Source organism: Lygodium microphyllum, chromosome 15 (genome assembly GCF_053477565.2).
Source record: "Lygodium microphyllum isolate KBCC chromosome 15, Lygodium_microphyllum_v1.1.10, whole genome shotgun sequence".
In the NCBI taxonomy this organism is placed as follows: domain Eukaryota; kingdom Viridiplantae; phylum Streptophyta; class Polypodiopsida; order Schizaeales; family Lygodiaceae; genus Lygodium; species Lygodium microphyllum.
Genome location: NC_141149.1, coordinates 2,013,604 through 2,085,692, shown reverse-complemented (window position 1 = coordinate 2,085,692; position 72,089 = coordinate 2,013,604). Strand labels below are relative to the sequence as shown.

Below are 72,089 nucleotides of genomic sequence, written 5' to 3'. Positions count from 1 at the left end.
AAAGGCAATATGGCTTGGATATGTTGTCCGAATATGGTATGACAGCATGCAAACCACTTTCAGTCCCGTTGGAGCAGAATGTAAAGTTGAGTGCTGATGTTGGGGATGAGATAGAAGACCCTACTATGTTCAGGAGGATAGTGGGGAGTTTGATCTACATGACCATTACAAGGCCAGACTTGAGCTACGTTGTTGGTCTTGTGAGTCAGTTTATGCAAGTACCTAGAAAGCCACATTTGGATGCAGTCAGATGCATATTGAGATATGTGAAGTCCACATTACATTATGGACTTTTCTATGAGGCAAGTACAGATGTACAAGTGTTTGGATACACAGATGCAGATTGGGCTGGTAGTATGTCTGATAGAAGATCTACCAATGGATACATGTTCTCTCTTGGTAGTGCAACAGTTGTTTGGAGCAGCAAAAAGCAATCTACAATTGCTTTGTCGAGTACAGAGGCTGAGTATAGAGGTGCTGCTATTGCAGCATGTGAGGTAGTATGGCTACAAAAGTTAATGGCTGATTTGGATGTGCTAATGGAAGGTCCAGTTGTCATTTATTGTGACAACATGAGCAGTATACAGTTGGCTAGGAACCCTGTGTTCCATGCCAGGACAAAACATATTGAGGTGCATTACCACTTTGTGAGAGAGAAGGTACTAGCAGGTGAGATTGACTTGGTGTATGTCAGCACACAGGATCAGATAGCTGACATCTTCACGAAGGCATTGGGTACAGAGAAGCTTCAAAAGTTTCGAAGCTTACTTGGAGTTGCAGAGATGCAGTTGAGCTTGAGGGGGAGTGTTGAGATGACAAGCTCAACACATGCGGACATTGATGATGGACCGCCTGGTTAGATGGGTCCACACGTCTACACTTAGCACGTCAGAGATCATTATCAGTCTCACATGGCCATTGACTCATTACTTATTATATTCAGGTTGTTACACCTATTTACAACGGCATAGTTATAGCTCCAGTCGACTAGTATAGTCGGTTATGCATTGTTTGACTTAGTAGGCCACTTTCTTTTATGTTGTATCTTATCTATACTTTGTGTACATTGTAAAGTGTGTGGAAGAATAAGAAGAAACCACCAAGAAAGCATTTTGGCCTCCATCTCTCTTCGTGTCTCTTGAGTGAGCTTCTCCTTATGCATTCTGTGTGTGTTCGGCGTAGCATCTTGAGCAAGTCCCTCCACCACATGATTCTTGACACATCATGCATGGGAGTTTTGTGGGTAGCCATGAAAGCTTCATTTGAAGCTTTCCTTTCTTGAAATTCAAGCTCGGGAACAAGTACTAGAGGCCTCATCATCATTGGAAGCCTTCTAATGTTGAAGCCGTCATCCATGGAGTGCTCCAACCAACCGGGCTTGCTTGATGGAGAAAATGGGCCTTTGTTGGAGAGGTTAAATATTGCATGGGCTTCATTAGTTCAATCCCTCTTGAATGCATGCATCTACTGAAAGTCAAAATTCCCCTTTGCTTGCTAATGCATCATAACTAATATTGAATCAATTGTATTGGCTGACATTAATCCCCAACTTTGTCTTGTGTGCCTTGGATAAGCCTCAAAGTGAGTAATAGCCTTCGTAATTGGGTAAGTAGTGTTAGAAGAGAGAGAGAGAGAGATAGAGATAGAAGGATTGGAGCCATCGAAAGGAGCCGTATACTCTCCACTCATTTTCTTCATATTCAATTACCCATATAACTAAAGTGATTACAATACTCTAAGGTGTGTAAGGCCATTCACACATAGCCTTAATCCACCAACTTATTTAATGTCCCACACTTGCTCATACAGCTGGACACAGCTAAGACTCTGTCGGTCTACACACACGAGCTTGAAGTCTCAACACTCCCCCTCAAGCTCAAGATAGCCTCTACACACCAAGTAGCTGTAAAAAAACACTGAACTTATATTTACCCAAAGACTTGGTAAAGATATCTGCAACCTGCTCATCTATCTTTACATGCATAAGGTCTACTTTCCCTGCAAGAACCATCTCTCTGATAAAATGGTAGTGTACCTCAATGTGTTTAGTCCTGGCATGATACACTGGATTTGTTGCCATTGATCCGGGTTTTTTACAACCCGGATTATTACCACAAAATTTGGCCAAAGCCCCTATCAAGAGCTTACCATATCACTTTGGGTTTACTCTTCAAGCACTAGGTATGCTACATTGCTTCTCAATTATGATAACTCTAGCAAATGGGGGGAACAATTTCTTAGGAGGCATGTCAATGTAAAGGGTAAAAGGGATGGTTATCTTAGTGAAGATGGAAATGGATTACATCTAGGAGTTGAGTGAGTGCATAGATTTTTCAAAGGACTAGCCTCCAACTACACATGGGCCCCGTCTGCATCACTAAGATTTGGAATCTATCACCATCATTAGAGGACACCTCACCCTAGCACACAAGTCAATATCCACATCATGGTGTCATTTGGATCTTACACAAAAGCTTACAAGCATGGACCCCTTTTGTCACATGCTTATATGTATTTATATACATATGGGGGACTAAAGTCAAAGCAACTTTTAGAAGCCGTTTTTTATAATCTCAATAACTCCCAAGATAAAGCAAATTTCAAGAAAATTCCCACGATACCCGATTGGTTTCGACCTGGTCTACAAAGTTGCAGAAGAAACTTTTTTCAAATTCCTCATGGATTTGAAGTTACGAAGGCGCAGACTGCTAGCTACATGCAATTTTCTTCTCTCTATCACCACACCAACTTTCCACTCTATCCTTCTTGTAAATATATTATAATAATGTGCTTTGGGCACCCATCTCTTGTAATCTAGCTCCATTTCTCTATTTTGTCTACCACCACCCTTGGCTTCTTGCATGATGACCAAGGTGGGGACTTGTCCCATCCACTATTCTCCATATTTTCAAAGATGCCATACATCATCTAGGATTATGTTAATCAAGAAGATTAGCTTAATCTAATCCCTTATGGAGGCTATATAAAGAGCCCATGGAGAATGAAGAGGGGGGAAGGACAATGACAAGTCCATGAGAGCATTCTAGAATATCCTCATCTCTTTGAGGTAAGCTATGAGTAAGTTCTTTTATTATGTAGTATAATGGCAAGCTTCCTCTACCTCTTCTCCTATTATCTCCTTCTCTTCTCATCTTCTCATTCCATGTAGCATAATGGAAAGCTTCTTCTACCTCTTCTCCTCTTGTCTCCCTCTCCTCTCATTTCTCTCTCTTATATTCCAATATGGTGTCTAGTACATATATTCCCTCTTGTAAATTTGTGTCTTGGTTCTCTTGATTCTCTTTGAGAAAAGGGATGTCCTAGCCCATCCTCCCTTTGGCTAGGTGGTGCCCCTCTTTAGTTCTCTTAGTGAGGATTGGAGGTTGGATGGGTAAGAGGCAACCCGTTCATCATTTCAGCCCTCATTTTTGGTGCCCCCGCTGAGGACATTCTCAAGCACAATTCTCTACCTCCTTATGTGGAATGATACAACACATGGTGGTGCATCCTCTACAATAAGTTCCCCAAGTGGCTCTTCGTCAATGCCTTCACCAACTATTTTTGAAGCTGGTCGAAGTCCACGACTCCCAGAATTGTCTCCTAAAGAAGCTCAAGAAAGAAAGTATGCCTATCGGATGACGGCACGCATGCGGGTAAAAGGTGTTCACTTTAGAAATTCCATTATCTCACAACGGAAAAAATTATCTTGCCATCAATTGCTAGGTTCTCATAATTGTGGTGAGTGTTTTGCAAACAATGTGAAGGCCCTTCTGAGAGGTCCTCATCTCCAAATCATCAAATCCCTCTCTCTCTCTGGTCTAATCCACATCAAAGAAGGACAACTATGCATGAACGGTGTGGAGTTTTGTAGAAGTGCAAAGTATGGAGACTACCTTCAACTGTTATTAGCTCGAAGGTTGGGTGTGGTTGAAAAGGTGGCCATCACACCTTATGAAATATATGTCACCGAGGATGGACACACCAAGGCAAGAACAATCACTGGTGAGAAAATTCTCCGTATAGCAAAGTTGGTGGGTTCCAAAAAGAAACACTCTGGGAAAAATCCTTCATAATTCAAGAAAGTGCATTCCCTCTACTCCCTTAAGTAGTCTCCACTCATGAATAATAATAATGACCCAAATTTCTACACCTTCCACTCTGTACAAAACATCCGAGTTAATGTATGCATCAGCAGGAAGATTTTCTTCCAGCAGCGTCTTGTCATGTACTTTGGGGCTGAAAGATTAAGGGAGATTCTTGTATCACAAGAACCTATAATATTCCCAATGCTAGACTACAATGCATCCTTCAATGTACATGTATTTATCCTATTATAATAGTTTCTCATGAATCAGAACGAGTTGTATGGACCTATCTGTCCACTTGCTATGCAATCTGTGCATATTGTAGCTAGCACAAAACTTAGATTCCAAGGCATTATTAGAAGCATACTAGGGCCTAGACGTCTTGCTGAAATCAATGCATCTGTGAACCCATTCATCATTCCCCTTATAAAATACAACTTAAGTCTAGATGTTTTCATCTTCGTACTCTACTAAGGCAACATGGCATTTCCAAGTTTTTTTGGGCACAAAGGGGAGAAAGCTCTAGACTTTTTGGATGACTTAGAAATGGCCTTCCTAGTCACAGGCCGGGATGATGAAGCAACCAAAGTACGGGCCTTCTCTTTAGTTCTAAAAGGTGATGCTCGAGTGTGGTATCAAGCTCTCCTGGAGGCTACAAGGGGTAATTGGGAGGATCTCAAGACCGCATTCATGCACAAGCACCAAGATACAGAGCCACCTGAAGATATTTGGAGACAACTCATAAATCTTCGCCAAACCTTACCAGGGGAGTACCAAGCATATGAAGGCATGTTTATAAAATTGTGAGATAAATGGACAGCCTCTTTAGCCGATGGAGAAAGAGTATATGATTGCCTTAAGAAAGATTGTTTTCTAGCCGGACTCCATCCTCTACTAAGGGAGAAGGTCAAAGGAAAGTTTTCCATATCCTATGAAGAATCAGTCACTTATGCGAGGGAGAAAGATAGAAAATTGAAGTATCAAGCCCAGTTGAAGGGGGGAGTTGAGCCCATGCAGGTTTTACCAACCATGCCAAGGCCTAGAGAAATAGCAGAGGCCCCACCTGAACCGGAGATACCACAGCAAGAGCTCCTACAACGCATTACTAATCAACTTGAAAGCCTTTCATTAAATTTAGTGCAAGGAGTACGACTCCCTCTCCTCATAAATGAAGGCAATCGAGGTCCAAGGAGACAAGAAAGAGAGTATGTTTGCTATAATTGTGGGGAGATTGGCCATGGTATGTACTTTTGCCCTCATCCTAGGTATTTTCCAGGAAATGGGTTCCAACCAAGAAGGAGGGGGCAACAAGTGACACCACCTAGGGAAAGGTTTGTTCCACCAAATCCAAGGCCTCCACCACCGGTTCAAGTTCTCGAGCATCCTCGACCACTTGCAGAGGTGCCGCCCTTGCCTGTCCAACTGCCAGAGAATCATGATGTTAGGATAATTAGTTTAGATGAGAGTGATGTCAAAGGGAAGGCCAAAGTAGTAGAGGTTGAAGCAATGCCGGTGAAGAAAGCCCGGAGAATTGAGAGAATGGAGCCTACACCACCAAAGGAGGTTGAAAATATGGAAGAGGAGGCAGAGTCATCAATGGCTGCAAAGACACGCAACAGTAAAAAGAGGAGGGCTCGCTCACGCCGACACATTGAGCCAGATGATTTTTCCCTGGGTAAAGGTACTAGAGCTTATGATTTGCTTGCTGATGTGAGGAATCAAGGGCCAAAAATTTCATGGCCCCAATTACTACATCTATCTCCAACCGTGCGGCGACAATGGTCAAAGATGGTAAGCATTAGACCCATGAAGAATAGACATGTGAATGCAATCCAAGCTAGAAAGATGAAAGATATTGTGCCTCTAGTGGAAGCCGAAATCAATGGGCAGAGAGTGTCAAAGACATATGTGGATGGAGGTGCAGAGATTTGTGTCATGACGGAAAAGTTGATGCATCGTTTGGGATTAAAGATAAATGAAACTACTAAATTTGGGGCCAAAATGGCTAACAATGTAGTATTAAATTGTTTGGGAATTATAAAGAAAGTCAAGGTAAAGGTGTATGGAGTGCAATTGGAGCTTGACATGTATGTGATGCCAGTGAAGGGGGATGGCTATCCGCTCATTCTTGGGCGACTATGGCTAATGGGAATGAAAACCAGACAAGATTGGGAGACAGGGGCTTTAGAGCTAAGGCCACAAAAGGGGCTGCATAAAAAATGGAAGAGCACTATCTACAACATGAAGGAGGGCCGACAGGAGGATCTTGTGTTAGAGACCACCACTGATGAATGGAGTTCCAGCGAGGGTTGGTCATCTATGACAGAGGGAGAGTCTTCTAATGAGGAGGAAGAAAGCTCTCTAGAAGTGATGGGGATTACATTAAAAGGGCCTTCTAGTAGTGAAATTTCGCAGCAGCTTCCAAAGGTCGAGAAGGAGGGGTTAGAAAAAATGTTGGCTAAGGATCTATCAGTTGAGGAGAAGGCAGCCTACATGGAAGTGGTGATAAAACACTCTGCACTTTCTATTTCTGATTATGAACACATCACAGGTGTGATAGGAGTACAACATCACATTAATCTAAAAGAGGGAGCACGACCAGTGGTGCAGCGACTACGACGATTGGGAGTAGTTCAACAAAACGCTCTACTCACTGAGGTGCAACGACTTTTGAAGGCAGGCTTCATCTATCCAATAGGGGACTCAGAGTGGGTTTCACCTATGGTGGTGATACCCAAGAAGAACGGAAAATGGAGGATTTGTGTGGATTACAAGCCACTAAATGCTGCAACAAAGAGAGATCACTTTCCTCTTCCCTTTTAGGATGAAATACTCAACGAGGTGGCCGGGCATGAGAGATACACTATTTGTGATGGGTATTCAGGTTATTTCCAGATCCGAATAGCTGAGGAGGATCAACAGAAGACCACCTTCATTACGCCTTGGGGGTGTTTTGCTTACAAAGTAATGCCATTCGGATTAACAAATGCCCCAGCTACCTTCCAACGATTCATGAATTATGTCTTCCAACCATATTTTGGGAAATCCATCAGGGTCTTTATTGATGATTTTTGTATTTATAGTTCTAAGGCTCTACATCTAGCAAAGGTGGATGAAGCTTTCAACCGCCTCGCACAAATGGGGGGGCAGTTAAACCGTGAGAAGTGTCGCATTGGCAAAAGCAGTGTAACTTTGTTAGGGCATGTCGTAAGTGAGAAGGGCATTGAAGCAGATCCAAACAAAGTTAAGGTCCTATTGGCGGTGCCATCACCATCTTCTGTGAAGCAACTAACCTCTTTCATTCAGAAGGTGCGATATATGGGGCGGTTCATTCATCTCCTCTCCCAATTAATATTTCCACTGCAACAGTTAACCCACTCTGAGGAGCTCCTGTGGAGTGACGAAAGCGAAAGGTGCTTTCACGAGGTGAAGAAGGCTCTTAGCACCCTTCCTATAATTTTACAGCCTTGCTGGGATCAGGAGTTTTTTGTCAATCCGAGTTTTGGGGAAGATGCTCTAGGGGCAGCACTAATACAAAAGGATGCTAAAACTGGACTAATGAGACCGGTTTACTTTTCTAGTAGAGTAATGACAGCATCAAAACGAGGGTACAAGATGGTCGAGGTGATGGTTTTGTCTCTAATGCTTGCTATAAGAAAGTTTCGTCCGATGCAGTGCTTAGAAGGGTGCCAACAGCAAAGGAGATTATAGATGTGATTAAGAGCTTCCATGAAGGGGTTTGTGGCAGACATTTTGCTTAAGAAATAACCAGTAGGAAGATTCTCCAAGCCGGTTTTGTGTGTCCTAGTCTACATCGAGATGTGCAACATTGGTGCCGCACTTGTGACAATTGCCAAAAGGCCGGACCAAGGAAGCTAGTGCATGAGGAACAAAATCCCATAACTACATATGGCCCATTTGAGAAATGGGGGATTGATGCAATAGGGCCACTCCCACGAACTCAATCTGGCAAGGAATACATCATAATGGGAGTGGACTACATGACGAGGTGGGCAAAGGCTTCAGTAACTAGTAGGATCACAGCCCAAGAAGTGGGAAAATTTGTGTTTGAAAATATTTGTTCTAGGTTTGGCACACCTTTGGAAATTATCTATGATCGGGGTCCTGGTTTTAGGGAAAACCTAGTAGGGGAGCTAATGGAAAGGCTAAAAATCAAGCACATGCATTCTACTCCCTACTATCCACAGTGTAATGTTTTGGTCGAAAAAGTGAATGGGCTGATTTGTAAGATAATTACCAAGCAGGTACACATGCACCCCAAGCATTGGGATAAAAAATTGAATGCAGCTCTTTGGGCCTACATGACTTCATTCAGAACCTCACTTGGCTATACTCCATTTCACCTCGTCTATTGCCAAGAAGCTTTGCTTCCTATAGAGGTGGAACTAGCCAGTTTGCGTGTTTTAATAGCCAGTCAAGAGAAGAATCAAGATAAGAAGTTAGAGGAAAGGATCTTGGATCTAGAGAGGCTGGAGTTAGATAGAGAAGCAGCAGTCCTTCCATGCAGGCTGAAGAGAGGAGGAAGACCTTTAATAAGAAGCTGGCTAGCAAACACATAAGGGAAGGATCACTTGTGCTACACTATGATAACCGCTTTGATAACAAAAAGGATGCTAAACTTGTGTTCAAGTGGGAAGGGCCATTCATGGTCATAAGGAGATATCCAAATGGCAGTTATAAGCTAGGTGACATGGATGGGAAGGTTCACAAGACAAGGGTAAATGGATGGCGAGGATTGAAGCCTTATTTTCAAAGAAATATGAACACTTTGGAGCAGTCATTCAATGAAGAGCCACCAATGAGGGGGTGCAGTCCTCCTTGCTCTATTGGACCATCATTATCAAGCTAGAGGCATGAATACCTCTAGCCTAAGGGGAGGGCTAATGATCCGGGTTTTTTACAACCTGGATTATTACCACAAAATTTGGCCAAAGCCCCTATCAAGAGCTTACCATATCACTTTGGGTTTACTCTTCAAGCATTAGGTATGCTACATTGCTTCTCGATTATGATAACTCTAGCAAATGGGGGGAACAAGTTCTTAAGAGGCATGTCAATGTAAAGGGTAAAAGGGATGGTTATCTTAGTGAAGATGGAAATGGATTACATCTAGGAGTTGAGTGAGTGTATAGATTTTTCAAAGGACTAGCCTCCAACTACACATAGGCCCCGTCTGCATCACTAAGATTTGGAATCTATCACCATCATTAGAGGACACCTCACCCTAGCACACAAGTCAATATCCACATCATGGTGTCATTTGGATCTTGCACAAAAGCTTACAAGCATGGACCCCTTTTGTCACATGCTTATATGTATTTATATACATATGGGGGACTAAAGTCAAAGCAACTTTTAGAAGCCGTTTTTTATAATCTCAATAACTCCCAAGATAAAGCAAATTTCAAGAAAATTCCCACGACACCCGATTGGTTTCGACCTGGTCTACAAAGTTGCAGAAGAAACTTTTTTCAAATTCCTCATGGATTTGAAGTTACGAAGGCGCAGACTGCTAGCTACATGCAATTTTCTTCTCTCTATCACCACACCAACTTTCCACTCTATCCTTCTTGTAAATATATTATAATAATGTGCTTTGGGCACCCACCGCTTGTAATCTAGCTCCATTTCTCTATTTTGTCTACCACCACCCTTGGCTTCTTGCATGATGACCAAGGTGGGGACTTGTCCCATCCACTATTCTCCATATTTTCAAAGATGCCATACATCATCTAGGATTATGTTAATCAAGAAGATTAGCTTAATCTAATACCTCATGGAGGCTATATAAAGAGCCCATGGAGAATGAAGAGGGGGGAAGGACAATGACAAGTCCATGAGAGCATTCTAGAATATCCTCATCTCTTTGAGGTAAGCTATGAGTAAATTCTTTTATTATGTAGTATAATGGCAAGCTTCCTCTACCTCTTCTCCTATTATCTCCCTCTCTTCTCATCTTCTCATTCCATGTAGCATAATGGAAAGCTTCTTCTACCTCTTCTCCTCTTGTCTCCCTCTCCTCTCATCTCTCTCTCTTATATTCCAATATGGTGTCTAGTATATATATTCCCTCTTGTAAATTTGTGTCTTGGTTCTCTTGATTCTCTTTGAGAAAAGGGATGTCCTAACCCATCCTCCCTTTGGCTAGGTGGTGCCCCTCTTTAGTTCTCTTAGTGAGGATTGGAGGTTGGATGGGTAAGAGGCAACCCATTCATCATTTCAGCCCTCACCATGAGTACACTATTGAGATTTTTTGTATAACAAAGTCATTGGAGCATCCACTTGTATGTCCAAATCAGCCATAAGCTTGAGCATCCATGCAATCTCACATGCAACCAATGCAGCACCCTTATACTCTGCCTCAGTGCTAGACAATGCAACCGTTGGTTGCTTCTTGTTTCTCCAGCCAATCATTCCACTTCCAAATCCAAAGGCATAATCACTTGTAGATCTAGGATCATATGAGCATCCTACCCAATCCGCATCTGTGTAACCAATGAGTTTCATGACCTTATCCTTCTCATAGAGCAACCCATGATCTACAATGGACTTTACATACTGCATAATCCGTCTAATAGCATCCAAATGTGGATTTCTGGGCTTATGCATGAATTGACTTATGAGCCCAATTGCATAATTCAAGTCTGCCGACCTAGTGATAGTCAAGTAGATCAAACTACCAACCATCTGCCTATACATAGTCACATCATCAAATTCAGCTCCAGTGCTAATGTTCAACTTGACACCTTGATTCAGAGGTGTATCCAGTGATTTACATTTAGCCATGCCATATTTCTTCAGTATTTCCATGGCATAGTGTTTTTGCATCAGTCATACACCATTTTGAGCTTTGATCACCTCAATACCCAAGAAATACTTCAGTTCACCTAAGTATTGTTAGAAGATAGGCATAGGAACCCACTATAAGTAAGGAAGTATGAGGGCAGATGGGTGTGAATAGCCCTAGGGACAGGGAAAACCCTAACCCTATCTTGGTAGAGGCTATATAAACAGCCTATGGGTCACTATCAAGTGTGAGATAGAGTGTACCCAAGTTGTACCTTGAGCAACTTATTAAACAAGAATTTGTTCTTGTACTTTGAGTCTCTTTCTCCCTCTTGCGCACACATTCCAATGCTGCAACTCTGCTTTCAAACATGGTATCAGAGCCTCCTCTAATCCCCTCAGCTTCCTATGCCCTCAACCTCACTAAGTGCATAAGATAGTCCATCATCTTCATCTTTTACCTCTTGCCTCCATACCCAAACCAGACCCACCTCTGATGGAGGACTTGGGGAGGACAAAGGAGGCCATATCAGATCTTGCTTTCTTTTGGAGATCTCTTCCCCACATCAGGGTGCAACTTGTGGGAGCTTTCACTCAATCGCCAAGACCCATGGACTGCTTATTGTTTCAAGCGTTCCAAGCCGAGCACTAATGGCTACCTCTCACATAGCCGACACGCCATCCATATCTACAGGTGTAGTGAGCTTACCTCCATGCCGATCGAGTTACCTTCTCTCCCGCGCACTCTGGTAGCTCCATGATCCAAGTGCAAGCTTCAAGCAAGCTCCATCCTCAAGCTCCACGCTCCAAGCTCCATCGCTGCTGTGAGCAAGAGAAGAGAAGAGAAGAGAAGAGAAGAGAAGAGAAGAGAAGAGAAGAAGACAGGAGAAGATGGAGAGCTTCTCCTCCCTGGTCCATCACCCTCACACACTCACTCCCTCACACTCTCACACTCCCTCTCTCTAGCACAAGCTCAAGCAAGCAAGAACAAGAAGAAGAAGAAGAAGCGGGGAGCCACTTTTGGCCACACACAAGAATGAACTTCTCATTCACTTTTCAACCTTATTCCTTGTTCCCTTATTCCCATGGCCGGCCATGGCCTAGGCCCTTTTTTCCATTGACCTTATATCTTCCTAACTTCCTTTCCACCGCCCGTCTACATTTACAAATTGCACGGGCGAGAGCCCGACAATCCTTAAATTAAATCATGATGCGCTTGCACTCTTTTACAAAAGTATTGACTTGCGATTTTCCTTATGCGCCTTTTTTCCTTATTTAGGACTTTTCTGCGCTTCTTGTGTTTCCATATTTTTCTTGGCGCGCTGTCGAAGGGTTTTTCGAAAGCAAAGTCGCGACCATAGAGGTCCTTGAGAAATTCCAAGATAGAAGATCAATCAAGCGAATAAGCAAGATGAGAAAATGATGTCAAGTCTCTGTTTTTATTTCTACCAATAACTGAAGACGAATAGAAAGCCAAATTAGCTTCTTACAGTGGCAACCTCCACAATGTTCATGTTTACATTCCAACAACTCTTCAGAAGACTGATGAGACAAACAACTTTCTAGCTTAGCAACTCCCTCTTTCACATCAGATAAGCTGAATTCTATTGTGACAACATGATCTTAGCTTTCTAGCTTAGCAACTCCCTCTTTTACATCAGAAGAGCTGTAAGAGTCCATCTTGAATCAATACTTCTGAGTTCTCACTGTTGAAGAACCAGCAAAGCACGACACCACATCTAGATAGTAGTGACATTGAGATGCCACTTGATATCTAAACAATGCCATCCATTAACATTTTGCACTTGCTTCAAAGCTTTTTGTCTTTTCCTCACAATGTGGGAGTACAAAAGTGAAGCATTTTCCAGTGAAAAATCACCATCTGTCTCTTTCTTAGTAGAAGAGGTTTTCTTTGAAACATTTTTCCATCTCCATTCAAATTGAAAGGCCTCAGAATAAGTGATGACTGGCAAATCAGTGCAAATAAAGGCACCAAAATGTGCTAAACATGAAAACATCCTTTGCAAACTAACACTATGCTTTTGTACTCTCTTGTAAAATTTCAAATATGAAGCAATGTAAAATGTGTAGTCCAAAAGAGACACATTATAAAATATTGCTAGGGAAAGGGAATGTCAAACACCTTTTGTCTCATTCCAAAAATTGAAGGGTCTTTAGACCTTAGCCAATGTATGCAACTTGATTTTATAATATCAAGAAAGGAAAAGGAGGAGGCTTGTCGGGTGATTTGAGGAGGTGGAAGGTTGAGGTGGTTACACCCTCTCTCTTTCTTTATCTTCTCCTCTCACGCTTCATTTCTCCCTCTCCCTCATTTGGCACAACACTTGCCTTCTTGTTCTTGTCTCTTTCTCTTATGCTTCATGCTCATTTTTATGGAGAGTGAGGAAGAAGAAGAGGGTGAGGATGGTTCAGGTTTCTCAATTTCTTGTGTGCCATTTCCTCTTATGTGTTTGGAGAGCATGGTTCTTGGTGAGAAGGAGATTTTTCTTGCAAGTTTTCATGGCCATCAAATGTATTTGCAGCCTCTACCTAGCCGGTTGGTGGTTCATATTGTGCCGTGGCAGGGTGCTCTTCATTTGGTGCACTGGCCGGGAAACGAGGTGGCTATGGAGCTTGCAAGGAAGAGGGGTTTTGAAGCCATGGCCATGACAAGGTTTGAGGGTTTCAAGCTCATGTTTCATCATTTTCATGATAGAGAATCAATGACTATCTCAAGAGTACAAGGCAAAGCACTCTGATGAGAAGATGAAGAAGACAGAGTTTTAGAGATCTTGTGGTTCTTTCGAAGGAGTTCTTTGGTCAATGAAGGCCATCTGTACCTACCCTCCATGACATTCTCACCATCTCACTTTACGACATATGCAGTCAATTTTCCTCTAGTCATCTTTGCCCTCAATCAGTGGTGGGCAGACTAGCAACGTGCCTATGTATCCATTTCCACTTCCGTCTGTCTCGTCATATTCAAGCCCCCCAATCTTCACTCATCAATATCCCTGCTTAACATTCACCGCCCTCCCTTCTATCATCCCTATCTACCCAATCCTCACCAGTCACTTCTATTCCGCCTCCTCGTTTCTCCATTGCCCTGTTCCTTTCCCTCCACTGCCATTGAATTCAACTCTGGTCACGACTCTGTTCGTGAGCCTGTAGTATGCCTACCCTTCTTGCCTCCTTTCCAATTATGGCCACACCCTACTAACTTTTTATTATCCTTCCTCTGCACAAACCTCGTCCCACACAACAAATGTGCCCCTTCACCACATGGCTCTAGCTCTGCCAATCCTCCACGAGACTGCAAAATTTGCGGATGAATGTCAACGCTTTGTCACGACACACATGGCCTTCTTATCCTCAACTATAATAGAAAAATAAAAACATCATATTTCAAAAAATAATTTAATAAAATACTCCATCCTTATAAAACTTTATTCATATGCTTGACTTCAACCCTCCTTGTATGCTCTTTCCTCATTATCAAGAATTCCCATGCTTTTCAAGACACAAATTTAAGTATTTTTTGTTGTTTTTGAAATTTCCATTTAAGTTTTCTTCTTAATAAAACCTACCTTTCTTTTCCTTTCCTACATTAACTGGGTGGAGAGCTCCAATTTAATATCATTAGTGAGGGTGTGCTTCATTGTCATATCTTTTTGGGGTTTTATTATTTTTGTGCTTCTTCATAGTGCGGTTTTCTATCGGTTTTCTTTCCCCCTATATTGTGTGTGATGCTCATTCTTGTGTTCAAGTTGTTCAAAAGCCCTATCTTTTGTGTGTCATGATGTGATTTTTATTTGGTGTACTTTAGAACCTAGGCTCAGCGTCCTAGTTGTGTATTTCTATTTTTTGTGTTATTTCCCTCCTTATCCAATGACAATTCAAAGAAGATTGAAGAAAAGAAATGAATATTGAAGACTAATGATGAAGATGAAGATTTTTTCAAGTGCTAATCATGGTTCTTCTTCAAATTTGTTCACGGGGATGCTTCACACTTAAGCATGGGAGGAAATGATGACCAGCAAATCAGTGCAAATAAAGGCACCAAAATGTGCTAAACATGGAAACATCCTTTGCAAACTAACACTATGCTTTTGTACTCTCTTGTAAAATTTCAAATATGAAGCAATGTAAAATGTGTAGTCCAAAAGAGACATTATAAAATATTGCTAGGGAAAGGGAAGGTCAAACACCTTTTGTCTCATTCCAAAAATTGAAGGGTCTTTAGACCTTAGCCAATGTATGCAACTTGATTTTATAATATCAAGAAAGGAAAAGGAGGAGGCTTGTCGGGTGATTTGAGGAGGTGGGAGGTTGAGGTGGTTACACCCTCTCTCTTCCTTTATCTTCTTCTCTTACGCTTCATTTCTTCCTCTCCCTCATTTGGCACAACACTTGCCTTCTTGTTCTTGTCTCTTTCTCTTATGCTTCATGCTCATTTTTATGAAGAGTGAGGAAGAAGAAGAGGGCGAGGATGGTTCAGGTTTCTCAATTTCTTGTGTGCCATTTCCTCTTGTGTGTTTGGAGAGCATGGTTCTTGGTGAGAAGGAGAGTTTTCTTGTAGGTTTTCATGGCCAGCAAATGTATTTGCAGCCTCTACGTAGCCGGTTTGTGGTTCATATTGTGCCGTGGTAGGGTGCTCTTCAATAAGTTGTGAACCCTTGGACAGAGCATAAGATCTTCCATGTCCTTCCAGCTCTGGCTCCTTTTGCACCACCTGAGATCTCTCTATTGTGTTGTCTAAGTCTGCGTTGCAAGTTGGAAGTTACACCAAAATAAGTTTTGTTCAGTCATGCGCTGAAATAAGGCATTACACTAGCCAAGCGGTTGAGGCATTAGATGAAGAATCTACAGGATCATGGAAATCTGGTTCTGTGTCATGATCTTTAGCAAGACCCGAATCATGTGGGGTTTAGATCTTGGGATTGGGAGATGGCGCACTGTGTCTCTTCTCTGAGGAAAACAATTCACGTCTATGGGAATGAGGATCAACCCTATCTCTTCGGTTGACAGGACAGGTCGTTGGATTGGGAGATCTTGCAACAGGGGACCCTGAGCTTTCCTCTCATGAGGCGGCACATACCTACTATGCCTTGCACCAGGCGTCATAACTAAAGGTGTTCCCAACTCATTGTCCAAACTATCACTACCATGTGACTCATATCCTACTGTAAGTGGACCGATCACATCATCAAACATATTTTCCTTTCCTTTATCCAATCTCCCCCTCACTGGATAGCTCGTCAAAAACTACATCTCTACTTATCAAGGTCTCATGAGTGGAGAGTACATAACATTTGTAAGCATTCCTGTCTTGTGCCTAGCCTAGAAAAACACTCTTGACAGCTTTTGGATCCAATTTCTTTCTCTTTTCATCAAGAACATGCACATAAGAAATGCAGCCAAACACTTTAAGATGCCTAATGTTAGGCTTGTGCCCATACAACTTCTCATAGGAAGTTACATCATGAATCGCGACTGAAGGAGTTCTATTCAGTACATAAACAACAGTAACCACTGCTTCCCAATAAGCATTTGGCAAACTCTTTTCATTAAGCATTGCCTCTCTACTACACCATTCTGTTGTGGTATATAACTGCAAGTAAGCTGTCTTTTTATACCATATTTGGCAAGATATCTATCAAACTCTTTGGATACATATTCTCCGCCTCCATCTGATCTTAAACGTGAGATATAATAGCCCAGTTCATTTTCAACATGTTTTTTGAAGTCTTTAAAAGCATCAAATGCCTCATCTTTGTGTTTCATAATGTATAGCCATGTGTATCTACTGAAATCATCAATGAAAGAGACATAATATCGAGCACCATTGAAAGAAGCATTATGGCGGACCCCATACATCCAAGTGTAGTAACTTCAATGGACAACTTTTCCTGACATGTCTCATAAAAGGAAACCTTGCTTGTTTTCCAAAAACTAACAAGCAGAGCATATGTGTCCAGGATCATTGTATTTGAACTTAGGTAATCCAAGTACAACCTCTTTTTGCTGCATAGATTTCAGCTTCTAAAGATTTACATGGCCAATATGTTTATGCCAAATTTCAACATCCTGTACAACTCCATCATCATGGGCAAATATGGTTGTCTTCAATTCAGGAATAGATGCATCCAACGTAAACATTCTTCCATCCCTTTTGCCTTTAGCAATCAATTTGCATCCATTACCATATTTCTCAATAAAGCATCCATCATTATTGAATCTGACTTATAGATTCTGCTCTCTGTCCAACTAACAAAATATTTTTAGTGATCGATGGTACATGAAGCACATCATGTAGACTCTTTTTCTTGCTGTCAAGTATAAGCAATGGGACCACACATGTATGCTAAATATCATGTTGGGTATCATCCCCAGTGCATACATATCCATGAGAACCTACAACCAACTCATCAAACCATTCTCCGTGGGGTGTTATATGATTAGAGTCCCCTGAATCTATGTACCATTTCTCATCTCTACTTTGCTTAGGCACATTCTTTGATACATGTTGCATAGCAAACAACCTGTCTCCCTAATCATCCTGAGCACCACTGGAAGATGCATAATTTCCATTTTTCTATCTTTTGCTTTCATGTCTTCTTGCTTCTTATGATAATCTTTGGCAATATGCCCATATATGCCACAATAATGACAGTTTTTGTCCTTGTTAGACTACTCATTTGACTGTTAGGATCCGCCACCTCTACCTCTAGGTGATCTCCCCTTTCCTCTAAAGCTACCAAAGGCCCTACATATTCAAGATATTCCATGCATTCTGTTGCTATTGTCCATAGGTATTTTGAGTGTCTCCTCGACCTCGAAAAGAACCATGGCCTCTACCACACGGTAGCTAGAGTAGAGAATAGTGTCTCTTCCTTGAGATGAACTGAAACATGTGTTAAGACCAAGCTTTACTTCGTCATGTAGTAGTAATGCAAGCAGTTCATCCCAATTAGGGGGTTCTACTCTTACAAAAATAGAAGTATCAAATGCCTTGTACTCCTTGCCAAGCCCATTCAATGTCACTACAATCATATCATCCTTTGAAACACTAGACCCAATAGTAGCCAACTCGTCAGCTATAGTCTTTATCTACATCGTGTATGCTTGAATGCTCCTGTCATTTTTGGACATATTATTAAATTACTGCTTAAGTTGTATCTTCCTTGCATGCATGACATTACCATAATTTTTCATGAGTGTATCTCTCTTTCAAGGAACAAAAACTGGTAATCTGCATAGCCATTGAATTAGAAATGCACTTGAGAACCAATGTAGTACTTTGCTAGCTCTTTCCGACCACTGTTAGTGAGCTCTTTGTTGATCGTATGTTGGATTTCATTCAGGTAATTTGGGTTTAGCTTCAGTCCCCATGTATAAATCCTAGTATCCTTTGCCAATCAAAAAAATCTGCATCTTGAGATTCCATAGTGTGAATTTCTTGTTATCAAGCTTATCACTGACAATTTGGGCGATGTTATCGGTACCCTGAGCATTTGCCATATTGCAGCAGACAATTTGTAATCAATGCCCCTTGTTAAAATCACAGTATATCAACCCAGAAACATGTCAGATACATCCACAATCAAGTGGCACAACACGTAGGTACATCAACTAGTTCATAGAGTATGTAATTGCTACATACCCTATGTACATTCAATCTTACTGATAGTAGAGAAACATACAGTCTGCAATCAGTAGCCAATAAATGACTAGAGCCTTTTATAAGTCAAAACAAAGATATTTATGTGTCAAAACATGCCCCAAAACATCCTAGACATTTGCCACTATATGTGAGAGTCCATACATGACCTTTCGGGCACACTATAGTACATGTACATCAAGTAAAAATGCCAAATATCTTCCCGAATGATAACATTCAGCCAATACTTAGCCAAAACAAGGGCAATCCAAGCTCAAAATCTTCCCGAATCATATCATACACATGCCAACACACGTAGAGACCAAGACATGATCATATCGGCATTCATGCATGGCGTCTTCAAGAACCAATGTCATATAACTCTTGTACTACTCATGTACATCCAATAATCATGTCAATTCAATTGATTTTTAGCTCCAAAGTCAGCATTCAATGCTCGTTTTAGTTCATACAACATCCAATATACATATGCCCATAATCAAGGTCCACAAATACTATCCAATGTCATAGATTTCCTCAAGAAGTAATAGATGTTTGCTGTCCACAGTTTTGGACAGATTTCTAGCTTGTTAAAACCTTCCAAAGCTGAGCATTTGACACTCCAGAACCATGCTCAAATGCATGAGAATAAGGGCATATACATTGTTAGGATGAAAGCCACAAGTTCCCTGGAACCACCTATTGTTTACTGTAGTAAACAACTAGTCTGCACAGGTTTGTGCTAAATATCTCAAAATTTGTGAAGAATTTGAAAAATTATAGAGCACATTAAAACGATCAGGAATCGTGGGCCGTTTCTCCAAAATCCATTTATGTAGCAAGTTATGGCTTTTGTAAAAAAAGGGTTGCATGCATAGTCTCCTTTAATGACATTTTTTTAGATCTGATGTCTTTGATGTCAAATGGCCACTCAAGGTGCTCAATGAAGCCTTATGAAGCCCCCAAATAAGCCACAGCAAGCTCTTACACAAGCATAAAGCACAAACCCTGATGCATACCTTGACAGAAACAATGGCAGCCTTTCTTCTTTAGCAGAGACTCTTATCTTCAAGCTCCAGATCCAGACTCCAATGCCATGCTCTAGAGAGCCCATTCATGTTGGCTCTGATACCATGTTCAAAGATAAGAGAGACAAAGTGGAGCCAAAGAGTGAACAGTCAGCTCATCTCATTCATCTTCATTATTCAATCTCTACTAACATGAAAGAGATAGTACAACTAGGTTACCACTAACCATGACTAACTGTGTGGTTAGGTCAACATAGACTTATTTAATATCCCACACATGAGTACAACTGGACACAGCTATAGGTAATTTCAAACACACACACACATGCATATGAGTAGTTGAGCTTGAAGCTCAATATACAGAACCTGAACCTGATGTCCAATTAGGCCTCAGTCATGGCTGAGAAAGAAGAGGAGCATAGAAACCTAGGAGATGACGAGCAGTCAGATGAGGATGATTTGGATGACGAGTATAAAGACTAATGTTCCCTCAATTAAGAGAGCGAAGAAGAGATTGACACAATAGAGTATGACACTAACAAATACATGATTGATAAAATATGAGTAGATTCCAAACTACAAAAGGGAAATGCCCTTAAAATCAAGAGAGGAATCATATGAACGGAGTGTGATTGCATGTGGTTGGAACAATTAGGGGTAATTGATCACGAACAAGTAGGGATCACCCAACCAAGTGCCGCATTGCTATTTAGAACAAAATCACCTTCAAAGTTATGACCACCAAGAGAGACACCCTCTTCTAGCAAAGATGGAGAGTTCAATTTTGAGTCAAAAGTAAGCTCAGATATAGCGATCCTGAAATGCCCCAACCACCTAAGACCAAATACACCAAGGGGAACCTACTAGTTCACCTAAGGCGAAGATGGTTGAGGGAGGAGAGAAAGAGACGACCTAGGGAGTTGAAAGCTGAGGAGCAAGAAAATTGCAAGATCTACCAAAATGATTCACAAAATTCAAGAGGCAATAGAGTGGTGATCTTGCTAGATGCCAAGAGGCAAGGACAAGCAAACGAACTTATAGAAGGGCCTACCAAAGTCAAGGAGATTGACCTAGTTAGGGAGGAAGGGGAGAAGCGCTGACCTGTCTTTGTAGTCGATGCCTTGACCAAGCACGAAGAAGCAAATCTCATTGCACTCCTATGAGACTACATAGGCATATTCGCTTGGTCCCTCGACAAGCTAAAAGGAGTAGATCCGAGTGTAGTGATTCATAATATTTCCATGACACCATATGCAATGCCACTCAAGTAGGGACCATATTCCATGAATCCCAAGCATGCTCATGTAGTCAAGGAGGAAATAGACAAGCTATTAAGAGCTGGATTCATCTATGAGATTTAGCACACTAACTGGGTTTCACCCATTGTAATCGTCCTAAATGAAGATGAATGGAAAAATCAGAGTGTGCATCAATTATAAGAAAGTCAATGCTTCTACAAAGAGAGACAACTATCCACTACCCTACATTGAGCATATGCTCAAGAGAGTGGCTGGAAAAGAAGCCTACTGTTTCCTAGACATCTTCTCAAGTTACAATCAGGTGCAAGTGCATCTTGATGATAGGCATAAGACCACATTCGCTAATGTCAAGTGGGATGTCTTTGCCTACATATTCATGCCATTTCGGACTGACAAACGCACCAGCCATGTTCCAATGGCTCATGTGTGCCATCTTCAAGGACATGCTTAGGTGTGAGCTAGAGGTATTTGTTGATGATCTATGTGTTTACTCAAGTTGGAGGGAACACCTAGACAAACTCCATGCAGTCTTTGAACGATGCACATTGTATCATCTCTCATTGAACCCCCTTAAGTGCCAGTTCTGAGTGAAACATAGATGCATCCTGGGGCACGTGGTGTCCAAGAATGGAATTGCCACTACTCAAAAGTCAAGGTTATTTTGACCTTCCACCACCAACCAACTACAAGGGTGTTCAGTTCTTCCTAGGACACACAAGGTACTATCAGTGATTCATGTTGAACTATGCGCTAATCACTAAACCACTCTACAAATTGTTGATAGTATTTGAATGGATTGAGAAATGCCAACATGCATATGAAGAGTGGAAGAAGGATCTAACAATTGCGCCGATCCTAAGAGCCCCAAAGACTAGACCATAACCTTCCATGTATATATTGATGCCTCAAAGTTTTCCATGGGAGATGTTTTGTGCTAACCTGGTTAACATAACCTAGACTATCCAATGAGCTTTGCTAATAGAGATATTATGGATAGTAAGATGAACTATTCCACAACTGAGAGAGAAGGGCTGGCCATGGTGTTTGTTGTGAAGAAATTCTAGCATTATCTTTTAGCTACACCTTTGACTTTCTTCATAGACCATCAAGCTGCTCTACATTGAGATATTGGCAATCACACCTAGCTTAGCCTCTTTGTATGGAGCAGTGTTGGCTCAAGATAAAGAATCCCATATGCATAGTGGAGGAAAGTGCAGCCTAGTTTATTCCTATAAAGCATTGTACTTACTCCCATTTTGAATACAATGTCATAGTCATTTTATACTTCCAACAAAGTGTATGTGTCATTATCAACACACAAGACTTTGTTTATGAGTCCAAGATTCCATCTTGGAATCTAATTCACTTGTGTGACATTTGGTCTTGATGTTTATTACCTCATGAGCTCACTCTTCCTCTTTCCTCCTCCGTATCCATGCTCTAGATCCAACATTTTTACATGGTATCAGAGCCTAGTCAGGCATGGTTCAGCTCTACAAATCACTTCTTCACCTCCTCTCAACCTTTGGTTAGCTCAGCTTGACATAAACCCTTCATCTTCCACCTCCATATTCACTCTATCTCTCTTGGTTGCCATAGACAACACCTATCTACCTCTGTTGGAGCAGCCATATCTCTTCAACCAGGCCATATCTCTTCAATATTTTTTCTCAAGAGTTCTTCCTTAGATCAAGGCACATCTTTTCAGCTCAATATTGCCCAACATTATTGAAAAACATAGATCTGGCACAAATTTTGCTACTGTAAATTGGACCTATTCTCTCTCTATCAAGAATCGCGTGGTGGGGGGACTTGCTCAAGATGTTACGCCGAACACACACAGAATGCACAAGGAGAAGCTCACTCAAGACACAAGAAGAGAGATGGAGGCCAAAACGTTTTCTTGCTGGTTTCTTCTTCTTCTTCCACACTCTTTACAATGTACACAAAGTATAGATAAGATACAACATAAAGGAAAGTGGCCTACTAAGTCAAACAATGCATAACCGACTACACTAGTCGACTAGCGCTATAACTATGCCAGCTGTAAATAGGTGTAACAACCCGAATATAATAAGTAATGAGTCAGTGTCCATGTGAGAGTCATAATGACCATCAACGTGCTAAGTATAGACATGTGGACCCATCTAACCAGGCGGTCCATCATCAATGTCCACATGTGTTGAGTTTGTCATCTCAACACTCCCCCTCAAGCTCAACTGCATCTCTACAACTCCAAGTAAGCTTCAAAACTTTTGAAGCTTCTCTGTACCCAATACCTCCATGAAGATGTCAGCTATCTGATCCTGTGTGCTGACATACACCAAGTCAATCTCACCTATTAGTACCTTCTCTCTCACAATTTGTGGTAGTGTATCTCAATATGTTTTGTCCTGGCATGGAACACAGGGTTCCTAGCCAACTTTATACTGCTCATGTTGTCACAATAAATGACAACTAGACCTTCCACCTGCACATCTAAATTAGCGAATAACTTTTGCAGCCATACTACCTCACATGCTGCAACAGCAACACCTCTATACTCAGCCTCTGTACTTGACAAAGCAACTGTAGATTGCTTTTTGCTACTCCACGTAACTGCTGCACTACCAAGAGAAAACATGTACCCGCTGGTAGATCTTCTATCAGACACACTACCATCCCAATCTACATTTGTGTATCCAAACACCTGTACATCTGTACCTACCTCATAGAAAAGTCCATAATATAATGTGGACTTCACATATCTCAATATGCGTCTCACTTCATCCAAATGTGGCTTTCTAGGTACTTGCATAAACTGACTCACAAGACCAACAGCATACCTCAAGTCTGGCCTTGTAATGGTCATGTAGATCAAACTCCCCACTATCCTCCAGAACATAGTAGGGTCTTCTATCTCATCCCCAACATCAGCACTCAACTTTACATTCTGCTCCAACGGGACTGAAAGTGGTTTGCATGCTATCATACCATACTTGGACAACATATCCAAGCCATACTATCTTTGGGACAGCCATATACCATCATCACATCTGATCACCTCAATGCTAAGGAAGTACCTTAGCTCACCTAAATCCTTCATCTCAAACTTCTTCTTCAAAAAATCCTTGACTTCAGCAATCCCACTATCACTATCACCTGTAATAATCAAGTCATCCACATAGATGACTATGATGACCAAACCTGTATCTCCTTTTCTCACATAAAGTAAGTGATCATCATCAGAAACATAAAAGCCAATATTGACAAGATACTCTCTGATCTTGTTAGACCATGCTCTAGGTGCTTGCTTGAGCCCATAGAGTGCCTTCTTCAACCTGCACACATACGTGGGATACTCTAAATCTTCATAACCTGCTGGCTGATCCATATACATTTCTTCTTGTAAAACACCATGCAAGAAGGCATTCTTCACATCCATTTGCTACAACCTCCAACCTTTGGCTGCTGCCAAAGTAATCACACATCTAACAGTTGCCATCCTAGCAACTGGACTAAAGGTTTCATCATAATCTATGCCATATGTCTGGGCATAGCCTTTTGCAACCAGCCTAGCTTTGTACCTACTAATAGAACCATCTGCATTGTGCTTAATCTTATAAACCCACTTACATCCAATAGCTTTCTTTCCCTTCGGCAGTGATACTAGATCCCAAGTATTATTGGCCTCTAATGCAGCCATCTCCGCATCCATTACTGCATCCCAATGAGCATGACCAACAACATCCTCAAAAAAAGTGGGCTCAACATCCTCAACTACTTTCACCATGTAACCATAGTGGTGAGTTGCATAGCCTTCAAAACCAAATATTTTAACAGGGTATCTCACCCTGCTAGATCTACGTACCACCGGATCACTTAATGGAGCCTTTACATTACTATGAGCTCTCTGTACACCTGGTGTCCTGACAAAAGGAATGCCAAGCTCATCATCCAAGCTCTCTATGCCACTGGAGTCTCCATCAAGAACTGCATCAATGCCATCTGACACTTTATTCTTTCCTTTGTCTTTACCTGTAGTACTACTAGATGCACCTGAAGATGTAGAGCTACTCCTTAGTCTCCCAGACCAAGGACTACCAGATGATGTCTCTGGTCCACTAAGAGTCTGTGATTCTTACTTTTTAGCCTACACATGAGTGTCATGTTCATCATCATCATCCAATGCATCACAACTAGATGCATACCAACTACTCATTTCATCAAAGATGACATCCCTACTCACTCTGAACTTACATGTGATAGGGTTATAACATCAATACCCTTTCTGCTCTAAAGAGTATCCAATAAAGACACATTTTTCTGCCTTTGGATCAAGCTTCTTCCATAGCTCATCTGGCACATGAACATATGCAACACAGCCAAATACCTTCAAGTGCGATACATCAAGCTTCTTGCCAGTAAAGCATTCTTCAGGAGCCATCCCATGAACTGCAGCTGTGGGAGTTCTGTTCATAATATAAACAACAGTATGAACAGCCTCAGACAAAAAATGCTTAGGCATATTCTTTTCAGCCATCAAGGCAGATGCAACTTCTGCAATATGCCTGTTTTTCCTTTCTGCAACCCCATTTTGCTGTGGGGTATACCTGTATGTGAACTGTCTCTTTATCCCATGAGACCTTAGAAAATCACTAAACTCATTTGAGAGGTACTCTCCCCCTCCATCTGACCTCAAGCACTTTACTTTCAAGCCTGTTTCTCTTTCAACTGCAGCCTTGAAAGTTCTAAAGTGCTCAAACGCTTCACTCTTTTCCTTCATAAAGTATACCCACAGCTTTCTAGAACAATCATCAATGAATGTGACAAAGTATGAACTGCCTCCAAGAGATACATTTTGTGTAGGCCCCCAAATGTTTGTATACACAACATCAAGGATATTTCTACTTACATCTCTGTCATGTGAAAAGGGTTGTCTTGCATGCTTACCAAACTAACATGCTTCGCATACCTTATGAAATTTTGCAACTCTAAATGTAGGCAAACCTGTAACCAACCCTTTGGACTGCATTAATTTTAGCCTTTGTACATTTGCATGTCCAATGTGTTTGTGCCAAATTTCAATATCTGCAACAACACATTTTCCTTTAGCATACATAGCAGCATTCATAGTAGGAATTCCAGCATCCAGAGTGAACATACGTCCAACTCTACTTCCCTTTGCTACTAACCTACACTTGTCATTGAAGTCTTCTACAAAATAGCCCTTTGTATTAAATTTAACTTACATCCCTTGCTCTACCATCTCACCGACTGACACCAAATACTTTGTAATAGATGGCACATGTAATACATCTGAAAGACTCTTTGTCTTACCATCATGTAAGGACAAGGAAACTTTTCCAATGTGTGAAATTGGGTGGCATGAATCATCACCCGTCTGCACATAACCTGCATTTTGCAAATCTTGCAAGGGCTTAACTGCAGAAATACATAGTGCTCTTCGCGCACACCAAATCTCACTGCAATCTGAGATTTTTGCTCTGCCCTGCTTTCGGTGCTTCCACAGGCACTATCCAAGAGAGAGAGTGGAAGGATGGGAGAGCTTCTTACCCATGGCTTGCTTGCTCGAACCTTGCTTCTTCTCCTTCACTTCAGCCTTCGAAATCAGCCTCTCTCAGTGGCGCGGCTCTGATACCATGTCAAGAATCACGTGGTGGGGGGACTTTCTCAAGATGCTGCGCCGAACACACACAAAATGCACAAGGAGAAGCTTACTCAAGAGACAAGAAGAGAGATGGAGGCCAAAACGTCTTCTTGTTGGTTTCTTCTTCTTCTTCCACACTCTTTACAATGTACACAAAGTATAGATAAGATACAACATAAAGAAAAGTGGCCTACTAAGTCAAACAATGCATAATCGACTACACTAGTCGATTGGCGCTATAACTATGCCAGGTGTAAATAGGTGTAACAACCTGAATATAATAAGTAATGAGCCAGTGGCCATGTGAGAGTCATAATGACCACCGACGTGCTAAGTGTAGATGTGTGGACCCATCTAACCAGGCGGTCCATCATCAATGTCCGCATGTGTTGAGCTTGTCATCTCAACACTCTCCCTACTCTGAGCATTATTCCATGAGTTATCATAGGTCATTTTTTAGACATATAGGTGACTTACTTCAACTAAGAGGTCTTGAGAAAATTTCAGTCCAGCAAAGAGATATTAGAAGATTACTCAAAGGTGGTATTGTAGGAAGCCATAGACAGCCAGCCTATTGTTCAAGTGATGGCTCCATCATCACACCTCACAATGGTGGTACTGTAGGAAGTCATAGACAGCCAGCCTGTTGTTCAACTGATGGCTCCATCATCACACCTCACAATGTCAAGGGCTACCATAGGGCTTTTGAATTTTTTCATATCGGCTACCTCCTGACAAAATTTCATCTCAAATGGTCTACTAGATGAGCTGCTATAGCCAAAATATCATGTTGCTATCACGAAACTGTAACTGGGAGCCATAGCCACTTACCTTCAAGCTCATATTTTTGCTTTTTTTTCTTCACCAACTGAACTCAAGCAAGGTTCTGACCTTTAGATCCACTAAGTAAAAGTATGAAAATATTTCAATATCCAATAAGCAAACCTTGGAAAGCTTTTGAAGATTTGAAGCTTTCACTGAAGGACAAGCATCAAGTGCAGTGAAATTTTATGCTACCATTGCTTGTGTTTTTCAACACACTGCAAGTCAACTTGGTTACTGATCAACCTCAAACAAGTGAAGCCATTGGAGTTCTCTTTCATAGCATATTCCTGCTAGGGCACATTGCATAAAAAACAGGTTCATATCAGAGAATATTCATTTTGAAGACTCAAGGATCAAAGGAAAAAGGTCGTACGTTTTACATCGTCAGTGAGTATTTCTTGACGGAAAAGAGGACATGTGTGCTGAAAGTGTGTGCAATTACAAGGACAATAGTCCAAGGAAGGGAATAAGTTGTCCACAATAAAATATGAAGAAAAATAAAGCGATTTATAAAAATTAGTATTTCTATCAATTTTTTATGGATTTTTGTAATTCTGCCCACGTTGGCTTGTCGACCAGATACGTTCCAATCGTTTTGAGTACCCGAACAACTATATTCGGAGTTCAAATGACGAAGTTATGATCCAAAAAAGTTGTAAACAAGCATAAAGCAGAAAAACCAAAAATAGTGAAAAGCAGTAGAAAAGCAAAAGCCAAAAGCTGAAAGCAAAAAGCCTAATGTGTGTGAATATGGATAGAAAACTATATAAGGAGATGAGAATGGAGAGTTAAGTGCATTCCCCCTTGATTACAATTATATTATGTGAGAGAGGAGAGTGAAGGGTCGCATGGTAGAGTGAGCTCTTTTCATGCCAATTAGGAAGTCGGAGCCTTTGGATGTGAAAGCACCGAGCATCCGCTCAATGTTGTTAAGGTACCAAAATATATCTCACTTGGTTTGTTTTCGAATTATTGGTATTTTCATTGTGTTGTGGTTGTGTGATGCTCTACCCACATTCGGGTTTTTACTTGTTTTGAGCTTCAAGAGGCATTGTGTTTTGTCTTGTTTTTATATGTGGCTTGTGGTGTATTATCGAATATTTGAATTTTTCAAGTTGTGTTGTGCATCCAACAAAGTCAATCATCCCAACCGGCACTCCTTAACGTCTCGTTATTGGGTTGTGAGTGAGGCTTGCTCTCGATCACCGCTCGCGTAACAACGTGTATGACATTCAATAAGTCAGTGTAATCAGTGGCTTAAACTAAATTTAGTCTTGATTATTCATACCTATGTGCGTAAGTCTCTTTCAGTTAGTATGAGAGAAGAATAATGGAAGAAGAACAACAATGAGATGAGGCTCATCTTCTCCTCCACTCTGTCTCTCTCCCTCTCTTCCAATAGCAAAGTCAATAAAAAAGAAGAGCATGAAGAAGAGGACCAAAAGAGGAAAGCTGCAAACAAAGCAGAGAAGAAGAAGAACAATATCAACCATGAGGACCCTAAAGCTGCAAGCAAAGTGAAGGACAAGTACAAAATCGAAAAGAGCAAAGTGGACTACATGTAGAAGGAAAAACTTCATCAGTCCTTCTATTATGATGAACTCTTTTAGCCTTGTATTGCCTAGCTCTAATGCTTCTAACATAAGCTTGTAAACTCCTCATATAACCTTGGACTACATCCTTTGTACACTTTGTGAGGCCCTTGTTACAGCCTCTAGATGTCCACCACGTCTTTGGTACCCACACTTAGCCTTTTCTGTACAGCCTCTGGTGTTTACCATGTTTGTGGTGTGCCCACACTTTGTAGGTGGTTGCTCACTAAAGCCTCTATATACTTTGTACTTCTCTAGTTGTGATTGAGAAGGGGTGTTAAGATGTTGGCAATCACACCTAGCTTAGTCTCTTTGTATGGAGCAATGTGGACTCAGGATGCAAAATCCCATATGCACAGTGGAGGAAAGTGTAGCCTAGCTTATTTCTATAAAGCATCGTACTTGCTCTCATTTTGAATGCAATGTCATAGTACTTTTGTACTTCCAGCAGAGTGTCTGTGTCATTGTCAATACACAAGACTGTGATGTCTGTTACCTCATAAGCTCACTCTTTCTTTTTCAACCTCCATAGCCATGCTTTAGATCCAACATTTTTACACTCTGCTGTTGTATCTCATTGTCAATACACAAGACTGTGATGTCTGTTACCTCATAAGCTCACTCTTTCTCTTTCAACCTCCATAGCCATGCTTTAGATCCAACATTTTTGCACTCTGCTGTTGTATCTCATGAACAAACCTTGCACTACTAGACGCATAGCTAGGTGGTTGCTATTTCTGCTAGAATTTGACTTCTCCATGGTTATATGCAAAGCAAAGAAGCACTATTTGCTTTGATCACATGTTTCACATACCCATAGGAGAAGCCATTGGATAGGCTATCATAGACAACTTACCAGATATGCATCTTTTTAACCTATCTAGCAAGAAGGATTTATTTAGAGTGGACTTGACACCACACTAGGTAGATGATACAGTCCAAGTGCTAAAGCACATAGACTACTCGAAAGACCTATCGAGAAGGCCTAGCTTAGGTGACTTATCCTCAAGATACAACCCTATCAATTGATAGTCGATTAGCTCTTTAGATTAGGGAAAGATGGCTTACTACGATGATGTGTGCACGAACATGAGATGCATGACGTACTTGTGGAGACACACGATAGAATCGTTGGAGGACATTTCAAAGGAGACATCATAATGTGCAAAGTATTGCAATCTCAACTATGGTGGCCCACACTTTTCTGTGATGTAACACAATTTATGAAGCATTGTGATGAGTGCCAACAATGGACCAAGGTCCCTGACCATTCGAAAGGACAAGATGGAGCTAACCTCAATCATCAAGGAGAGTCTGCCCCATAGGTCTAGAACTATGCAAGAGAGATGGGATGGAAAGGAGGCATGGATAGAATGCCTAGAGCTAGAACACCCATCGGAGACTCGACTTCTAACTACCCATGCACTAATTTGTGAAAAGTCACGACATAAGAAATGGTTTGATAAGCATGTCAAGTAGTGAGACTTCGACCAGGGTGACCTAGTATTGAAGGGAGTCGCCGCCAGTCTAACGAGAGGGTGAGGAGGGCTCTCTGCGCTGCCGCCCGAAGCCATACGCCACCTCCCGAACATTGCCCACGTGGCCTTGTAAGGCCTTCTGGAAGCCTTAGAAGCTTCCAAGGGAGGCTTCCTAAGCCCCCCTTCCTGTGGCCTTTGGGACTACCCCCCTCCCTCCAATTTTTCCCCTAAGGGCCCTTAGACCCCCTTCCTATAGCCTTTAAGGCTACTTTTTTCCCGCTGGAAATTCCCCCCTTAGGGCTCTATAAGCCCCTTTTCCCCCCAAATTCTCCTTGGAGAGCCTTTAAGAGGTCTTAGGCCCTTTTCCTCGCCAAAAGCTTTTACCCTAAAAGCCCTTATTCTCCCCCCCCCCCATATCTCAAATCCCCCTAAGGGCCCCCTTAGCCTTTTTTTTCCCATGCAAAAATACCCCTTTTACCTCTCTCATACCCTTGTTTTTTTTTTCCCCACACGTAAAAGAAAAGGGGGCGTTAAGGGTTTTTTGACACCTTCTTTCCCCATACAAAAACCCTCGTAAGGGTTTCTACACCTTTTATTCCCCGTTCGTGTGAGTCTTTAAAAGGCCATTAAGCCTTTCCCATGGCTTTAATGGGCCTTATTCGCGAAAGATTTTGAAACACCCCCTTTTTTTTTGAAATCCCTACTTCAAGGAGGGAACTTAAAACCGCTTCCGACGGACGGGGCAAGTTATCGCAAAGGGAGCTACGGTGGAATTTAAAAAAAGGAGTTGCAAAGCTGCATCCACAACGGAAAGGCTACAGTCGCGATGCCTCCTAAGAAAGCCCAAGGCGCAGCGCAGGAGGGTCATCTCCTAGCATCCACGTGGACATCTCACCCCAAGTCCAGGTTTTCCTTCCTAATTTTTATTTGGTATTGTTATAATTCAATCATGCAAGGTTAATTGTTGGAAATAGGATGCATTTTCGTCTTAAACGCTTTAGAAAAAAATTAACTCATGAGACGGAGGAATTCAGTCATTAGTATTTCTAATAAAATAAACAAAATAAAGTAGGTAGAAAAGATTGATATGCATTTCTAGCAAATAGCTTTATGCATTGCAATGAATTAAAATTAGATTAATGTCCATTGTTATAAAATGGAATTAAAATAGTATACTTCGTTTAAACATGGAAGTATAAACTGCATATCGCATTATTAAGCCATATCTTCTTCGCAATGAATCATCATGGGAAGTGCTAGGCATCCTTAGGAAAGTGCAAGGCATGAAATGACTCTTACGTTGCATAACTCTAGTCAATTATCGTTTTTTCAACTGCATAATTACTAGAAAAAGGTTGCTTGTTTAGCATAAATCTTGTTTGCAAGTTACAGGATGATTAGTTGGAATTAGGTTATAACCTAACCTATCCTTGATCTTAAACCGATAAGTTAGGGTTGAAAAACAATTTACGCATAGACAATGAGTCATGTGTTTATGGAAATGATAGCGTGATTATCGTCAAGAATTAAACAAATTGGCATAAACCTAAAAACCTAAACCCGCGGAGTACTCGATTTAGGAAGAGTTAAATCAATTCCAAAGAACTCACTAGGATTTAATACGTGACCTAGTCACACGTATTGCTAAAACTGAAACTCCTATACCCTAAATACTTGCCCTCATTCACCGAATGTAGGGACAGTGGAACATATTTGGGAAGTAATCTAGGGTTTGTCCCTAAGAATCTTACGCTAAAAAGATGGAACTTGGAACCCTAGTACTAACGACATCCGCCTAATGTAATCAGGAACTGATTGTTTCGTGACTCCATTTGATGAGTAGAATAGTCTCATAATTCGATGCGACACCTATGCAACAAGTGCGGAGTCATATGATCTTGTGATTGGATCAAAGGGAATGGCCAATTCTCGCAACAAGGTTGGCAGGTCCTTACGCGAGTTTTCTTGCAAGAGGATGAATAATCATCCTAATATCTTTATAATTTGTCAAGGTTTGAATAATTTGGAAATATGTGAAGCGACTCCCTCTTTAGATGTCATTTTTAGAGAGGGATATTCGAGGCCATTGGGACTCAACTCTGTTTCAATACAGCCTATCACCGTCAAATTGATGGCCAAACAGAGAGAGTCAACCAATTCATTGAAGATATTCTTAGAGCATATTGCTACCGCGAACCGAAGAAATGGATCCAATATCTACCATTGGTAGAGTTCGCCTATAATGCTTCTTACCAATAAAGCATTCAAATGACACATTTTCAAGCATTGTATGGGCATGACTGGCGTACTCCACTGAATTTTTCAGATCCTATCTTAAGGGTAGAAGCTTCCAAGAAAATGCTAGAGGAAATGGATGAGCAGGTCAAGGCCATCAGACAAGAGATTAGAGCTGCCAAGGATAGGCAAAAAGCCTATGCAGATCTAAATAGACAAGAATGGCTCTTCAAAGAAGAAGATATGGTTTTTATTTGTATACGACCCAAGAAGAGCTCCTTATCATTAGGAGAGTTTAAAAATCTTATCATTAGGAGAGTTTAAAAAGCTAAGTCCAAGGTATTGCAGGTCCTACAGAATACTCAAGTGCCTAGGTCCCAATGCCTACAAACTCCAACTCCCTGAGAATGTAAAGGTTCACAATGTATCTCATGTTAGCCTACTAAAGAAATATGTATCCAATCCTAGTCATGTACTCAATGATCAACAAGTTGTAATGCCAAGCCAAGGAATCCTTGAGCTCTAGCCCGATAGAATCCTAGACATTCAACAGAAGCGATTGAGAAGTAGAACTCTCAGAGAGTACCTCATCTAGTGGAAGGAATATCTAGAAGAAGATGCCACATGGATTGATGAGAGTGCTCTCAACCAACAATACCCCCAACTCCTTTCGAGATGAGGACAACTCGCTTTAATGGGGAAGGATGTAATAATCCCCCCTTTTCATGTCCCATAGGACCCCCCCTAAATAATTAAATTACTAAAAAAAAATTTACTCCCCCTCCCCTATTGACGCCACCAACTAGTGGGAGGGAGAGGAAGTAGGAAATGATGATGATGAAGACGACAATGATAACAATGGGGAGGAGGGGCACATGTGTGCCACCTCCCTCCCCCCCACTATCTCTCTCCCTAGCTCACAATGGCAATAGCATGGCGATGGGACGTTTTGCCGCCCAGGTGGAGGGTGGGGAGAAGGTCACCATACCACCCCTCCTCCCCATAAATACCCCCCCCCCTTAGGATGAAGCCAACACCTCCCCAACCCCCCTCCTTGAAAGAAATCGATACCACCTTCTCCCTCCCTCTACCAAAACTGAGAGAGAGAAAGAGAGAGAGAGAGAGAGAGAGAGAGAGAGACGGAGATAGAAGAAGGTTCTAGAAGTTCCTCCCCTCCTCCTCTTGGAGGGGGTTCACAAATACCCTCCCTCCCTCGCTATTCCCGCAAGAGGTTACTGGATTCCAAGAGGAGTGTAGGAAATTCCTACAAAAATGAGAGCACCGAGAAAAGAGAAGCCCCGCATTCCAAGTTCAAGAATGGCACCGAAACACAAATTCTCCCAAGTAATCGGGAAGGCCGCGACCACAGAAGGGGGTTCGGGCAAAGATGCCACTGCTAACACGAATGGTCTATCAGGTACAAATATCAACTTGTCATTCCAAAACTAGGTACCACTACGATGTCTTATCCTATGAATGGAATGGTAGATCATAATTATCATGGAAAGTAACCTGCGCACCCACTTTCGGTCAATACAGTTGAAGTCACAGCGTACCCTGAAACTGCTGTCCGCAACCTTGCGGCTCTAAAACGGGCCCTGAAACGGCCTCAGATGCCCAAAATAACTCCGAGTAAGCCTTAAAGGGCTTACTTGCAGAATACACAGTGCTCTTCACGCACACCAAATCTCACTGCAATCTAAGATTTTTGCTCTGCCCTGCTTTCGGTGCTTCCACAGGCACTATCCAAGAGAGAGAGTGGAAGGATGGGAGAGCTTCTTACCCGTGGCTTGCTTGCTCGAACCTTGCTTCTTCTCCTTTGCTTCAACCTTCGAAATCAGCCTCTCTCAATGGCGCGGCTCTGATACCATGTCACGAATCGCGTGGTGGAGGGGGTTGCTCAAGATGCTGCGCCGAACACACACAGAATGCACAAGGAGAAGCTCACTCAAGAGACAAGAAGAGAGATGGAGGCCAAAACGTTTTCTTGCTGATTTCTTCTTCTTCTTCCACACTCTTTACAATGTACGCAAAGTATAGATAAGATACAACATAAAAGGAAAGTGGCCTACTAAGTCAAATAATGCATAACCGACTACACTAGTCGACTGGCGCTATAACTATGCCAGTTGTAAATAGGTGTAACAACCTGAATATAATAAGTAATGAGTCAGTGGCCATGTGAGAGTCATAATGACCACCGAAGTGCTAAGTGTAGACGTGTGGACCCATCTAACCAGGCGGTCCATCATCAATGTCCGCATGTGTTGAGCTTGTCATCTCAACATTCTTGGCAAAAAGGAGTTTTTTTTGCTCTTTACCAGGCAATTAAGGAGGGAATTAGTGATGGCAGGGGGCTTTTTCTGGCTCGTTCTACTACCGTGAAGGGGAAAAATTGCTATGGAATTATGGTGCAAGCTATGAAAAGAGGTGGCCATTAGAGCTGCTTTGAATCTGGCATATGGTGGGAGTGAAGGACTTCTACATTGGCTCACTGTCTTCGAGATGTACATCCTCAGATGGATTTCTATAGTGGCCGTTGTTGATGTCTGCGAAAAAACAGGGCTCTAGGGGACTGCTTGAGAGAAGGGAAGCAGGATGAAATTAAGTATTAATAGTGCGCACAGTTATAATGCTTCTGGCAGGTCAGATAATACACTACCTATGGCCAGAATTAGCTGTGGTCATGGATCAGATGCGATCATCAGCAAAGGAAGTACATCATCAAGTGCGCCCCACAGAGATCTCATATCCTTACGTGAAGGAGATTGACGCTCCCAGCTGTGATTAAAATTTCGAGAGTTTCTGCTGTTGCTTTAGAGGAATGATCCACTTCTGGAGAGGCGGCCTATAGCTCCGCAGGTCTTTCCACCACAGCCGATTTGCTGCACCGCCTTGATCCCTTCTGAGCTTTCTTTGCCCGATCGTTCATTTGGATGGCCTTGTCAGCTCTGTTTCATCATTATCGAAGTTCAGCAGGCAGTTTCTAAGGTGCTTGTCTTCTCTTGCCCGGAGCCCCTTTCTGCGCTCGCTCTGGGGAAAAAGCTTCAAGGTTTGCACCGATCTTCTTCAAGCCGCAAATTTTCTTACTGAAGCTTGGATTGGGCACGAATCCACAACCAAAAACAGGACATTCCGAGAATGCCAAGGAAAAAAGCAGTGGACTGAGGCGACTGAACGGGGAGATCTCTCTGTCAGTGTCTATTTCTTTGCTGCCATTGCACCTTGTCTCCAGCCTCGCTATTACTCAATTTCTTCATCTCCAAAGTCCTCTCCTAAGCGGATACATGTTACCTGTGTTTATGGTAGGAGTCCCACTAGTCGATTGCATAAAGGTGTATGCTCCACATGGATGAAGAATGATGTTCCAGCCACATGTGAAACAGATGATAAATGTAGCTGCTCACCGATCTTTGTGAGACAGACAAATTTTAGGCTACCAGAGGATCCATTAACACCCATAATAATGGTTGGTCCAGGGACTGGTTTGGCACCTTTCAGGGGGCTTTCTACAGGAAGAGCTGCACTTCAAGCATCTGGAAAAGAGCTCGGACCTGCACTTCCTTTTTTTGGTTGCCGTTCAAGGAAACAGGATTACATTTATGAGGAAGAGATTCTTGCACATGCTAAAACGGGCATTATAACAGAACTCTCTGTAGCCTTTTCAAGGGATGGACTGAGCAAAGAATACGTGCAGCATAAAATGAATGAAAAAGCTATACAAAGAACAGAGATGTAAAAGCTTTGTTTCACATGATAAGCTTCTATTAGGGGCTATGAAGCAAGCTCTAAGGAGTGCATGCCATGGTCTACAAGATAGGAATGATGCAGTTGATAATGTGTGGCAAGAGCTCCTTGCTCAGTATGGGATTGTGTTGAAAGTCTTAAAGAATCGAGTGATGGATACAAGTTTTGATGCAGTGGATGCAAGAGTGTGCCCTATATGCCATTATGGACTGCATCTCTCTGCAATAGGTTTCAGATGTTGACCTGAGCAGTATACATGTCTGGAGCCTATGCATGCACTTATCAGATGCTTTATCCGTTGGACCTGGAGTTTGAACAAGCTGTTTATGACTAAGTCCTGAATCTGGTTGAATTATTTGGTGCCGTGAAAACCAAGCTCATATGCTTATTGTAAAGCAGTGGACAGATTGTCATGCTTTGTCATTTATTTTGACTCTTCTTTTGTAATGTACTTGACAAGCAATATAGTGATCTTTGGCATCAAATATTGAGTTATTGAGATATTTTTGTTAACCTCATTCCTTGCTGTACCTTGAACCCCGTGTTCTGCAGCTCTTGCACAAACTCTACGACACCGTAGACTAGTATGCGGGCCTCGAGATCCAATCCCGAGTCACGTTAGCCTCTTGTGCAAGGCTCGGAAGGCAAGGGATTTACGGCCAGAGCCCCCTGGCACCCAAGCGTCCTCCTACTCCAAGTAGCGCTCAATGGAGAGACCTCTCACGGTGGGTTCGGTCCACTTTTGCGGCGCGGTTAACACCCCCCTTGGTTAGGGTCAGGTAGGCAGTCGAGGGTAACTGAAGCTGCCTCTCCCTTTAGGCCTTCAACCTGAAGTATTAGATATCCATTTATCTTTTAATTCATTGATCAAACAAAGCCAAACAGTGCTCTTAAATCTGTAACAAGCACAAACATTTCCATTGGTTATTTTTGTTGGCAAATTGCTAAGAAATGAATCATTCCTTTTGAATGCATCCAGCACTCGATCCGGGATGACTTGCGACTTGGCAAGATCCCCTATATCCTAGGTTAGGGCGTACCCTATTAACCCGACTTAGTCAAACCTTAAGTTCATAGATTATTCCAATTTTTCGGCTGGTCTTTTGCTTCCAAGCAATTATCTTTACTCAAGAAAGATACATGGACATCAACCCTACCGGCATTCCTAGACCGCCTGGTCCTTACGTGACCCACCCACCGAGCGACTCTCCAATACACTACATGGAGGAGCCGAATGATGAAGAGACCTATATATACCCTTAAGTCTCGTACGGTGACGAGGGCAATGCGGTCCTCATGGATTATCGACCTGTGTCGGTGATGGCGTTAGGACGAGGACGAGGTAGAGGCCTAGGAGGGCAGCCGCCGCAGGATCCAGTCACGTGTTGGACTTGTGGTCACCCCGGTCATGTCTCATCATGCTTCCCTGAAAGAGAGCAACAAAACAGAGATAAGGCTGACCAAAGGTGCACAGAGTGCGGAATCACCCATCTTTTCGTAGATTGCCCAAAGCGAAAGCCATCCTCTAGCTCAGCCAACTTGCCATCTGTCCCATTGGGGCTGTTTAGTGTCGAAAACCTCGATGGGGAGGCCACACCCATTCCATTGCGGGTCATGACCAGATCCCAAACGAAGTAGGCTCTCTGTCAAGACCTAGCAACCTTGACGCAGCCTCGATAGGGAAGAAAAGCCGCAGGCGGAAGAAGAAGAGATCGGAAGCTAAAGTCGCACTAAATACCGAGAGTGCTACGACTCTGCCTGCGGGAAAGAAGGTTTTAGACACAGAGGCAAAGACTTCAGCCCCTAAGACGGCCGAAAAGGGAAGCGCTAAGGTAGGGGAATACCCACATCCAAAGCGACAATTAGAGGCCATAGAAAAGGTAAAGGAATGGGTGAAGGAGGCTCAAGAGCATCTCAAAGACGCTGAGCCCATCATAGAGGACGAGATCGATGATCTCTCCAGCGTAAGCACGCCAATATCACCGCCTCAACCTAAGTTGGCAGAAGCAACCGCGCCACAATCAGTGCCGCTAAGACCAAGCCTTGACGCGACAGAGCCTCAGATCAGTCGCGCCCATTGGCCCGGACAATCTAGGTTAGGGGAGGGACGAGTATCCAACAATCTCCTGACCACGCTGGTGACTACCCCTGTAACACTTAGCCTGGGAGATCTGCTTAAGTAGCATCCTACCCTATGGCAAGATCTTAAGCAGTGGGTCGAAGGGTCACAAGAGCAGGTCACGGCAGACCCTCAAGACCATGATGCAGAAACGCAATTACCAAGTTTGACGCTGCACTCCATGCCTAAATCCTTGCACGTCAATGCCTTTTGGGAAGGCTCTGAGATGCACGCAGTCTTATCAGTCCTAGCCCTAGGTGACACAACAAGAAAGGGGATTGTAGACACGGGAGCTAGGGTTAATGTGCTTAGCTACGCAGTGCTTCAGACTTGGGGATGTGAGAAATGCGGGATCTAGAGCATGGCAAAGGCGGAAGCTATGGAGGATGGAAGAAGAAGTGTAGACTCATGATGGAAAGGACACTGTTTGTTACACAAGTGAATTAGGTTCCAAGATTGAGACTTGGACTCATAAACACAATCTTGTGTATGTGGACAATGACATTGACACTTCACTGAAAAGAAAAGAGTACTATCATTTTCATTTAGAAAAGGAAGCAAGTACAATGCTTTATAGGAAAGTAGGAAACTGCAGTAGGCACCATTGTGCATATGGGATAGCTTAGCCTGCATATCCTTGACCCTGAAGCTCCATACAAAGAGGCTGTTTGAGTGAGTGTGATTGCTGATTCTCAACACCCCTCCTCAATCACAACTAGAAAGGCACAAAGTGTGTAGAGGCTGTAATGAGAACCACCTGCAAAGTGTGGGCACACCACAAACATGGTAGACACCAGAGGCTGTTGCAGAAAAGGCTAAGTGTGGGCACCAAAACATGATGGACATCCAGAGGCTGTAACAGGGGCCTCACAAAGTGTACAGGGACTGTAATGCCAAGTTACATAAGGAGTTTACAAAGCTTATGGCAGGAAGCATTAGGGTAAGGAAGTACAAGGCTTTTAAAACAGTCTATCAGAATTATGAGAGTAAAAGGACTGATGAGTCTTGTCCTTCCGATCCTGGTGGTCTTCATCTTCATCTTCATCTTCATCTTTTGGTCCGTGGTCTTCTTCTTCTTTCACAGCTGCAAGATAGGCCTTTTGGGACCTCTTCCTAGCATGACAGAACTTCTCAGTATGTCCGGTCCTTTTGCAGAAGTCACAGAAGAGTGGTTCCTTTTTACCTTTGTATCTGTTGTTTATATATAACATTTGTTCATCCTTTGAAGTACTGGGCTCTTCTTTGCTTTTAAGTTTCTTTTCTTCTTCTAACAGTGATGCCTGGATATCAACAAGTTCAGGATTTGGCATGTTGATTAAAGTTGTTGATACATTATTATATTCAGGAGGCAAACTCTTAAGTAGAACACCGATGCAAACATCTTCATCCATTTTAATGTTGATTCCTGCAAGTTGGGTTAGGAGTCCTTCCATGTAATTGAGATGTGTGGCAAGTGATGTGCTGGACTTCATTTCGAGCCTAAAGAACTCAATCAGGAGACCATACTTTGATGATTTAGATTGTGCACCGAACAGGGTGTCAAGTCTTTTCCATGTATCCTGTGAGGTCTCACAGTTATCCACATGGTGGATATAACTGTCGTCAAGCTCCAGTTTGATAATGGCCTGACCTCTGTCATCATTCTTTTGCCAAGTAGTTGCAAGGTCCGCGTCCCGAGGTTTCTTCTCTTTGTCATTTGTGATGGCCCAGAGACCCTTTTTCATCAAGATGAGCTTGATGCGGGTTTGCCAGGTGTGAAACCCGACTCCTTTGAATCGAGCATTTGGAGAGTCTTTTCCCATGTTGAGGTTGCAAGATCAGCAGCAAATCAACACCAGAATTCTGAGATTTTATCAGTAGAAGAGCAGAATGCAGTGTGTCAAGAGACACAGTTAGTGACAGTGTGAAAACACACTATGTCAATGTTGATATTGAGCTTGATTCTTGATTCTTCTTGTTCGGGATCGTTCGGTCGTTCTTCAATCTTCTCAGGTCCTTCCCCTCCTTGATTTGATGCTGGGTCAATGGATTAGAGTGACAGAGACTTGGGTTGAGTGTCAGGAGAAAGAAAAACTGAGAAAAAAAAGCTTGAGAAATTTTGGCTATGGTGGAATTAGGGTTTCTGAGACAGGGGCCTGGTTTTTTCAACATTGCAGGAGCTATACTTGATAATTTTCAAAAGTTTTTACATGCCTAGGAAGCTGACTTCATGGGCTATCAAAGCCCTATCATAATCGTCAAGATCGCTGGCTATATGAAGCACGCAGAGGGCGCGAACAGATTCGGCGCAGTTCAGGATAGGTTTCCACGATTTCTATAATGCCAAGGTCAGGGCGCAGCAATGTCGTCGATTTACGTGTGAGGATGAAGCGGCTTGAGTAGAGGAACAACTCCCTAGAAGAAATCAAGAGCTGAAATGGCCTAGTTGAGAAGTTATTGAAGCTCCAAGTGAGGTAGGTCCTGTCTGTCTATGGCAGACACAGAGCAGAGATTGAGAATTTTCACAATGCTGAGCTCCAGATGGTCAAATGTCCTGGATTGATGTGATACAGGGAAGCTTTATGAGTTGGGGAATACTTTTCCAGAAGGAAGCTCCAAGAGATTTAACCTGTGGAGTGAGATATAAGCAGCTCAATCTGACAGGGTGCTGCTGGCTATGGCTGCCATGGAAGCTTCAGTGAGAGTAGAGTTGGGAGATGAAGTCATGAGCTGACATTAAGCTAGATTGAGGTTGAGAGGAATCAAGAGAGGCTGGAGAAGCAATGCCATGCCCAGCTGGGCCCTGATACCATGTGAGAAATGCAGGATCTAGAGCATGGCAAAGGCGGAAGCTATGGAGGATGGAAGAAGAAGTGTAGACTCATGATGGAAAGGACATTGTTTGTTACACAAGTGAATTAGGTTCCAAGATTGAGACTTGGACTCATAAACACAATCTTGTGTATGTGGACAATGACATTGACACTTCACTGAAAAGAAAAGAGTACTATCATTTTCATTTAGAAAAGGAAGCAAGTACAATGCTTTATAGGAAAGTAGGAAGCTGCAGTAGGCACCATTGTGCATATGGGATAGCTTAGCTTGCATATCCTTGACCCTGAAGCTCCATACAAAGAGGCTGTTTGAGTGAGTGTGATTGTTGATTCTCAACAGGGGAAACCCACCTGTCGAAGCTGCTAGGTTTAATGTCACGTTAGCAAACGGTATGAGAGTGAAGCCATTCGGGGTACTGAAGAATTGGCCAGTGAAGATCGCAGGTGTCCAGTTCTCTATTGGCTTTATAGTCATGAAGGGAGTGGACTACAATATCCTATTAGGCCAACCCTGGATGCGCAATGCTAGAGTCATCGAAGATTGGGGTAACGGCTTGATCTTCCTTGGCAATAGAACGGACGCCGTAAGAATAGAGATGGACACTTGGAAGACCTCACCAGTCGACCTAGACGCCATCTCTGCTATGCTCAAGGGGAACACTCAGGTCAAGAAGCCCTATGGGCCCTTGACCAAGTATATCCCATATCCAGAGGAAGAGTGGGATTGGATGCACGTTCTCGCTACAATCGACCTGCCATTCTCGAATCATGAGGCGTACGAGCAAGCCATCAAGACGATCGGCAAGTCCAACGAAGCACTCTATACACGAGTCTGCATGATGGTAGGAAGTCGCCGGAGAAATCCTGAGCTTGTCACCTTCCAAGTACCATCCAACAAAAGGGAACTCCAGGGGATACTGGAATACCTAACAAACCAGCTAGCTAGCAATCCAGCTGTAAATTTCAAACCACTCCAGGATCTCTTAGAGGAATCCAAGTGGCAATGGACCAGGGTGCACGATTTAAACCTCATGTATAACTGGGCCCTAGTTCCTGACCAACGACACGAGGCATATAAAACCCTAGGAGACGACGAGCAGTCGGATGACAAAGATTCTAGCGACGAATACAAAGACTGCCAACCCTTCAGTGATGAGAGTGAGGGTGAAGTAGATACCGTAGAATACGACACTGAAGGACGAGAAATTGAGCAGATACGAGCAGATGCCAAGCCGCAGAAAAGGCAGAACCTTAGAGTAGAGCGAGGAGTCATGCGCATGGAATGTGATCGCGCTTGGTTGGAATGCATAGGAGCCATAGACCTTGAGCAAGCAGGCCTAGCCCAGCCAGGAACAACATCAATACTTAGGACTGAATCACCATCTTAACTACGGCCACCAGGGGAGACCACCTCTTCTAGCAAAGATGGAGGGTTTGACTCTGAATCGAAAGTTAGTTCGGATAGTGATCCAGAGATCCCTAGGCCACCCACACGACCAGACGTACCAAGGGGGACCTACCTATCCACCTGAGGTGTAGATGGTTAAGGCAGGAAAAGGCAAAGCAACCCAGGGATACACGAATAGAAGAACAGCGAAAGCCACAGGACCTCCCTAAACACTTCACGAGATTCAAAAAAGGGGATAGGATAGTAGTTCTGTTAGGTGCCAAACATCAAGGGCAGACGCGAGTGAACCAATCGAGGGACCAGCCAAAGTCAAGGAGGTAGACTTAGCCCAGGAAGGGGAAACACCATGACCAATGTTCATTGCCGACGACTTGACTGGTAAAGAAGAAACGAGTCTTGCCGCTCTCTTACAATAGTATATAGACGTGTTTGCCTGGTCCTTAGAAGAGCTACAGGGGGTAGATCCGAGTGTTGTGACTCACAACATACCCATGACGTTGGATGCAATGCCAGTCAAGCAGCGACCGTACCCTATGAATCCAAAACACGCTCATGCTGTCAAGGAGGAAATTGACAAGCTGATGAGAGCTAGATTCATTTATGAAATTGAGCACGCAGACTGGGTATCACCCATAGTCATTGTGATGAAGAAGAACGGAAAAATCTGAGTGTGCGTCAATTACAAGAAGGTGAATGCTGCTACCAAGAGAGACAAATACCCATTGCCGTACACCGAGTACATGCTTGAGAGGGTGGCAGGCAAGGAAGCCTACAGTTTTCTGGACGACTTCTCAGGGTACAACCAGGTGCAAGTGCATCCTACGGACAGGCACAAGATCGCCTTTGCCACTGAGTGGGGCGTCTTTGCATACATAGTCATGCCCTTCGGGTTGACCAATGCCCCCGCCACATTTGAACGTCTCATGTGCACCATCTTTAAGGACATGCTTCGCAAGGAGTTAGAGGTCTTTGTCGACGACCTGTGTGTCCATTCGACCTGGATCAAACACTTAGACAAACTCTGCGCAGTCTTTGAACGATGTCGCTTATATCGTCTCTCCTTGAACCCCTTGAAGTGCCAATTTTGGGTAAAGCACGGATGCATCTTAGGACACGTGGTGTCGAAGAACGGCATTGCCACTGACTCTTCGAAGGTCACGGTTATTGTTGACCTTCCACCCCCAATTAGTTACAAGGGAGTTCAATGCTTCTTAGGCCATACAGGGTACTATCGACGGTTTGTACTGAACTACGCGCTGATCGCCAGACCATTGTACAAGCTGCTGATTGTCTTCAAATGGACCAAGGCATGCCAACGAGTGTACGAAGAATTAAAAAAGGCTCTAACGACAGCACCAATTCTACGAGCCCCAGATTGGACCATTACCTTCCACGTGCACATCGATGCGTCTAAGTTTGCCGTGGGGGCAATGTTGTGCCAACCTGGTGAGCACAACTTAGATTATCCAGTGAGCTTTGTTAGCAGACAACTCACTGAGACAGAGATGAACTACTCGACAATAGAAAGGGAGGGATTAGCCATGGTGTTTCCTGTGAAGAAATTCTGGCATTATCTATTGGCCACTCCCTTCATCTTTTTCATGGACCATCAAGCCTTGCTCTATTTAGTAAACAAACCTTGTGCTACAAGGCGCATAGCTCGATGGCTCCTCCTACTTCTAGAGTTCGATTTCTCCATGGTAGTGTGAAAGGGAAAACAACATTACATGGCTGATCACATGTCATGCATCCCCACAGGAGAAGCCGCTGGACAAGGCATCGTTGACGAGTTACACGACACCCACATATTCCACCTGTCCAGCGAGAGAGACTTATTTAAGGCTGATCTAATGCCATATTGGGCAGACGACATAGTCCAAGTGCTCGAGCACGGACTACCTGAGCAACCAATAGAAAAAGCTCGACTTAGGCGCTTGATCCTAAAAATCCAACCCTACCAGCTGATTGCAGGCCAACTCTATAGGCTGGGGCAAGACGGATTGCTGCGTAGATGCGTGTGTGAGCATGAGATGCACGATGTGCTCTCAGAGGCGCACAGCGGCATCGCGGGAGGACACTTTAGTGAAGACACGACAGTACGGAAGGTGCTGCAGTCTCAACTATGGTGACCCACACTTTTCCGCGATGCCAAGCAATTCGTCAAGCATTGTGATGAGTGCCAACGGACAAAAGTCCCGATTCGTAAAGATCAAATGGAGTTGACCCCAATTATTGCTCGCCAACCCTTCGAAAAATGGGAAATTGACTTCATAGGGCCCATCAGTCCTGCGGCGCAGTACTCACAAGCCAAGTACATCGTTCTGGCCCGCAGATTACCTCACAAAATGGACAGAGGCAAGAGCCACACGAAAAAACGACGCTAGGACGACTGCCAAGTTCTTATGGGAGCAAGTGATCTCGCGCTTCGGCTGCCCCATCGAACTGATTAGTGATCAAGGCACACACTTCATCAACGAAGTGATAGCACATCTTCTATCCACCTTTCTCATTATCCATCTCAAATCCTCACCATACTACCCTCAGGCGAATGGCCAGGTAGAATCAACTAACAAGATTCTTATCAATGTCCTGACTAAAGTAGTCTTAGCCTCACGCAGCAACTGGGACAATAAGCTGATGGCAGCCTTGTGGGCCTACCGCACAGCTTATAAAACGGCTATCGACCAAACCCCCTTTAGGCTGACCTATGAAACTTAGGCAATTCTACCATTAGAATTCTTCGTTCCTAGCCTGAGAATAGCACTTCAAGAACGATGGGAAGGGAAGGAGGCATGGACGCAATGCCTAGTCGAGCTTGAACGCCTATCAGAGACTCATCTTCTAGCCACCCACACGCTTATTTGTGAGAAAGCCCGATGCAAGATCTGGTTTGACAAGCATGTCAAGTAGTGCAAGTTTGAACAGGGTGACTTAGTGCTCCTTTACTCAGTTAAGGGGCATAAGCAAAAAATGAAATTCAGAGGTCTCGAACCCTTCAAGGTTCGTACGATCAGCCCAACCGACAATGTCGAGCTTGAGACACTAGACGGTGAGGGAATAGGCTTCTTCAATGGCAGTCATGTTAAGAAGTACTACCCTCCCACGCATCCTTTGCATGAGCCACCATTGTTAGAACCACCGGTCAAAGTACGAGTAGCTACAATCACTGAAATCAACGAAGAGGAGGAGGAAACCGTAGAACCTGCTTACCTCCGTATCACGATCACTGCCAAGCAAACATGCACTTTCAACGCCTTGATCGACGAGGGATCAGACTTCAACGTCTTAACCCACAGTCATTGGATCCAACTCGGCAAACCACTACTTCAACCCACAACTACCCAATTAAACCCATATGGGGCCTACTCATACACACTTCTCGGCAAGTGCAGAGTCATCGTTTCTATTGAGTCCGAAACTGTTCCAATACTTTTTTACGTATTACCAAGTGCTGCAGATGCAGGCACGGAGTCACTGCTGGGGCGAACCTTCAAAAAGCAGACCCATTGCAATGTTGATTATGAGTCGCAGCGCATCCACCTAGCAATAGGCAACATGCACATTGTCACAGCTTTCAGCAAGGGCTGCGCGACACCATCACCGTCCACAAAGCCACCGGCAGAAATGTCCGTAGACAAGACTAAGGAGGGGGGTAGTGCAAGGCCACCACTCCCTGACTTCCATAAACTGTAACCCGCAGTAGCCAAAGCTAAGGCCCAATAGCCTTGCCTTCAATGGGTGCCTAAACAGCCGCAACAACCGCCTAGGAGTCGACGCTCCTATTCTCAGAAGACCCCAAACACTAAACCAAGGAGGCCAAGACGCAATCACAGGAAGCGTCGCGTGATCAAGCAAAGATGGGTCCCTAAAGCCCTCTTGCATGCGTAAGGCTACTACGAGGGAAATACCTGGCTATGGATCCCTAAGGCCCCAACGGCCAGAGGCACTATTCATACGCCACCCTCAAGCTTGATCAGCCCACGTCCCATAACACCTCAAAACCATAAGCCGCAGTACTCTCCAGAGCCCCAGCCATCCGACTCATCTACGCTTTGGCCCAAGAGAGTCGCACAGGCCTATCGGCCCAAGCAACAGCCACCGTCACAGGAGGCATCATCCGACCAAGTCAATCCGACTCCCCAAAGCAAACCTGAATGCAGCAGTCCATCTGTTGTGGCTAACCCTAATCCACCCATATTCCAAACAGCCCAACTGCAGGCTCAAGGAAACTCCCAACCACAACTCTGTATTGTCAAGGCCTCTAGTTCTAGCAAACCTTGACCACCCGTCGACCTCACCCCCTCCTATGAAAAAAAATCCTTTCTAGCGCTACCCGCTGACCTTGCTGAGGACACCGGGGATGACGTGGTGGAATGCATTAAATGACTCGATGCCACCTTCGTGTCGCTAGCCCTCAGCTATCTACGACCACTTGGACTTAGGTCTATTAGAAGAGCCCTTTGCAATAGAAGTGCGCAATATGCCTTGCTCTTGGGAGACTTTTGAATTCGCATTTGCAAAAGCTTCTCGCTCTGCCCGCTGAGTTGCTTAACAGCGAGATTTCCAAAGAGCAAGCCATTAAACAACGTCTCATCACATCTTACGAGCAGCGAACCACTTCTGCTATCACCGATCAGGAATTCACCGAGTTATCCAAGCTCGTTGATACTGACTGAAGGATGGATTTTAGGCTCCGGAACATGCCTAAAAATAGGCAAAAAATATGGAAATGCGGGGGAAAATGCTCAACCACGAAGGCGGCAGCTCGACCTAGGACGATTTTAAGCGTCAAGTACTTGACGGGCGCCCGTACGACACTCCGAGAATTTTCATAATTTTTTCGTGTGCCTGTGCCAGTCAGTAAAGCTGGAGGCCTGTCCGGGATGTCGAGATGAGCTCACAGAAATTTTCAGACTGACGATCGGAGTCCGTATGCGGAAGATGGACGAAAACCGGCCGGGGTGCCCGAAAAAGGGCCAGAAATGAAAGGGTGGCCACTTGAGGATTGAAGGGGTGCCCTTCAAAGGGGGCACCCCCCCCCCCCCCATGTAAAAAAAAAGGAGGGCGGCATGTACTCACGCAGATCAGCGCAAAAAAAACGGCGCCCCCCCCCCTCAATCATGATCAGACTTGATACACAAGCCATAGATTACATCATGCCTGGCTTCTACCTCCGTCATACGCTCCGCATCGCTTCAATCCGCGCAGGAAATGGTGGACTGGTTGGAGAGAGAGAAATCAGTCTTTCTCTCTCCTCCCTCTCTCTCCTCTTAGCCCCCGTTCGTGCTTGAAGGAATAGGATGGAGATGGACGGCCGGATGGATGCCGATTCTTGACGGGATGAAAGAGCAATGCAAAACCATTGTAGATTGCTGATTCCAATCAGAATTCATGGCTGGAAATCAATCGTGGGACGTGCCAAATTTAATGAAAAACCCGCAAGATACGGTAATAATTGTTTTTACAAAGAAAATGGTCTTTTGATGCAAATTTGGTTGATAAAAATGTGTTCATATGGATTGAGTTTTGAGTATGTCGTGCTTTGAGTTGTTTTCTGGCTATTCATCATTTAAAAATCAGAAAAACATGTGTGGGATAGCAGAAAATAGAAAACCGAGACACGAAAAACCATAAAAATGAAGGAAAATAGGGTTTTTTGGGCTAAAAATGATGCAATAAATTAATCCACACCTACTAAAATTTCTGTTTCTGCTGGAATGAACTAAGGGCCACAGCCCATAAACTGAACTTAATTTTTAGCAATTAAAAAATGGGAGAAAATGGGAAAATTTGCAAGAAAATGATGGAAAAACCCTAAAAAATAGGAAAAATTTATATTTTGGGCTTCGGAAAATTGGGAAAATTATGAGTAATGTTCGTGAATGTATAGCAAGGCTGAGGCATGAAGATTTGCTTCAGATCAGCCTTGTTTCCGTGTTTTAGTTCGTTGTTTTCCGCTTTTTATATGAAAAATAATGGGAAAAAAACTGTAAAATGACATGCAACGAAACAATACTAAACCGGGGGAGGGCAGGGTAGTTGAGAAGTGTTTAAATACTGTTGCAATTAATGATAAAGTTGCTGATTTCCATTGCATAAGCATTTAGGACGAGGAATTAATTAAAATTAAGGCCTAGTAGCACGAAGAACACTTCGGTGCTAGGTCTTGCAACGAAGCACAATCGTTAGAAAGGAACCATGAAAAGGATGTTTTGCACTTGTGCACGATACTGTTTTGCTAAATGTTTGAGCACTAGGCATCCACCAAATGCATGGAGCATGAAAAAGAATTTGAAAGTGTCAGTGAGCAGCTCCTGGAAATGCATTGCAATTGGTTTGTGAGGATATGACCTACGTAGTGAGGCAGTGAGATACCCATGCTGTAGACTAGTCGTGGGGTCCTAAAGGGGAAATTAAGTGAGGACAATGGTACATTCCTGGACACGCTTATTGAGTACCTTGAGCGACGTTTGTGCGAAATGTCTATATGTTGAGCGACGCATCGAGGGGCCAATCCCCAAGGTGTAGGAGAGTCGCAGAGGGTTGACGGCATTCAGCCGTAGGAGGAACCCCATGTGTATGTGATTTGAGCCTTTTTGGATATGTGAAAGGGACTCCCTCTGAGGAGTAGTGGGCTAGGATCAGTTGGACTACAACGTATTACAAACGCAATGTTTAGGAAGGCAGAGATTTTGATAGACGCTCCTGGCCGCGAGGCCGAGGGGTTGTCTTGTGCGTAGTGACGAGGTCCGGCTAGTGCATGAGCCAGTGCCGGCCTGTTTTTAGGTCCATCAGTGGTGCGTCTGCCGGGAGCCGCTTAAAAGTGGTGGTTCTCGAATCCTGGTTGTTTAGGGACCAACTAGTAGTTTATGCCAAAGGATACTGAGATTGATCCATTATTTGTTGATAAGCATCGTCTAGCAGAAATCCAAAAGCAAGAAAGAGACGAGAGAGCTAGGCGACGTGCTGAAATTTTTAGGAGATATTCCCCTAAGCGTAGCGGTGCTGAACCCTTACGAGGGAGTGGATCTAGTGGTCTTAGGACCACAAGCAGCAAGTTAGGAGAAGGTGGAAGCTCTAGTGCTCCCCTTCCTGCCATAAGCCAGTCCACATCAATTGCGGGAGGTGTAACCCCACCGTCCCCTATTCTTAGTACAAATCCAATCCGCGTCATGGCGCAGCCTATTGCAATTCCAACAGGAACGACGGATTTGCCGGCTCTAGGTTACCCGCTACCCATTTTTAATGGGCTAGTTGAGGAAGATGCGGAACTCCACATTAGGGAGTTTCAAAAGCTGATGTTTAACTGTTGCATCCAAGAAGAAGGACATTTTATGATGTTCTTCAATATGACTCTCAAAGGAAGAGCCGCTATATGGTATCATGGTTTAGAAGCCGGAACCATATTGAACATTGATGCATTTTATGGAGCTTTTCGAAGGGAGTTCGCCCCTGAAAGGGGTGGGCAATATTGGTTGCGTGTACTCAACGTGACCCACCAAGAACCACACGAGGATATTCGTGCTTATGCGAAGAAGATAAAAGAGGTTTTCCGTAAGTTGGACACCTCTATTCCTATCCCCGCAGCTGCCCAATTGCAATATTTCCTATATGGTTTGGACTTTAATATCCAATTGCAGTTGAGCAGTGTCCCCTTGGGGGATATAGATACTGCCATTACACGAGCACAAGAGGTGGAATCCCGATTACAAGCAGCCTATGCTTCTCGCGGCAATTCGAATATGGGTTTAGTATTGGGAAACAATATGGCAATGGCCAATGGCAGTAGTGATCAAGGGATAGCGATGGCTAACCCTAATGGGAGAGGGAACATGATACAGAATGTGCCTTTATTACCAGCTCCCCCTAGCATATCGATGCCTACGGGCAGTCAAATGGTTCCAAATGGTGGAAGCCAGGCGGTCAATTCTAACACCATGCCTGTGGTTCAACAACCAGTGCCTAATCGAATTGTTAGGCTGATGGAACGACATGGTAATGACCAAGGCTATGAGTCGAGTTCTTCCAATGTTCTTAGCGAGGTTAAGGACATGATGAAACATTATACTGATATGATTACGGAGCAGTATCGACAAATAGCCGTTGATGTCAACTTCCTAAAAAAACAACAAAATTTAATAGGAAGTAGATACCCAGAGGAGGGTGCACCTTCGAGGTTTAGTTGCAAATGGTGTGGTGGGCAGCACTATCCAAGGAATTGCCCAAATGTTAAGTGCGACATTTGTGGAAAATCCGGCCATTTAGCAGCTACTTGCTGGAGTAAGATCAGTTCTCTCCAACGTGGTAGTCGGCAACCAGGGCCTGTTAATCATCGTGCCCAAGGAAATGATTCCCAACGAGAAGATGGGCCTAAACAAATACTTCAACGACCAAAGACTACAGTGGAGGAGCTACCAAGTGGTAGTGGGGTTAGTTTGATTGAGGCTGTACGCGTTAATGATACTGAAACCTCTAATCTGCGAGCTGTCATTACAAGAGGTCAAAAGGGTAGAGATGCCGACAAGGATAAGCCTGTCGACGGGAACCCTAAACAAGGCGACAAAGGGAGGCAAGTTTTGGATCCTGCCATGGAAGGGGGACCTTTGAAGCCCGTAGAAAGTAAAGCCAATAAGGAACCACCAAAGAAGAAGGTGAAAGTTAAGAAAGAGGCAATAAAGCCAGTTCAGCGACCTAAAGAGCGGATGGTTTGGCGTGAGAAGCGAGCTCTATCAAACTATCATGAATTCGATTTGGCGGGCTCTCTTTGCGAAGTCAAGCCGGATGTGAATCTTTTACAGCTTATTAAGCTTTCCCCAGGAGTACGCAAGGAATTTAGAAAGATCCTACATACCGGGTATATCGTAGAACCTTTGGGTATTGCGCGAGTTGGTGATGACTGGTTCGAGCATGCTGAGAAGCATTGCCCAAGGGTTGCAGCCTATGTCGATGGGATATTAGTAGATTATGCCATTGTCGACACGGGATCATCTGTTAACATTATGAGTTTTGAACTAATGGAAAGGTTGGGTCTTGCGATTCAGAAAGATACCTCCACAATTCTTAGAATGGCAGATGATAGTTTGAGACAGCCGGAAGGCTGCATTACTAAGGTCCATGTCACTGTTGCAAATGTAGAATGCATGTTGGACTTTAGGGTGATTCGTTTTGCAGGGCGGCCAAGTTACCAAGTATTACTTGGACGACCTTGGATCTTGCAAGCGGACTGCCAAGTAGATATACCCGCCGGTCGATTGATATTCGGTAGAGGTGCCCAGCGTGTGGTAGTTGATGCTTATCCTGAGTCCCCGCAGAGTGAGAGAGCTCCTCTATCTTCTATAGAATTGGAGACATTAGAAGATTTATCTGCCAGTGAAACATCATCAAGCGATGAGTCCAAAGAGGGATCTACCATGGAGGACATCTATCAGATCACTTTGAACGAGCCGATAGAGAGCCAAGATCGTATAAGAGATGCAGATGTTATCGAGCTAGACCTTGGTACGCCTGATGATTCGCGGCCAATCAAATTAGCTTCTATGCTCAGCTCAGCAGAAAGGGAGGACTATGTGGCCTTGATCCAGGAATTCCGTGATATCTTTGCCTGGAGTTATGATGAGTTGAGAGGCATTCCTCCTAGTCTTGCTGTTCATACAATTCCATTGAAAGAGGGCAGTCGTCCTGTATGACAGAAAGTAAGGCGTATGCCTTTCGAATTGAGGGACGGGCTGTTTGAAGAGTTACAGAAGCTTCGAAAAGCGGGTTTGATTTTTCCTGTGCAACACACGGAATGGTGTTCGCCAATTGTGATTAGAAAGAAGAAGAATAATCAAATCCGTTTATGTGTAGACTTTAGGGAGCTAAATAAGCAGACAGTTAAGGACTACTACCCGCTGCCATTTATTGACCAGATTTTGGATCAATTAGCGGGTAGGGAGATATATTCGTTTATAGATTGCTTTGCAGGATACAACCAAATGGCAATTGCAGAAGAGGATAAGTTGAAAACAACGTTCATCACTGTATTTGGTACTTTTGCGTACCATGTGATGGCCTTTGGTTTATGCAATGCGCCTGGTTCGTGGCAACGAACAGCAGATAAGACATTCGGTGACATATCTCCTGAAGAGTTGAAGGTGTTTATTGATGACTTAGGGGCCGCCACCGTGAGAGGAAGGCAGTTGATCATTTTAAGAAAATGCTTTGAGCACTGTAGACAATTTTGCATCACCCTAAACCCACGGAAGTGTGTTTTTGGAGTACCTTATGGGCTATTGCTGGGTCATGTAGTCAGTTCGGTGGGAATTGCGACAGACCCCGAGAAGGTTAAAGTTATAGTTGCCATGGGTCCACCACACACTCCGAAAGAGGTTCATAGCTTTCTGTCTTCGGTTGGTTACTATCGTAGATTCATCAACGCCTTAGCAGAAAGAACGTTGCCGCTTACAAATTTATTGTCCTTTAGCTGTTCGTTTGTATGGGATGATCCTTGTAAGGTAGCATTCGAGGATGTGAAACAAGAGCTAGCAAGAGCACCCGTTTTAAAAGCACCTAAAAGAGGTGAGGTGTTTTATATATTTTCAACAGCCACGATGTATAGTATCAGCTGCTGTTTAGCCCAAATTTGGGAGGAGAAGTGGTACCACCCGATTGCTTTTGCTAGTCGGAAGCTGGGGGTATCCGAAATCAATTACACTTACATGGAGAAATTGTGTCTAGAGATGGTTTTTGGGACCAAGAAGTTCAGGCATTACATTCTCTATGAGAAAGTCGTGCTTTATACGAAGGCGGAGGGACTTCGGTTATTGATGAATAAGTTACAGCCGCCTGATCGTTTAGCGAAGTGGTTAATCACTTTGCAGGAATTTGATTATGAAATCAAGAGTAAGCCACCAAGGTTGCAAGGCATCGTGGTATGTCTTGTGGACTTTGGAGAGCCGAAAGAATCTGTGGCTGAAGGTAGTGACATGGAGATGTTATTTAAAATAGATACGGCATCTATTCCCTCCTGGTATGCTGCAATAACACATTATTTATCAACAGGAGAGGCGGGATCCGAATTATCTAAGGCTGAGAAAAGAAAAATTAAGCAGCAAGCGTTAAAGTTTGCCTTGATCGCAGGTACATTATATCGGCAAGGGGTTGATGACATCTATCGCCGGTGTGTGATGCCTGACGAGGTGCCATTCATTTTGGAAGAGTGCCATGATTATGCTTGCGGTGGCCATTTTGCTGGATGGCTCATAGCACAAAAGGCTTTAAGAGCAGGTTATTGGTGGCCTGCCATCTTCCAAGATGCGTTTGCGTATGTTAAGCGATGCGATATTTGCCAACGACATGATAGCCGAGAGAATAGGAAATGACCACTCACCCCTATTATGGTGATACTTCCATTTGAGAAGTGGGAAATAGACTTTGTGGGTCCTATTACTCCGTCGTCGACTACGCAAAAGAGGTACATCATTGTCGCAACTGACTACTTCACAAAGCGGTCAGAAACACGTGCAACAAGGAAAGATGATGCTAAAGAAACTGCTAGTTTCCTTTTAGAGCAGATAATATGCCGGTTTGGTCCGCCGAAAGAATTAGTGTCGGACCGCGGAACACATTTCTTGAATAAGGTGATTAAAGGTTTGACAGAGCTGTGGCAAATCAAGCATAACAAGACAACCCCATATAATCCGCAAGCCAACGGGCAAGTTGAAAGCACCAACAAGCAGCTTGTGGGCATCCTGTCCAAAATTGTGTCGGAAAAGAAACAGGATTGGGATACAAAGTTATACGTGGCAGTGTGGGCCTATAATACGACCTTCAAACGAGCCACTGGCCATACCCCATTCAAGTTAGTATATGGGGAGGAGTGTGTCTTGCCTTTGGAAATTGAGCTGCCGACTATTCGGTTTGCCATCAATCATTCTTTGAGCGATGAAGACGCACTTTTTGAACGCTTGACGACACTGGCATATTTAGATGAGCTTAAGTTGCAGAGTTTATTGCACCAAGAAGTGGCGAAGCGCCGAATGAAGCAGTTACACGACCTCAAAGCCAAGAAATACACCTTTAAGAAAGGACAGCTTGTTCTGTATTATGATGCACGACGTGAATTATTCCCAGGCAAGTTAGAGCCTAAATGGGATGGGCCCTATAGGATCGTTAGAATAGGAAAGAATAAATCCACAGTCTTGTTAGCTGACCTTGAGGGGATAGAATTTAAAAATAAGGTTAATCTTAATAAGATTAAACCTTATTACTTCTGATTGCACTAATGCTATGACTGCCTTGCAGGTCTAGGCGAGATCGATCAAACATCTACAAGGAAATCGTGATAGAGGTTGATGGGTCATCTGATCCCTTATTTAGAACACCCATATTTAGAACAGAGGTATCATCAAGGGAAGCTCATTTGGTGGAGCAAAGGATACAAGGTGATTGAGCAAGAAGGTGGGACATTTAATTGGGAGATCAAGGTCTTCTGCCATCATTGCCTACAAATTTTGACGAGCATCCCTGTTGAATTCAATAATGATGGAGGGATGGAGCCTACAGTCCACCCGTTGAATATGCTGAATTTCGATTACCATCATTACGAGTAGAGTTCAGGATGGCGGGATATGTAAACCCTTTATGGACGTACACCTTGTACTTTGATGGGGCGTCCAGGGGTCCATGCAAAAAAGGAAGTGTAGGAGTTGTTATCCGAGACCCTCGACGACGCATTGTCATGAAGTTAGCTGTTTATCTCGGGGCGAATTTTACCAATAATATGGCCGAATACAAAGCCCTGATAATGGGTCTGAATATTGCAAAGAAGGGTGGTATCCGCCAGTTGTTGGTGAAAGGGGACTCTCAGTTGGTTTTAAATCAACTCAATGGGACGTACATGGTACGAAACCCCATCCTTTGTATGTACCATCATACTGCCATAGCCCTGCTAGACGAATTCGATAGAGTGTCTTTTCAGCTGATTCCAAGGAATTGGAATCAGTTTGCCGATTCTTTGGCTAATTTTGCGTATGAAGAGGACCTCTTCTTTAATTGTGGCCCTTGTCCCGATATATCTATTGATGGTGAGACAGGACCCGGTCGTTTGTGGGGTATGCTTTCTGAACATGCCTTTTTTGGCAGACGATGGTTGCTTTGGGTGATGCAAAGGGTAAGCGAGACTCATCTGCCTTTATTATCTCAGACCCACAGACTGATTCGACGACATGTGATGCGAACACCTCTTGCGATATACGCAGGAGGGATAGGTCATAATCTAATGCACCTAGTTTAGGGCTATAAGCCCTGTTCCCCTGGGAATGGTATGCTTTGATGTCTATCATGGTTGTTTCCAGGTGGATGTTATGCGTAGTCAGTGTTTGATTTCATTAGGCCAAGAGGGCCGATGCAGTTTTGTAGTGAAGTGTTTGATTTCATTAGGCCAAGAGGGCCATTTCCCTGTCTAGTGCGGGTGCGTTTTATCGGGTTTTTGTTTTAAGTGTTGTGCTAGACAGATTTTGTGGTTCGTAGACTTTGGTAAAGCTTGGAGGGAGCCTTTGTCGCGGCATCGATGGAAACTTCTTGTGGCCAATCCAGGTGATACCTCTCCTTTACGAGTATTTTTTTTCCTGTTATATTTGTATTTGTACTTGTCAAAGGGGTACATTTTGTTGGGGACCGGCAACCAAGGCATGAAGTCCCAGGTTTAGGCTAAGTATGTTTGAGGGAGGTCGGAGTAGTCATTGCCTCTTGTAAAGACATTGTCAGGCATCGAAAGACCTGTTTTAGAAGGAAGCCCTAATGGCTTTGTTCTGCTAGCCTGCTAGGCAGCCGTTCTAGGAGTTCTTGTTAGTAGTGAGGCAGTTAGAGAAGCCTGCCAGAGGATAATCATAATGATGCCAAGAAATCCTGAATATCCTAAAAGATGACTATAACTACGAAGGTGTGTAAAAAGGGGTTTTAACCCCTATCAACGCAAAGAAAAGGAATGAAAATATATAAGCAGTTGATCATTGCCTTGCGAAGGCCTGGTAGGTTCTTGGGGACGAGTCAGACCCGGGGCCGATACCTTGTCTTCCTGGGGGTGGCTTCTTGCTGAAAACCAAATGAAATGGCAAAATAAGGAAGGCTGGAGCGAAAATAAAAGTGAGCGTTAGAAAAGGATTAAGTGTTGCCTTGCGAGGGCTTGGTAGGTCCTTGGGTACCGAGACAGGACCCGAGGCCGATGCCCTGTCCTCCTTGGGTCACTACGCTCAGCTCCCTCCTTTTTACACGCCCGAGTATGGAAATAAAAAACCTAAAAGCTGAAATGTGCTCAAAAATTATATATATATCTTTTGATCAGGCTATAGGAGTCCTCGCCTAGGAGGAACTCCTGGTTCTGTTGTCCTTAGTTAGGTAGGTAGTTCAGACCACCACTTAGGGCAACCTCCATGATAGTTCTTTTAGTCTGGCCGTGTTGGAGCAGTGGGTTAGTGCCTGGCTTCAGGCTTTCTGGCAGATTATGCTGGGCCTACTCCTCGTGGATTTCATGCCTTGGTTTTGTCAGGGGTAGGGTGAGCATTGTGCTCTGTTTTATAGCATTTTTGTTTTGTAGCAGTTTGATGCTCCTTTAGTTGTTTATGTGCAGATATGTTCGTGGGTTCGACGGACTGAGTTGTCCTATCCCGTGGTCGCCAATGAAGGATGGATTTTAGGCTCCGGAACGTGCCTAAAAATAGGAGAAAAATATGGAAATGCGGGGGAAAATGCTCAACCACGAAGGCGGCAGCTCGACCTAGGACGATTTTAAGCGTCAAGTACTTGACGGGCGCCCGTACGACACTCCGAGAATTTTCATAATTTTTCCGTGCGCCTGTGCTAGTCAGTAAAGCTGGAGGCCTGTCCGGGATGTCGAGACGAGCTCACAGAAATTTTCAGACTGACGATCGGAGTCCGTATGCGGAAGATGGACGGAAACCGGCCGGGGTGCCCGAAAAAGGGCCAGAAATGAAAGGGTGGCCACTTGAGGATTGAAGGGGTGCCCTTCAAAGGGGGCACCCCCCCCATGTAAAAAAAAAGGAGGGCGGCATGTACTCACGCAGATCAGCGCGAAAAAAACGGCGCCCCCCCCCCCCCCCCCCCCCCTCAATCATGATCAGACTTGATACACAAGCCATAGATTACATCATGCCTGGCTTCTACCTCCGTCATACGCTCCGCATCGCTTCAATCCGCGCAGGAAATGGTGGACTGGTTGGAGAGAGAGAAAATCAGTCTTTCTCTCTCCTCCCTCTCTCTCCTCTTAGCCCCCGTTCGTGCTTGAAGGAATAGGATGGAGATGGACGGCCGGATGGATGCCGATTCTTGACGGGATGAAAGGGCAATGCAAAACCATTGTAGATTGCTGATTCCAAGCAGAATTCATGGCTGGAAATCAATCGTGGGACGTGCCAAATTTAATGAAAAACCCGCAAGATACGGTAATAATTGTTTTTACAAAGAAAATGGTCTTTTGATGCAAATTTGGTTGATAAAAATGTGTTCATATGGATTGAGTTTTGAGTATGTCGTGCTTTGAGTTGTTTTCTGGCTATTCATCATTTAAAAATCAGAAAAACATGTGTGGGATAGCAGAAAATAGAAAACCGAGACACGAAAAACCATAAAAATGAAGGAAAATAGGGTTTTTTGGGCTAAAAATGATGCAATAAATTAATCCACACCTACTAAAATTTCTGTTTCTGCTGGAATGAACTAAGGGCCACAGCCCATAAACTGAACTTAATTTTTAGCAATTAAAAAATGGGAGAAAATGGGAAAATTTGCAAGAAAATGATGGAAAAACCCTAAAAAATAGGAAAAATTTATATTTTGGGCTTCGGAAAATTGGGAAAATTATGAGTAATGTTCGTGAATGTATAGCAAGGCTGAGGCATGAAGATTTGCTTCAGATCAGCCTTGTTTCCGTGTTTTTGTTCGTTGTTTTTCGCTTTTTATATGAAAAATAATGGTAAAAAAACTGTAAAATGACATGCAACGAAACAATACTAAACCGGGGGAGGGCAGGGTAGTTGAGAAGTGTTTAAATACTGTTGCAATTAATGATAAAGTTGCTGATTTCCATTGCATAAGCATTTAGGACGAGGAATTAATTAAAATTAAGGCCTAGTAGCACGAAGAACACTTCGGTGCTAGGTCTTGCAACGAAGCACAATCATTAGAAAGGAACCATGAAAAGGATGTTTTGCACTTGTGCACGATACTGTTTTGCTAAATGTTTGAGCACTAGGCATCCACCAAATGCATGGAGCATGAAAAAGAATTTGAAAGTGTCAGTGAGCAGCTCCTGGAAATGCATTGCAATTGGTTTGTGAGGATATGACCTACGTAGTGAGGCAGTGAGATACCCATGCTGTAGACTAGTCGTGGGGTCCTAAAGGGGAAATTAAGTGAGGACAATGGTACATTCCTGGACACGCTTATTGAGTACCTTGAGCGACGTTTGTGCGAAATGTCTATATGTTGAGCGACGCATCGAGGGGCCAATCCCCAAGGTGTAGGAGAGTCGCAGAGGGTTGATGGCATTCAGCCGTAGGAGGAACCCCATGTGTATGTGATTCGAGCCTTTTTGGCTATGTGAAAGGGACTCCCTCTGAGGAGTAGTGGGCTAGGATCAGTTGGACTACAACGTATTACAAACGCAATGTTTAGGAAGGCAGAGATTTTGATAGACGCTCCTGGCCGCGAGGCCGAGGGGTTGTCTTATGCGTAGTGACGAGGTCCGGCTAGTGCATGAGCCAGTGCCGGCCCGTTTTTAGGTCCATCACTGACTCCACGTTTTTGAAGCATTGGTACACTCTTAGGCTGCAATGGGAAGTTGAGGGGTGCTGCATAATGACCAACGCTGAGTAGCGCCGCGCAATCAAAACAACAGAGTACGACCCCATCTACATCGTGCCAACCTCGTATCGAGTATTAACCACTCTTTGTGACCGCCGACCCATGGAAGAGCACATCAAGGGGCATCCCTACCTTAACCGTCTCTTAACAGAGGAAGAGCTCCACATTGCAAGTCGGGTCGATCCTGGCGATCTCCTAACCGATGTTCCTGACGTACATCACACACATGGGTATCCGTCCATTCGAATTAGACCGTGAAGCTCAGCTAGAGTACAACCCGAACTTCTATGCTTGGCTCCTGCGCAAATAGACCGACGCTCTTTATGCTGAACGCCCTGTCCTCTCAACCTCCAATCTTGGGATGGATTCTTCTCGTTCCAAAGGGGGAGGGGGTAAGGTGGAATTTAAAAAGTGAACCAAGTATGAAATGTCAATAAAATTTGAAATGCAATGGTAAAATGTAATGGTAAAAGTCTGAAAAGAAAAGTTAAGGCTATACTCAAATATTTTAGATCAATAAAATCTGTTACGCTTTTCTTCTTTCAGCAAGTTACTTGTAAAAAAGCACTAATGGTGGAAATGGCTAAACTTGCAGGCATCAATCATGGCAAGCCAGGACAAGGCTGGCAAGCTCCACTTCTCGGAGGAGGAGCAAGCGAAGTACGGCCTCACGGTGGAGACTAGAGCCTTTAACCAGTTGAAGTTCCGTCACATCTTCAACCTTGAAGACGTGGCCATCGAAGAGCCAGCAATGTGCCACATTATAGACCAGTGCCATCTGCAGAAATACCTAGACGCAGTGGGCCAGAGGGTGGACTACACCCAGTGCGCCGACTTTTTGCGCACCTTTAACAGAAACAGAGGCACCATCATGGTGCGTGAGAATGAAGCCACCCGGAAAGTACAGATCGGAGCTAACCCAGAAGTTGGTGGAAAGGGCACTGGGGCTGCCAAATAAGGTGGAAAGAAAGCCAAAGAGGGACATCTACGCCATGTTGGGAATGGACAAGGTGAAGGTCCATACCAATGATGGGATTATCTTGGCAGACATCCCAAACCCAAACATCCAGCTACAAGAAAAAATGGTGCACGCTTTGTTCTCGAGCCAGAGGTACAATAGCATAATGAGTCGGATCAACGTGCCTCTGCTCGACAGCATTGCGGCACAATCACTGGACGAGGTAAACCTGAATGGGTTTGTGAGGAGAACCATAGAGGCTTCGGCTAAGGCCCTAGCAACAGGAGGAAGCGCCACAGGAGGAGAATCTCCATCGTCCTGATCAACACGCAAGGCATCATCCTCCAAAGCCTCAACCATAGGGTTTGGAGGCGTCCTTACCACCATAATCCAAGAAGCACTAGGGCAAGGACAAGAAGGAGAAGATAAGAAGGGAGGCGAAGAAGGAAGTGACGAGTCACCGTCACAATCCCCACCTCACACAAAAGAGCAGTGTAGGTCTTCAGATGAAACGGAGACTGATGAAGACGAAGAGGGAGAGTCCCAGGGCAGCCCACAGAGGCACGCAAAACAAAGAACGAAAGCCCTGCATGGAAAGAGGGAAGAGGAGCGCAAGAAAAAAGAAAAGGAAGATCTAGAGAGGGCTCGAAGGGAGTCGGTCAGGGATGAGGAGGAGAGAAAAAAGAAGACTGAAGAGGAATTGAGAAGAAAGGAAGAGGAAGAAATAGCGCTGGCAACCCGTCGCTCCAATGAAGAGCAGCAGAAAAGAGACGAGGAAGGCGCAAAGAGCCCACACCGAACAAAAGCACCTGATTCCAGTACCAATGTGTCAGAAATCACACCCCCGCCCCCAACAGAAGGAAAAGGCAAAGAACCGATGACGCCAACTCCCCCTCTCTTCGTACCTTCCATGCCAGCCACTCTCATCATGACAACGCCCACTGCCACCGCCACCCAAGGCCCCACTCCAAAAGTCGATGAGAGCAATATGGTCACTTGGCTGCAATTCCTGGTGGAAAGGGAGTTGGCAAGAGAAGCGGGCGTGGCCACCCCAGCGTCAAGAGTGAAGAGGGTAGCCACAACTGATATAGAGCCAAGATCGGAGCTTAAAAGGCAGAAAACAAAAGTCGTTGTCACCACCACCACCATGTCCCATCCCCCACCTCCAGCAGGCCAATACGATGAATACGTTAAGGAGCTACTCTCACAGCTAGAACAGGCCAAGGAAGAAAAGAGAACCGCCATGGAAGAGCTGGCAACAGAGCGAGAATCACCAGCCACTCACTAACTGGAGAAAACTAAGCAGATGGCAGAATACCAAAGGGAGATTGCTGTGCTAAAGGAGGAAGCCAGCAATAAGGATGCAGAAGAATCAAAAGCCCTGAAGAAACGTGACGCTGCTTGGGAAGGAAGAAGAAAAATCTTAATGGATCGCCTCAACGGAGAGAGGGAGACCAATGCTCACCCGGTGCAAGAACGACCAGCTCTCTGCAGTCAACCTGGAGGCACAAAACCAGCTTGAGAAGATCAGATAGGAGGCTGCAGAGCTGGACCAGCTAAGAGGAGAGCAGGTGCGAAGGATGCAGGTGAAGCTGGACCAGCTCAACGCACAGATCACCAAGGAGCACCAGGAGCAGTCCCGCCTACACCGCGAGCTCGAGGACCAGCACGGGGAGAGCCTGGAAGACATGGAAAAGAGAGCGAAAGAATGGGCTGACCACAACGAGAGAAGAGTACGAGACCTGGCATGCCCGGCTGGCCAAAGCAGAAGGAGATAGAGTGTTGGGGCTGAGAATTAGGCAGAGGCAGCCCAGCTCTCCATGATAGCCCAACAGCACACCTTCCTCAACACGTTGCTCCACTCCACCAAACCGGAAGAAAACGAAGCCAATGATCAGCTGCTGCAGAAGAAGCTAGCCATTGCACGACGCAGAGTCCTCACAGCAGGCATGCATGTACCACTGCAGCTAGGAGGCCCGCCGTAGAGCCTGGAGGAGCAAAGAAGATATCTTGCACAGGTAGGCCTGACGGTGTAGGAAATCGACAAACTCAGCTTCACAGAGGTGAAGGCGCAAGAAGACGTGCAAGCAAAAGGGGGTGAACCAGAGTTTGATCTGGGACCTCAGAAGGAGGACTATGTCCCACCACCCCCTCCTCTACAACAAGATGAAGTGCAACCCCCTGACACATCTGCTGAGAGGAAAGCAGCCCTGGCTAAGCGCAGGAGAGAAATGGTAGAGAAGGAAAGGAAAAAGCTGAACGTTAGACCTGTTCCAAGACAACCTGCCCCTCTACCACTGCACCCTGAGAATCTCCCCGCTGAATTCCATGCAGAGTTGATTATCTGGGAACAGTAGGAATGTGCCCGCGATCCACCACCACTCTCAAAACCCACCTCAATCTCAAGGGCTACTTGCTGAGTCATAGATTCCTTAACAAGGCCCCCCGCCCTCCACAATCCCCTACCCGCCATTCGGATGACGAGGATTAAACTCCCGTCATTCCCTTGTATCACATGGATCTATGTATAAGCCTCTTTATATTATTATTTTTGTAAAAAAAGGCCACAAGGCAACAACAGAAAAGAGTGAACTGGAAAGAAGAGACAACAACAAAGCATAGCAAGGCCAAGGGATGAATCTACTATTAAGCAAAGATAAGAGAGAGAGACCTTCGCAAGATCCACTTGCAACTCCCCTTCGCCTCGTCGTGCACCATAGTCACACTGCACCTCGGGTTCTCCCTAGCCCCTTCCCCACTTCACGCTTAGGGCACATCAAGGGCATGACTTTTCACACCTATCACCCTAAGACTTGCACCGCACCTCCAACGACACATGAACTGGGTCCTCAAGTGTGGACATTACCAAGGGCTTGCCCAAGGTTAGACCCATCTCCCAATTCCACTGCAATGGGCACCACGCACTACACGGAGAGATAGACACACCCCTTAGGGAGTGCACAACTTTTCTTGCAGGTTATGTTCGAGTTTCAAGAATTGGCTACTCACCTGAAGAAGATCACCCACGACATCCTTGAATGACCAAAATCTGTTCCATATGCCGGACATGACACCGTTACTGCTGTTTCAAGAGTTTTTCTACATTGGAGTGGACGGACCAACGTGCTTCAGGCCGCCAACCATCTGCCTGCTGATGGCTACCATGATTGAACCAAATCAAGCAAAAGGAGTACTCAGTAATAGACCTGCCATTGGCATAGATCTTGGAACCTCATCTTCCAAAGATGCATGCCCAATGCCTCAAGATCTACGGATCACTTATTGATTCCACAAGCCTGAAGAATTTCAATGCAACGTTGAATATCTTCAATGAAGCACTGAAGACCTTCAACTCAAAGACAAAGATCTTCAAATCAAAGACACAGATTTTCAATGCGAAGACAAACCATATCATTGTCAAGGCAGAGTTCGGGGGGGGCTTCTCTAGGATAAATCCTTCCAATACTATCCTCCTAAGGGATTGCTTATTGCTTCAAGCGTTTCTGATGCTCAAGGGACGACCGGCTACATAATGGACGCCACAACTGTGTGAAAGATGACGAGCATCTTCATGAAGCCTAAAGCAAGTCGGAATCTCTCCTGGTCATCGTCATTAAACTCCATCACCTCTCATTCACACAACCACCTTGGCAGCAGTGTCATCCATCTACCAGTTCCACCTAGCAACAGACCTAACTACCCACTACTTCCCACCGCAGTGCCATGGGACTGGCACTTGGCTAGGAGGGGAGTAATGTTATCGTGTTTTCCGTAGCACAGAGGAGAGGAAAATAGAAAAAAGAAAATAGCAAAAAGGAGCAGGATAAAAGCAGAAAAAGGCGCCTTGACCGGTAACCAGTCCCCAAAAAATTTAAATGTTCGGGAACGACCCTCAGAAAGTCTCAGTGTCGCCCCGAGACAACAAAAGAGTAAAAGGCGCACCATTAAAATGTGGAAGCGCTCCCGAATCCTTGTTAAAGAGTGCCAGGCTCGCTCCTGTGCAAAGTGTACGCATGATTGGGAATAGGATAAATTAGAATGGTGGGAAATGGAAAAAAGAGCCGATTGGCCATGTAAAAAAGGGAAAAGGGGATGACCGCCCAAAAAGGATTTAGGGTTTTGTATATAAAGTTGAAAAGTAAATGAGAAGCTCATTCTTTTGGTGTGTGGTAAAAAGAGTCTTCTTCTTCCTCTCTTCTTCTCTCCTTCTTGCTTGTGTGTGCTCTTGAGAGAGGGAGTGTGAGAGTGTGAGGGAGTGAGTCTGTGTGGGAGTGAGGGATCAAGAGGGTGAAGCTCTTCACCATCTCCTCTTCTCTTCTTCTCTTCTCTTCTCTTCTCTTCTCTTCTCTTGCGTGCGTGGCTATGGAGGATGGAGCTTGGAGATGGAGGAGGCTTGAGGATGCTTGAGCTAGCATCAAGAATCGTGGAGCTACCGGAGTGCAAGAGAGAGGAGGGTACTCGATCAAGCATCAAGGTAAGCTCACTACACTCGTAGGATTGTGATGCCAGGAGGCATATTCCACGGTGGATTCCGTGAGGTTTTACGGTGGATTCCGTAAACTTAGATGATCGGGGCTCATACACAAAGAGGATTCTTTGTGCGAGAAGTTGATGGGGATGCTTGTCCTTTTCGGGCGTTTCATTAATTTAGTGTGTACATGGGTGATTCCATAGCGGGTGATTCCGCAAAATGCATATTAAATTAATAAACGTTTATGAGTTTAGAGTGCGCACTCGTAATAAATTAAGGTTAGGATTTATTTCTAACCAGTTGATTTATTTATGTAGCTGAAGACTGCTAGGTATTCACTTTTGTCGATTTAATTGTATTATTTTACTAACGATTGTGAATGCTTCAGTTGATGTGTAGAGATAGCAGCAGTGGCGGAGGAAAGCATTGCAGTCTAGCGAGTATTCGACCTTTAGACTATAGTTTGATAGACGCCATGCCTATATTTTGTTATGTCTATCGAGACATCGATTATTGATTATTATTTTGCCTATGCGCACGGATATGTTATTTCTATTTTGGACATTGAGATTGGGCGTGCCAGACTCTATGGGCACCGTCCATTAGCTTTATTTCCTATTTTTGTAGAAAGCAAACTCAAAAGCTAAAAGCTTGTCATATTTTTGTAAATTGGGCTATTATTGAGCATGAAGATGGAAATATACATAAAATACATGCTTTGTGAAGCGCTCACACAAGGCATGGGGGGAGATTGAACCCAATTTGTCTCTTGCTTCTTGTCGTGTATGCTTTTACATTGTTTTTTGTGCAAAAAGGTAGAGTTCATTGTTCTTGGGGACCTTCCGGGATTCACTACGTGAGCATTCTGCGTCCGATCTGCACACCAGTGGTATCAGAGCGGAGCTGAGATCAAGAGCTTCCAATCGCTACCAATCTCGAGCGAAGGCGGAGCTCCAGGAACGATCGGGCTCTACAGTCAATCTCATCGCGAACCGTCAATACAGGCAGACTTCTGGCGATCAAGAACCCCTGTTTCTACTGTCAGATCGCGAAGGACCAGGCTCTGCAGGCGGAGGATCACGCATCCATCTCCTTCATCAAGTCGTTGAAAACCAGAGATAAGCTTCATTATTTTTATCATTACTTCTTTCAAAAAGCTTAAGAGAAAGCTTAAGAAGCTTAATAAGCTTCAAAAATTCACATCGAGGTCTAAGAAGACCCTTCCGATTTTTCCGCGCGGAGAAAAAACGGCTCCCCCCCCCACGAAATCACGACGACTGTTGATTAAGCTATTAAGCTTAATCTCTTAAATCAAGCTAAGCTATTCAAGTCACACAGAACAAGCAAGTCGACAAACTTCAGGTCCTGCACCTCCGAAGTCAAGTTCTGCAAGTCAAGTGGAATCAAGTCCTGCAAGTTCCTCAAGTCGGCCTAAGTTCTGCAAGTCAGCAACTCTGTAAGTCGGCTAAGTCTGCAACTCTGCAAGTCAGACTAGTCAACTGGAGTCAGAACTGACTAGTGCTTAAAACTCCTAGAAGACTTGTTCCTATGCAAAAACTCTGAACTGGAAAGTTGTTCGTGGCAAGGTGTTCTACCTATCTACAGGTTCACTGAAGTATTTTCAGTAAACGAAGACGAAAATATTGCAGATTTTCTGAAAATTGAGAAAGAAATCTCATGCAGAATTTCCTTCCACCGCAATTTCATGAGAAGGCTATCAAGCAATGGGATTTACTTCAACAACGGGATCGTGAGCCTATTCCACAGTATACAGAGCGTTTTTGGAATGCACTCCTACAGCTACGCATGCTTGAAGACGTACCAAAGACGACACATAAGCGGAAGTATATGTCTGGACTTCTTGGACATTACTACGCTGAAGTGAACATGTTCAAGCCTACTACCCTTGAAGATGCCATCTCACGAGCTCACGACACTGAAGATAAGTTACGCGGAAGAGACAGACGACCACAGCAATTCCAAGCCAACGGTAATTATGGATCTAAACAATTCAATTCCAATTTTAGAAGGTTTAATCCAGGTCGTTTCTCATCACCATCTTTCCGCAAGAATTGGCCTAAACCACCTGCATTACCCTCCAATGTCAATCCAAATCCTAAGCCTATTCCACAAGCAAATCCAAATGTATCCAGACTTCCAGCCATTGCAAATAATGTAACCAAAGCCAAGCCAATAGTATGCTATAAGTGTCACCAGCCAGGGCATCTCGCAGCAAATTGTCATTCAAAGAAGCCACCAGCACATATCAACTATCTTGGAGCCATGGACGAAGACGAACATGAGGATATGCCAGATTTTACTGAAGATGAGGATGATCCTACTACTACTTCCGACATTTTACCAGGTATGCCTACTCCACATTCATTGTTGACTATGAAATGTATGGTGCATGGAAAGGAAAGAACTATCTTGCATGATGACGGTAGTACTCATGACTTTATTTCAGCAAAATTAGTAAAGGAATTGAAATTACATACAGTACCTATGCATTATCGCATAAAAGCTGCATTTTTAGGCACTAGGTACAATGGCACACAAGAAGTACAAGATTTAGAAATTCAAATTGGTTCATACATTGAAAGAAGAAATTTCTTAGTTGTCCCATTACAGTCAAGCGACATTATTTTAGGAATGCCTTGGAGACACCAGCATAATCCAAATATAGATTATTCCACGCACACAATGAATATTAATTTTCACGGAAAATCTATTACATTATATGGTATGCATGCATCTAGTATTTTTCCACTGCTTTCGCATACTCAAGCAAAACGTGCACTACGCAAGAGTACTAAATCATATCTCATTTGGGTGAATGAATTGCACGCAAAGGAAAATCATATGCACCCTAGGCATAAGGAATTTCTTGCATATTTTAAGGACTGTTTTGCAGAAGACCTATCACCAGGTTTACCACCTTCACGTCCAGAAGACCATAAGATTGATTTAATTCCTGGCACACAACCACCTTGCAAAGCACCATATAGGCACAATCAAATAGAGCAAAAAGAAATCCAGAGTCAAGTTGAAGAATTACTAAATAGAGGCTTAATTCGACCTAGCAGTTCTCCATTCGGTGCACCTGTACTCTTAGTCAAGAAAAAGAATAATACCTATCGTATGTGTATTGACTACCGAGCATTAAATAAGATCACTGTCAAGAATAGGTATCCTATACCTAGAGTTGATGATCTTATGGACAAACTGCAAGGATCTTCTATATTTAGTAAAATTGACCTTAAGTCTGGATATCATCAGGTGAGGCTAGATAGATCCGACATATTTAAGACTGCATTCAGAACACAGTTTGGCCATTACGAATTCTTAGTCATGCCATTCGGATTAACTAATGCACCTGCTACTTTCAGTAGAATGATGAACCGTATCTTTCTGAAATATCAGTATTGTGTGATTGTTTTCTTTGATGATATTTTGGTGTTTAGTCAAAGTGAAAAAGAGCATTATGAGCATTTATCATTAGTTTTTCAATTACTGAAAGAAAATCAATTGTTTGCAAATCCTGAAAAGAGTGAATTCTTTAAGACAGAAATTGAGTATTTAGGTCATATTGTATCAAAAGAAGGAATTAAAGTTGATCCTAAGAAAATTGATGCAATATTGCATTGGCCTGTTCCTAAAAATGTGCATGAATTACGCTCATTCCTTGGTCTTGCTAGTTTCTATAGGAAGTTTGTACGTAATTTTTCATTACTTGCTTTACCATTAACAAAACTTCTTAAGAAAGGAATTGTTTATCAATGGACTGAAAATCAGCAGAAATCCTTTGACTTACTGAAGCGTGCATTAACCAATGCCCCTGTTCTACAATTGCCTGACTTTAATAGACCATTCTTTCTAGTTGTAACCGATGCTAGCGGATCAGGAATAGGAGCCGTACTAATGCAAGACAATCATCCAATAGCATATTCTAGTTCTAAACTGAAACCCTCTGAGCTGAAATATTCCACTTATGACAAAGAATTATTAGTAGTTGTACAAGCATTAAAACAGTGGAAGCATTATTTAATGGGTTCAGAATTTATGATAAAGACTGACCAGCAAAGCATTAGACATCTACTTAGCCAACCCCAAATTTCTGATCGTCATATCAAATGGGCTTCCTTCATTCAAAGCTTTCATCCTATCATTCAATACCAACCTGGAAAAGAAAATGTAGTTGCTGATGCATTGAGTAGAAGACCTGCAATTCATAATATTTCTATCATATCTTTTGATTCTTTGATTGCTATGAAAGATACATATCACCAGGATATTACTTTTCATTCTGATTGGCAAAAATTAGTTCAAAATAATTTCATTCCTGTTGATTCATTGTCATATAATGATGGATTTATGTTTTTTGAAAAGAGACTGTGTGTTACTATTCCATTCCGATCTTTTGTTTTGAATGAAATTCATTGTCCCCCATATTAAGGTCATAGAGGTATCATATCTACATTACGCATGTTAACTGAAGATTTTTATTGGCCGCATATGGATGCAGATGTATCTAATTTCGTTTCTGAATGTTTGATTTGTCAAAGAATAAAGAGACATCATGGTAAACAGTATGGATTACTAATGCCTTTGTCTATTCCATCTAAACCTTGGGAACATATTTCTATGGATTTCATTACTGGTTTACCAAATACTAAATCTAACCATGACATGATTTGGACAATTGTAGATAGATTTAGTAAGCAAGCATATTTCATTGCATCAATTTAGTAAGCAAGCATATTTCATTGCATGTAAGAAAACTTTAACAGCATCACAAGCAGCACAGTTATTTTTGAAAACTGTTTTTACTAACCATGGATTGCCAAAAAGTGATTATTTCAGATCGTGATTCTAGATTTTGTAACAATTTTTGGATTACACTGTTTGCAAATCTAGGCACAAAGATTGATTTCTCATCTGTATTTCATCCAGAAACAAATGGACAAACAGAAGCCACAAATAACACCATTCTAGATCTTTTACGTGCATATACTATCTCTAAACCTCAGACATGGGACACTCATTTGCATTTATTACAGTTTGCATATAACAATACATCGCACACATCTACAAAGAAAGCACCTTTTGAAGTCATTTATGGATATAGATTATCTACACCTGTTGCATCTTTGTCTAATAAAATTCAGAGTGCTCATGATATTGCTACTATGCATAACAGTATTTTTGATGAGGTTAAGGATATGATTGCTAAAGCCCAACAATCATATACGAAACAAGCTAACAAGAAAAGACAAGCTATGAATTTCAAAGTTGATGATTATGTTTGGCTTAGAATAGAAAAGCGTAGACTGCAAAGTGTAGATAGACATCCAGTTGTCAAATTAGCTCCTAGATTCTATGGACCATTTAGAATCATTCATAAGATTAATGATAATGCATTCAAGTTAGAATTGCCATCTCATTGGAAAATTCATAATACATTTCATATTAGTTTATTGAGACCATTTAGAGGCCAATTACCTATCCACCCTGTTTATGAAAACCCACCTTTATTAGAGGAAGAGACTGAAATACTTGAACCAGAAGCCATCATAGACACTGACTACATGACCACTAGAACTGGCCGAAGGTATTCTAGATATCTAGTCAAATTTAAGAACCATCTTGTAGAGGAAGCACAATGGATGCACGCTAGAGACTTAAATGCTTTCCCCACTCTGTTAGCTCCACATTGAGCTAATAGCAATTGAGGTCAATTGCTATCCCACCCCAGGGGTATGATGCCAGGAGGCATATTCCACGGTGGATTCCGTGAGGTTTTACGGTGGATTTCGTAAACTTAGATGACCGGGGCTCATACACAAAGAGGATTCTTTGTGTGAGAAGTTGATGGGGACGCCTGTCCCTTTCGGGCGTTTCATTAATTTAGTGTGTACATGGGTGATTCCATAGCGGGTGATTCCGCAAAATGCATATTAAATTAATAAACGTTTATGAGTTTAGAGTGCGCACTCGTAATAAATTAAGGTTAGGGTTTATTTCTAACGAGTTGATTTATTTATGTAGCTGAAGACTGCTAGGTATTCACTTTTGTCAGTTTAATTGTATTATTTTACTAACGATTGTGAATGCTTCAGTTGATGTGTAGAGATAGCAGCAGTGGCGGAGGAAAGCATTGGAGTCTAGCGAGTATTCGACCTTTGGACTATAGTTTGATAGGCGCCACGCCTATATTTTGTTATGTCTATCGAGACATCGATTATTGATTATTATTTTGTATGTGCCTATGCGCACAGATATGTTATTTCTATTTTGGACATTGAGATTGGGCGTGCCAGACTCTATGGGCACCGTCCATTAGCTTTATTTCCTATTTTTGTAGAAAGCAAACTCAAAAGCTAAAAGCTTGTCATATTTTTGTAAATTGGGCTATTATTGAGCATGAAGATGGAAATATACATAAAATACATGCTTTGTGAAGCGCTCACACAAGGCATGGGGGGAGATTGAACCCAATTTGTCTCTTGCTTCTTGTCGTGCATGCTTTTACATTGTTTTTTGTGCAAAAAGGTAGAGTTCATTGTTCTTGGGGACCTTCCGAGATTCACTACGTGAGTATTCTGCGTCCGATCTGCGCACCAGATCGACGACGCGTCGGCTAGGTGAGAGATAGCCATTAGAGCTCACTTGGAACGCTTGAAATAATAAGCGGTCCGTGGTTCTTGGCGGTTGAGCGAAAGCTCCCACACTTGTGTAGTGACAAAATGCCATCAATAGTCGGACTATTCGGGGAGGTCAGTTATAAATATATGTATGTATCACATGGATTCAACATAAGGGATTTTTAAAATACCATTTTTACATATTTTTATATATATAAAAAGGTCCCATATAAAAGTGTTACTTATAGATTGAATAGAAAATGGTTATATTTTATTAAAGAAAAATTTACAGATAAAGATATTTATAAATAGGCCTTGAATGTAAGTGATATAGAGAGTATACATATAGTGAATGACCCGAGTTGCAGACTATAATAACACCAACATGTCTCTACCAACCATAGAGAGACAGAATCAAAAAACCATATTCTCAATGCCCACAAACAATAT

The 72,089-nt window shown here is 43.4% G+C and overlaps 1 pseudogene; it reads left to right on the top strand.

The window, feature by feature from the left end:
* The first annotated feature begins 35,971 nt into the window (after positions 1 to 35,971).
* Positions 35,972 to 36,358, top strand: LOC148024199 (NADPH--cytochrome P450 reductase 3 pseudogene; annotated as a pseudogene).
* The last annotated feature ends 35,731 nt before the right edge of the window (positions 36,359 to 72,089 follow it).